General features: G+C 51.8%; 2 protein-coding genes and 1 pseudogene across 2 annotated transcripts; all 3 read left to right on the plus strand.

The window, feature by feature from the left end:
• Nucleotides 1-5558: 5558 nt before the first annotated feature.
• Nucleotides 5559-17989, plus strand: LOC101392897 (histone-lysine N-methyltransferase PRDM9). Its single transcript, XM_087421461.1, has 10 exons — nucleotides 5559-5627; nucleotides 6051-6174; nucleotides 6434-6541; nucleotides 11094-11143; nucleotides 13062-13218; nucleotides 14080-14181; nucleotides 14397-14668; nucleotides 15074-15141; nucleotides 16339-16615; nucleotides 17942-17989. Exons 1-10 carry the CDS (start codon nucleotides 5559-5561, stop codon nucleotides 17987-17989), a joined length of 1275 nt encoding a protein of 424 aa, XP_087277587.1.
• Nucleotides 17990-18860: 871 nt separating this feature from the next.
• Nucleotides 18861-20273, plus strand: LOC147917381 (uncharacterized). Its single transcript, XM_087429086.1, has one exon. The coding sequence runs from the start codon at nucleotides 19185-19187 to the stop codon at nucleotides 20076-20078; it is 894 nt and encodes a 297-aa protein (XP_087285212.1). The 5' UTR covers nucleotides 18861-19184; the 3' UTR covers nucleotides 20079-20273.
• Nucleotides 20274-44307: 24034 nt separating this feature from the next.
• LOC101393155 (uncharacterized) lies at nucleotides 44308-46105 on the plus strand (annotated as a pseudogene).
• Nucleotides 46106-70305: the final 24200 nt, after the last annotated feature.

Here is a 70305-nt window from a genome sequence, read left to right on the forward strand (position 1 = left end):
TAATACTTTTCTTTTCTTCTTTTAAGACGTATTTAAATCATTTATTGCAAATATCTGTAACTTTTTTTTTTAAGGAAAGAAAGAACAGACACAACATTCCACACGACACAAAGGAAAAGGGTATTCCTGGCACCGGCCAGTCCCTGTGCCTCCTTTCAGTATGCATAACCAGCCATATATGTCTTCCGGCTGGGTTTTTTATTAACACACGTTGTTCTGAAATTTACTTTTCTCACATGACAGTACTAGTTAGAAATTATTCTTGTTAAAATCCATTAGAACCACCTCAATAGGTTTTAATTTTTTTATTGAAATATACTATACCCTCTTTCCTTTTTAAACTTATATAACATTCCACACTATGGGCAAACCATAATTTAATAAATTATCTTCTACTGAACACTTTTTTAAAAATTAAATCTCTTGCTATTGTAAAAATGTTTGTGATGAAAATGAAGGGGGGAAGGGGGAGGAGGGGGAGGAGGGAGAGGAGGGGGAGGAGGGGAGGAGGGGAGGAGGGGGAGGAGGGAGGAGGAGGAGGAGGAGGGGAGAAGGGGAGGAGGAGGAGGGGGAGGAGGAGGAGGGGGAGGAGAAGAAGTTTTCACATATTGAGGTATATGGGGAAGCCGTTCTGGTTTAAATCTGATTCTGCCTAAGACTTGTTTTTCCCAGAGCAGGCTTACGGCCCTTGGAACATGCACAGTACATCTGCTGCAAACATTTTCTCAAAGCCAAGAGTGTACTCTAAAAATAGGGGTGAATGTCTCCCTTTCTCTGACACCAATACCAGTATTTCTCTGAAGATAAGCTTTTCTTCACAGAGAGCCAAGGTCAAGTTGACCTGCTGTATATGTGTTAAACAAAACACCTCCTTGTCACTTTGGGGAAAAGAATCGTATTCCTGTCATGCTTGATGTACGTTCTTTGTTCTGAAACAGTCCGTGACCGTGCCATAAACTACGCTTCCCCAGAGTGCTTTCTTCCCTGGGGAAGATAACACTTCTGGGCTAGTCCTCAGCATTAGCTCATTAAATATCCTTCTTATCTATAGATTAGTTACTATTTGCATTGACATCGGTAAAAATATATTAAACATACTTAATTTCATACAGGGGAAATATAACTATGCGTTAAATTTTGAAAAGTGAAATTTCTGGGTCAGAGGGTATGAGAATGTTATGTCTTGATAGCTACTGTCAAAAGGATCTCTGTAGAAGGTGCACCAATATACCCCTTTTCCCAGACTTTCAGGACAGAGCCCATTTCTCCACACTCTTCCAACAGTATATCTTTCTCCCCCAAATTGAAATTGACTTTCCTTGATGAGCATGTCACTGTACACATGTGGACCTGTATTAGTCAGAGGCTCTCCAGAGAAACAGAACAAATAGGATATACAGAGATCTGTATAACAAGATTTTTATTATGGGAATTGACTTACATGGTCATGGAAGCTGAGAAGACCCACAATCTGCTGTCTGCAGGCTGGAGAACCAGGAAGCTGGTGATATAATTCAGTCCAAGTCTGAAGGCCTGACAACCAGGAGCTCCAATGCCCAAGGGCAAGAAAAGGAGGTCGCTCCAGCTCAAGAGAGAATTCAACCTTCCTTCACCTTTTTGCTCTATTCGGGGCCCCAATGGATTGAATGACGCCCACCCACAGTGGTTGAGGGCAGTCTACTGATTCAAATGATAATCTCTTCAGGAAACACACTCACAGACACAACAGAAATACTGTTTTACCAGCTATGTAGCTGGCCATCCCCAAGCCCAATCACGTTGACATCTAAAATTAACCCTCCCAAGGCCTACTTCTGGATTTTATGTTTGATTATATTGATCTGACGGTATATTCATTTGCCAAACTATACAGTGTTAATATTAATGTTTATAGCAACTTTTAATGTCTGATAGGCTAGCCCACCTATTACTCTTGTTTTCAAAAATTTCCTTGCTATTCAAGCTTGTTTATTTTACATATAATCTTTTAACCAGCTTGAAAAATTCCGTAAGTTAAATTGTTATTTTTATTGGGGTGACATTACAATTACCTTAGCATATGGAGAACTGACATATTTACAACATTGAGTTTTTCTGCCCAAGGACACAGCATGCCTTTCCATTTGCTTCTTTTATTTCTATCATTAGCCTTTTAAATTTTTCTTATTTGTTTCCAAGTCTTTTATTTTGGTTTGGGAGATTTTGTTGTTGTTTTATTCGTGTTTTGGTTTTGCTATTTTATTTTATTTATTTATTTATTGTGAGGAAGATCAGCCCTGTGCTAACATCTGCCAATCCTCCTCTTTTCTTGCTGAGGAAGACTGGCCCTGGGCCAACATCCATACCCATCTTGCTCCACTTTATTATATAGGACACCACCACAGCACGGCTTGCCAAGTGGTGCGTCGGTGCGCTCCCGGGATCTGGATCGGCGAACCCTGGGTCGCCGCAGCAGAGCACGCGCACTCAACTGCTTGCGCTACCAGGCGGGCACCCTGGTTTTGCTATTTTAAATGAGGCATTTATTCCATTGTATCTTATTCCACTTTTTTCAGCTTGAGGCTTGGTAGCTATACATTTTTTAAATTAATGTTTTAGTAGTTATCTAGTGGTTACAATATGCATCATTGATTCATCAAAGCTTAATATTACTTGGTATTTTCCCTCTTCCTGAACAACGGAGTTAGATCTCTTTACATTCCACCCTATTTACATGCTACTGTTTTTATTTATTATAATTCCATACACATTTTAAACCAAATTATTATTTTATGCAGTTCATATTTATTTAGATTTATACTTCATTTTTCCTAAATTTTTCCAGTGTATAGAGCTTCCAACTGGGATAATTTTCTTTCTGCCTAAAAAACACCCTTTAGAGCAAGTCTGCTGTTGATATATTCTCTCAGTTTTTGTTTTTCTGAAAATGTCTTTATTTCAGCTTCACTCTTGAGTGATATTTTGCTGAGTTAGAATCCTAGATTGGAAATTATTTTCTTTCAGCAGATTAAAGATAAAGCTTCAGGGGCCGCCCAGTGGCTTAGTGGTTAGGTGCACATGCTCTGCTACTGGTGGCCCGGGTTCGGATCCGAGGCGCCCACCAAGGCACTGCTTACCTGGCTATGCTGACGCGGTGTCCCACATACAGCAACTAGAGGGATGTGCAACTATGACGTACAACTATCTACTGGGGCTTTGGGGAGAAAAGAGGGAAAAAAAGGAGGATTGGCAATAGATGTTAGCTCAGGGCTGATCTTCCTCACAAAAAAAAAAAGATAAAGCTTCATTGTCTCTGGCTTTTAATTTTTCTGTTGCAAAGTCATCTGTAAGTCTAATTGGTGCCTCCTTCAAAGGTAATCTGTTTGTTCACCATCGATCTTAAGGTTTTCTCTTTGATTCTAGTTGTTAGCAGTTTTACTATGCTCTGTCCTTGACCAAATTTTCTTTTATTTATCTGGCTTAGAATTTGTAGGGCTTCTTACCTTTATTTATCTTATATTTAGATTTGGGAGAATCCAGACACCAGGCTTCCTGGAACAACCACAGGTCAGCCCTTCCTGAGCACCTGAAGAGCAAGCTTTCACCTCTTCAAACTCTCATGTTTCCTTGAGCAGCAATGCCAACAGGTCTGCCGTAGCAGGGCCACGTGGAGGCTCCGGCACAAAATCCACCAGCACCTCTGCCATAACCAGGCCGGGCAGAGCAACACCCAGGGCATCTGCGAGTAAGTGGATTGTCTCACACCTACAAACTCCCTCCTCCCTCCGTGTTCCCTCTCGACTCCCAGATCCCCACCCAACACCGTTCTTGCGGGACCTGAGCGGTCCGCCTCAGAGGTGGACTTTACAAGGAAAGGTACAGATTGGCTGCCTGACTAAATTCTGGTCAAGCAAAGAATCTTATTAGAGCACAGGATGGCCACGTGCACCCTAAAGACCTGCCGCGCGCTCGAGGCTCCGGGCTCAGCCAGGGCTGCCCGGTGGTCATGCTGGCTCCCCACCCGGGCCAGTCTTTCGCCAACGCCAGGGTCTCGATCAATGAAAAACACCAGACTGCAGCTGCGAGCTCCAGGCTTCTTGAGAGACGTGCGCAGGACCCAGAACAGCCAATCCCCGCCGGGTGGGGCGGGACCTCATGCAGGGGCGGGGAAAGCCGCGCCCCGCCCGGGTGAGCTCCACCGGTGACCGACAGGCACACTTCCTCCCTACGCTCCGCCCTTCAACCCCTGCAGACCGTCCATTGTCTGGACCGCTTTGGTCGCGGCGCTGATTGGCGGCCTGTGCTTGACAGGGCGTTACAAGCCAAGCCGAGGGCGGGAAGCGCGCAGGGCCTCGGAGAAGGCGCCCGGCCAGGGTGGGCAGCGCGGGAGGAGAGCCGGGGAGGCTGACAGGAACCCCGGGGCGTTTACCATGCCGTGCAAACCCTCATAAACCCTCAGCCCGAGACCTTGCAATTTCAGCTTGGAAGACCCCAGATCCCCTCACTCTGAGAGGCTCCAAATCCCCTCGGCCTTGAGGGACTCCAAATCCGCTAACTTGGAGGGACCTCAAAGCCTCTGGACCTGAGAAACCCCAATTCCCTCAGCCTGAGGGACAACAAGTCTCCTCAGCGTGAGACCCAAGGCACCTCAGCTTCAGGGACCTCACATCCTTTCACCCAGAGAAACCCCAAATCCCTAATGCTTAGACTTTCTGAATACCCTGAGTAACCCCAAACCCCTCAGCCTGAGAAACCCTAAATATAGCCCCATAGAGAGACCGAATTTCCCCAGCCTCAGAGCTAGCTCTTAATCCCTTCAGCTTCAAAGACCCCAACTAACCTCAGTGTGAGAGAACCTAAAGAACCCTTAAGGAGAGACACCAATCTCCTTAGCCTGAAAGACCCCAAATCTCCTCAGCCTCAAAGATCCCAAATCCTCTCAACCTGAGCATTCTAAATGTCTTCAGCCTGAAAGACCCCAGATCTTGTCCTGAAAGACCATAAATACCATCAGCTTGAGGGACTCCCAGATCTCTTCAGCCTGCGACCCCACATCCCCTCGACCTGAGAACCCCCAATTCACTCAGCCTGAGGGACCCCAAATCTCCTCAGCCTGAGGTCTCTGCCCCTTAGATCGAGGCGGCCTTATGCCCGGGTTTTTCCAGAATCCCTGGTGGACATCCCCAAAGACCCTCTATGAGAAATATTCCTCTCCGGATGGTCAGCTTGGGCCCCGTCCCAGCAGTCGGGCCTCCAGGTGGCCTCAGGACTCCCCTCAGACACCCGCCGCCGCTTCCTCCAGGCGCCTTGTACGCCTCTCCTCAGAGGGAGCCGCAGGGGACTGAAGAAACAACATCCAGCTCCATCTGGCTGGTCCCCTCGATACCCGCAGAGCCCCCCGCATCCTCTGATCCTCGTGGGGTCCCTGCATCTTCCCGCTCTGGACACCCTGCCGGAAGAGGGAAGCCCCGGAGTCCGGGCTGTCGCCCCTCTCAGCACCTTCTCCTTCCACAGGAGCCTGGGCCTTGGCGCCGGGAGACGCAGAATCGGAGGGAGGCCCGGATGGCGGTCCCGGCACCATGAGCTCTGCCGGGTCCCCAGAGGAGAGCCCCGAGGGGGACGCGGGGAGATCAGGGCGGAGGCCCCCGGTGAGGGGGGAGGGTGTGTGGACGGGACGGGAGGGAAGACAAGCCGGAGGCTCCCGGTGGGGGAGGGGAGTCTGTGGACCGGACGCGGAGGGGCGTGGTGACTGGACTGGCCCCCGGAGGCCCCCGCTCTGGCCTGCGCGGCGGGCGGCCCCCCCGGGAGTGTGCAGACCTGTGGCCCGGTCCCGTCCGGACTGGGGGAGGACAGGACGCCAGCGGCGGCCGCTGCTGCGCGTCGGGCAGAGCCGGGAGACCGCTCAGCGCTGGCTCGGCTGCTCGGACACGGTCTCGAGGAGAGAAAGATTTCACCCCGGTCCCCGGGGCCGCCCGGAGGCCTCGGGCTGCGTGTGCACAGGGCAGGGGACGCCCAGCTCGAGGTCTGACGGGTGTCAGCAAGTCAATGAGGGGATCTGTCATTCTCTCGAGGCCGAAGATGCTTTCAAAGACATTTCCACGTATTTCTCCAAGGACGAGTGGACGGGGATGGGAGACTGGGAGAAACGCCGGCACAGGAACGTGAAGAGGAACTACGAGGCGCTGATCGCCATAGGTACGGGAGGCGCGGGGCGGGCCTGCAGCCTGTGTCCGTGCGGCCCTCTCGGGGCTCCGTCGGCCCGCAGCGCCTCCGCGCGGAGACGCGTCTGCGGGGGTTTCTTCTGCGGCAGCGCGGGCCGCGCCAGCACTGCGGAGCTCGCGTCTGCCTCGTTCCGGGCTCTCGCGGCCCGTCCAGCCGAGTCTCACCGGCCTTGTGGGCCGTGTCCCTCCTTCCAGCTCCGCCCTGCTGCGACAAAGCACTTGCTTCTTTCCAGGTCTCAGGGCCCCTCGACCAGCTTTCATGTGTCACCGCAGGCAGGCCGTCAAACGCCGGGAGGATGACGCTGAGGATTCTGACGAAGAATGGACGCCAAGGCAGCAAGGTGAGGGCCAGGAGGATTCAGAGGTGTCCTTCTGGAGCACACCTCGGTGTAGGTCTCAGCTGCATCTCAGCAGTCGACAAAGGAAACTGTGTTTCCTCAAAAACATAAATGTTCAGCAAGCAAGCAAGATGAAAAACAGCATATTGTACAGTAAGAGGCTATTCATATGAAGTTTTATTTATTTTTTATTTTTTAAAAAATAATTTTATTTATTTATTTTTCCCCCAAAGCCCCAGTGGATAGTTGTATGTCATAGCTGCACATCCTTCTAGTTGCTGTACGTGGGACGCGGCCTCAGCATGGCCGCAGAACTGGCGCGTCAGTGCGCCCCCAGGATCCGAACCCAGGGCCGCCAGCAGCAGAGCTTGCGCACTTAACTGCTAAGCCACAGGGCCCGCCCATATAAAGTTTTAAAATGTGTAAAATAATTATATATTATTTATAGATACATTAATAAGCAGTAAATATATAACAATCTGAATATGAATAAGAAATAGCAAATTCAGAAGAGTTATTATCACAAGAAAGGGAGGAAGGGCTGGCAGGTGGCTTTGCTGTGTCTTCGTTAGTTTTTCATTTATTTGTTTTTATCTTTATTTTTTAATTTTGACATAGAACTAAAAATATCTGAAACCGTTGTGGCAGAATGTTGAGATAAGGGTGACTTATCTCAAGGATGTACCTGTACATCTCAAGGATGTACAGGTTTTCCAGTATAATTCTCCATACTTTTCTATATGTTTAAAATTTATCAGCTTTTTAAAAAGATTATTTTTGCTAAACATTGTTAATTAATGAAAGGGCAATTGAAGAAACCTCAATTAAACTGTAAATCCACCAAAGAGCTTTCTAACACTAATCTCAGTTATTGGATTAAATGTCTTAGAAGAGGAAATGATTAACATATTATGTAAAGATACATGATTTATCTATGTATATTTAATCACACCACGTGATCTTCTTACCCGGAATGGACCTGATTCTTGGAGTTGATTCTGTGGGAGGGTTTGAGAGAATTAGGTAGTCTCCCTGATCTTTCCCACGTGTCACTGACCAGAGACAGCATCAGCTGAATAAAATGAAGTACAATCATTCTAAGACAGAAGTGAGAAACTCACTTCCTCTTCTGCTGCTCAGACAGGAGAGTTTAGAAGAGTCAATCTGACTAAAATGAGAAAGCAACTTGGATTAGGTCTCTGATTCCCAGTCTATGGATTTTTGATTCCTTAGGCTCCTAAAAGTAGTGGAAGAGATCTGAAAACCCAAATGAGGTTGTCCACAAAGGTTTTGACATGAAAAGAGGATTCATAGGGAACTTGTACCTCGTGATTTACCATACATCTACACATCTTTATCTGGGCTCAGCTAAATCCCCCAACCCAGTCAATTTTTTTTTATTGTGGTTAAAAAAACACACGTAACAACAGCCAAAAAAAAAAAAGACACATAACATAAATTTACAGTCTTAACAATTTTTAAGTGTACAGTACAATATAGTTAACTATATGCACATTTTTGTACAACATATCTCTAGGACTTTTTCATCTTGCAAGACTGAAATTCTATAGCCATTGAACAACAACTCCCATTTCTTCCTCCCCCAGCCCCTGGCAGCAACCATTCTATTTTCTGTTTGTATGAATTTGATTACTTTAGATACCTCACATATAAGTGGAATCATGCAGTGTTTATCTTTTTGTGATTGGTTTATTTCACTTAGCATAATGTCCATCCATGATGTAGCAAATGACAGGATTTTGTTCGTTTTTAAGGCTGAATAATTTTCCATTGTATGTATATACTACATTTTCTTTATCCATTTATCTGTCAATGGACATTTAGGTTGCTTCCACATCTTGGCTATTGTGAATAATGCTGTGATAACCATTGATGTGCAAATATTTATTCAAGATCTTGTTTTCAATGTTTTTGGATACATACCCAGAAGTTGGATTGCTAGATAATATGGCAGTTATATTTTGAATTTTTTGAGGAACCTCCGTACTGTTTTCCACTGTGGCTGTAACATTTTACATTCCCACCAACAGTATGAAAGAGTTCCAATTTCTCTACATCCTTGCCAACACTTGTTATTGTCTGTTTTTTTGATAGTGGCCATCCTAATGCATACAAGATATTAGCTCATTGCGGTTTTAATTTACATTTCCCTGATGATTAGTGATATTAAGCATCTTTCCATATGCTTGTTGGCCATTTGTGTATCTTCTTTGGAGAAATATCTATTCAAGTCCTTTTCCGATAGTATTAGTTAGCTCTGGCTGCCATTACAAAAAATACCATAGGGGCTGGCCCCAAGGTGTAGCGGTTGAGTGTGCATGCTCCTCTGCAGTGGCCTGGGTTCAGATCCCAGGCACGCACCGATGCACTGCTTGTCAGGCTGTGCTGTGGCGGCGTCCCATATAAAGTGGAGGAAGATGGGCACGGATGTTAGCCCAGGGTTGGTCTTCCTCAAAAAAAGAGGAGGCGTGGAATGGCTATTAGCTCAGGGCTGATCTTCCTCGCCGCCCCCCACCCCCCCAAAAAACCCATAGACTGGGTGGCTTAAACCACAGAATTTGTTTGCTCGCGGTTCTGGAAGCTGGAAGTCCGAGATCAGGGTGCTAATGTGGTCAAGTTCTCTTCCTGGCTTTGTAGGCAGATGCCATCTTGCTGTGAGCTCTCATGACCTCTTCTTTGTATGTGCATGCTCTAGAGAGAGAGAAGGAGAGAGATCTCTCTCTTCTTCTTAACAAAACCAATCTCACCATGAAGGCCTCACTCTCATGACCTCATCTAACCCTAATTGCCTCCCAAAGGCCCCATCTCCAAATACCATCATATCAGGGGTTAGGATTTCAACATATAAATTTGGGGGGGCATAATTCAATCCATAGCACCCAACTTTTAATTGAGTTATTTGGTTTTTTATTATTGAGTTGTAGGAGTTCTTTATATATTCTAAATATTAACCGCTTATCAGATATATGTTTTACAAACATTTTCTCCCATTCTGTAGGTTGCCTTTTCCTCTGTTGATTGTGTCCTTTGATGCACAGAAGTTTTTAAGTTTAATGTAGTCCATTTGTCTATCTTTGCTTTTGTAGTTTATGCTTTTGGTGTCATATTCAAGAAATCATTGCCCATTCCAATGTCATAAAGATGTTCTCTTTGTTTTCTTCTGAGAGTTTTATGGTTTGAGGTTTTACATTTAGGTCTTTAATCCATTTTGAGTTGATTTTCGTATATGGTGTAAGATAGGGTCCATCTTCATTCTTTTGCATGTGGATATTCTATTTTTCCAGCACCATTTGTTGAAGAGATCATTCTTTCTCCATTGCGTAGTCTTGGCACCCTTGATGAGGATCATTTGACCATATACCCAAAAGTTCCTTTCTGGGCTCTCTATTCTGTTCTATTGGTTTATATATCTGTCTTTATGCCAATACCATACTATTTGATTACTGTAGTTTTGTAATATGTTTTGAAATCACCAAATGTGAAGCTTCCAGCTTTGTTCTTTCTCAAGAATATTTTGGCTATTTGAGGTCCTGTGAGATTCCATATTAAGTTTTGAATGGCTTTTTCTGTTTCACAAAAAATGCCACTGGTATTTTTATAGGGATTGCATTGAATATTTAGATTGCTTTGAGTAGTATGGACATCTTAAAAAGACTAAATCTCCAAATCCGTGAACACAGGATGTCTTTCCATTTACTGTGTCTTCCTTAATTTCTTTCAAGAATGTTGTGTAGTTTTCAGTGTACAAGTCTTTCACCTCCTTGATAAATTTTACTCCTAATTATTTCATTGTTTTTGATGCTATTATAAATGAGATTGTTTTCTTAATTTCCTTTTTGGATTGTTCTTATTAGTGCATAGAAATGCAACATATTTTTGACTGTTGATGTTGTACCCTGCAACTTTGCTGAATTTGTTTATTAGTTCCAACAGAGTTTTTTTTCTGGAATCCTTAGAATTTTCTACGTATAAGATCATGTCACCTGTGAACAGTCATAATTTTACTTCTTTCTTTCCAAATTGGATGCTTTTCGTTTCCTTTTCTTGTCTAATGCTCTGGCTAGGACTTCCAGTACTATACTGAATAGAAGTGGTGAGAGTGGGCATCCTTGCTGTGTTCTTGGTCTTAGAGGAAAAGCCTTCAGTTTTTCACTGTTGAGTATGATGTTAGAGGTGGACTTTTCATATATGACCTTTATTATACCAGGCAATTTTCTTCTATTCCTAGTTTGTTGAGGACTTTTTGTCCATAAAGCCAAATTTGTTGTTTAAAAATAAATATAATAGATACATAATAAACATAGAATGAAGCATAGATGAGGTTTTGTCTATTTTTTCAACATTTTAAGAAAATTACTTGATGCCCCCAGTAGAAGAATAGGCCTTGATGATACTGCAGAAACCATCTTCCAATCATCATTAGATAATCCTTGTACTTATTACTCTCTGGTTCAGGATTCTGTATCCCTAATGAAAATCTCTAGAATTTGGAAATGTTTACCAACCAAAACACTGATTTCTCACTACCTTTTAGTCAAACCTTCTTGGGTGGCCTTCAGAGTGGAACAGAGTAAACAACAGAAGGTGAGTATTTCCCAAATCCAGTTGATGAGAAAATCATCCTTATGGATCCAAACACAGGTAAGAGTAGGAGAATGTACTGAGTACCCCGGGAACTGCTGCCTTCCTTTCCTGATCTCTTTAGCTCAATGTCCAATATCATCGTCATTTTAATAGTTAATGAGAACAGCAACCATAGGAGCTACCACTTGTTATTTTCACAATATTTCAGACTTTATTTTAAACATTTTATGTGAATAAACTCACTTAAACCTTACAACAACTCTATAAGGTAGGTACTATAACTATCACCATTTATAGATGAGGAAACAGGTTCAGAAATGTTTGGATATGTGCCTGAGATGACAGTATCAGTGGTACCTAATTCAAAGCTCCACCTCTAAACAACTTACAAGCTCATACACTGCCTTTTTCATACATCTTTACATCATTCACCTGACTGATGATTTCAACCTCAGTTCTTTTCTGCTATGCTAAAGTGAGAGATGTGCTAAGACCCTCTGACTAAAGGAAGCTTACAAATATATGGGCAATTTGTACAGGGGGTGGTCCCAGATGAAGAAGGAGATAGGATTTCCACTCTCAGAGCCTCCCACTCTAATAAAAAGAAGCATCTCCCAACCCTGAGGAGCTTCAGATTTGATGACTGAGAAACAACAAATAAGAAAATGACTTAAGGAGTTCACTATTCAATAGAAACTCACCCATCTGGAACTGATTTCAAATGCTCTTCTTGTAGGAGGAAGTAACAGTTCATCTGAGCTCTAATTAGGCAACTCGCATAGTTTTTGGAATCATTTGTTTACCCTGCCTCTGCATTGAGAGCTCTTCTCAGAAGTCCCAGGCCCAGCTCAGGGCCTCTAAGGGCCCCCTGAATGTTTTCTGGATGAGTGTTTCCACATTTACAAATTAAACTAGAAGTAAGAGGGTCAAGGAATGCTGCAGATAATATCTGTGAATTTGACTTCAAATATGGAGACAGTTGAGGGGGTCAATTGATAGCTGGATGGTAATCTCACGTTTATACTGTATTAAATAGCTCACAAAACATTTTGGTGAACATTCCAGTCATGTGTCACTTAAAGACGGGATACGTTCTGAGAAATGTGTCGTCAGGCGATTTTGTCATTGTGCGAATATCATTGAGTGTCCTAGATGGTATAGCCTACCTAGGATATGTGATACTAATCTTATGGGACCACCACCATCATATATGTGGTCCATCATTGACGGAAACATTGTTATGAGGCGTGTGAATATATTATATTTCATGTTCACTGTAACATTAAGAATTAGCATGTATGCCAATTTATAGATCAGGAAACTGAAGAGAATTAGCTAATGGTACAACCTTATTCAAACAGAATTGACAGGAACCACCTAATCTAATTCCAAATATTCTTTCCAAGATATGGCAATTTGAAATTTTTAGCATCATTTTCCTTATTGTCTAGATATGTTTCTGCCAAGCACTTTTTTGTTCTCTTCCCAATCTCACTGCTCTGTCACCTCATTTTCCAGATAAGTTTTGTATCCTCTATACTCTTCTACATTTCCTCTTGCATCAAATGTCTACTGGTTCAGAGAAAGCCTCCTCTTTTTCTCTAGAAACCTCACTCTCTTCTTTCACAGACCTTGTCAGTTCTCCTGCTGTTCTTCCCAAGGATTGTCCCTCCCTCACTCTCACTTTTATGGAGAAATTTGAGAGAAAGGTGAAGGGAAGGAGCATTAAGACATGGGTTCTAATCTTGGATTCACTACCCACTTAGCCCCTTTCTTTTCCCTCTATTATTCAGACTCCCAGGTATTTCCAAGGGTAGTTGAAGTATTAACTAAAGTCATGCATGTGAAAACACATCATAAGCCCTAAAGAACTAAAAAAGTATATGTTGTCTTTTAATATGTGACTCTCACATTGAAGGGAATGCCCAGGGTGCCATTAAGTAACGAATCTAGTTTGAAGGAATTGTCAGAAACAGCAAAATTGCAGAAGACAAGTGACTCTGAACAGGTCCAGAAACCAGTGTCTCCTCCCAGAGAAGCAAGTACTTCTGGACAGCTCTCCAGACGAAAATTGGGTAAGAGAAAATACTTTAGAGACTTGAGTCCCTCTAAGTCCTCTAGAAAGGTTGATAAATACAGCCTAGATATGCGGAGCGGACTTTAGATAGGCCTGGGTTTAAGCTGGACTAAGCTGAGACCTGAAGTTAGCATCGGAGCCTTGGGCAAATCTCATAAATTCTCTGAGCTCCTGAATGCTAATCTGTAAAGTGAAGATAAAGATACATAATTCATATATTGTTTGAAAGCATTAAATTAAATATAAAAGAATGGACACGTGAAGGTTGTCCAATAAATCCATCTCTGATCATAGAGATTATACTTTCTTAGTGTTGTATGCCCAGGCCTTTGCTCAATGCCTAACACATAATATGCCCTCAACAAATATTTTCTGAATGAACAAATACGTGAATGAACCATTCTCTAAGTAGAAAGGTTGGGAAGTTAAACCTGATAACGGGAAGAGCCAGAAACAAATTGAATCAGGCATCTGTAATCAGTGTGGAGTCTTAGTGTCTCTGAACCAATAGTTAAGGGGGGAAAGAGAAGAGTATTTAGGGGGCTGACCTGGTGGTGTAGTGGTTAAGTTCGTGCACTCTGCTTCGGCAACCGTGGGTTTGTGGGTTCAGATCCCAGGTGTGGACCTATGCACCGCTCATCAAACCATGCTGTGGTGGCAGCCCACATACAAAACAGAGGAAGATTGGCTCAAATGTTAGCTCGGGGACAATCTTCCTCACCAAACAAACAAACAAACAAACAAGTATTTAGAAGGACAGGTGATAATTTGATGGGAGGAGATTTCACGTTTTCTGATAAAACAGGGACTAACACTCCAGACCCCATCAACCTCGCTCACCTACTCTTCTCCAACTTAGAACTCAGGAGAAAGGAGGTTGAAGTGAAGATGTACAGCCTACGAGAAAGAAAGGGCCATGCATACCAAGAGGTCAGCGAACCACAGGATGATGACTACCTCTGTAAGTGACCCTCTGGGCCGACTCACAAAGAAGGCTGTTATGTCTTGGTTCAATAATTTCCTCTCATCATTTGGTCCCCAGATCATTCCCTTCCTTTAATGGTTTGGAATACAAGATCGAGGCTAAATGATGTGAGTGCTGGGCTCTTTCTGAAGTTCTTTATGTCCAGGAACACGCACAATACTTGCCCTAATCCCTGTTGCTCTTACCTCCAGATTGTGAGAAATGTCAGAATTTCTTCATTGACAGCTGTGCTGCCCATGGGCCCCCTACATTTGTAAAGGACAGTGCAGTGGACAAGGGACATCCCAACCGTTCAGCCCTCACTCTGCCTCCTGGGCTAAGAATCAGACCATCGGGTATCCCTGAGGCTGGGCTTGGAGTATGGAATGAGGCATCTGATCTGCCATTGGGTCTGCACTTTGGACCCTACGAGGGCCAGATCACAGAAGATGAAGAGGCAGCCAACAGCGGATACTCCTGGCTGGTGAGAAGCACCTACCTCTTTCCCTGTCCTCTGGCTTCCCGCATCCCTTCTGTAGATTGGTGGGACCTCACCTTCTGCATGCTGGGCCATGGATGGAGATAGCATGGTTAGCTCTGTATACTAAGTGGACTTTGCATGAACATGGAACTCCTATTTAAAGATCAGAGGGTAAGTGGAAGCACAGTGATACAGACACAAAGAAGTGGCTCCTCCCTCACAGGGCCCCTGCCCTGAGTGGACAAATCAACTCAGATGTGTAGATGATGACCAAGGAGCATATCACGTGGTCACATTTGGCGGTTGAATCCATGAAGGCTGAAATAGTATTAAAGACAGTAAAGTAAAATAATTCTTCTATTACCTCCCCACCAAAAAAGGGCTTTAACTTCTTTTTCTGAACTCCAGATAACCAAAGGAAGAAACTGCTATGAGTATGTGGATGGAAAGGATAAATCTTGGGCCAACTGGATGAGGTGAGGCCAGTAGGTTTGCGGGTTCCATAGGGGACATTCTCTCTACAGCCTTAAAAAGGAAGATATTCCTTCCTTCTCATCACGCCTCCCTCTATGGCTTTTACATCCTCTGTTCCTCTTTTTTCTTCATACAGTGCTCTTTCATTTCAAGAAATATTTAGGAAAAAAACCGAGATAAAAATATAGGATTCGTCCTCAAAATATAAATCATTATGCTAGACAAAATTTGGAGACTAGAAAAATCCTTCAGGAGCCTGAATTCACACTTTAATTTATCTAATTAACATTCATGAAGCACTGACTATGCTCCAGTTTAGATGACAGAGTTCATCACTTAAACAGATCACAGAAGCCATGTCCTTACGGAGGACTTACTGCAGACAGACATTAAACAATTGATTTTAGGAGTATTTAACTATAATTTTCCTATTTTCTGAGAAGTACACAGTGCCAGGATAACCTAAAATAAGGAAACTTTAATCTATGAGGGCAACAAGCCTTCCTTCCTGGGTTCTAATTAGACCTGGGTTCTGAAGCCTGCATAGGAATGAGCTGCAGTATGGTCCTGGGCCTCTGCTTCATTACCCAGCCCCTTTCCGTGAGGGGCTCTCATTTTACCAGGTGATACAGAATGTGAATAAACTATTATTGTTCTGTGTTATTGTGCTAAGACAAAGAGACCTCCTACTTTCTACGGGAACTTGGGGGAGGCAAGTAATGGTACCTTAGATAAAGTGTGGGGAGATTAGAGAAGGCCCTCAAAATAAGATAGACTTGGGCTGAGTATTGAATGATGTGCGCTAGTCTAGAAGCAGAGGCCATGATCCAACACTGGGTTCTGTGGTATAAAACAGAACCGAATTTAGAGTTTAGAGAAGCTACGGGTCACTGGGTTTTAGGGCCAACCAAGGAGGAGGTAAGTCTGGAATTGGGCTTTGGAAAATGGTTAATTAGGCAAGGGGGGAGAAGCATTCTAGGCAGGATGAGCATGCAAGCAGGACTAGGGGATAGGAATTCACATGACATTGTGCAAGAGACTTAGGTATGAACAGAAGTTTCCACGAGGAGTGGTGGGGGGAGTGGGCAGCGTCAGAGCAGGGAGGCCATAAACATCAGGTGAGGAGCTGGACATGGATCGACAGGTAGTGGGAACTTATCACCTGTGGTTTTCTTTCCCTTTGCCCACCTCAATCCCAGGTACGTGAACTGTGCCCGGGATGATGAGGAACAGAACCTGGTGGCCTTTCAATATCACAGGCAGATCTTCTACCGAACCTGCCGGGTTGTCAGGCCAGGCTGTGAACTGCTGGTCTGGTACGGGGACGAGTACGGCCAGGAGCTGGGCATCAAGTGGGGCAGCAAGTGGAAGAGAGAGCTCACGGCAGGCAGAGGTGGGCACCACTGCTCTTCTTCAAAACAGAACGAAAAGAAAGGATTCTCCTTGGGAATTATCATGGTCCAACTCTTAAGTCGAGTAACATCCAGTCTAAAGTCAGTAAACTTTCAATTCAGATGCTTCAGGAATTAATGATTCATTTAATATGCCTTTGACTTGTCGATGCAAATTACCAATAACCGTTCTATAGATACAAGAGATAAGGTGAGTTTTACTTGAGCCAAGCTGAGGATTATAACCCTTAGGGAGGCAGTCTCCACAAAGCAAGAAACTTTCCAGAGAAGCATAGTTTTCAGTATAGTTTTATACCTTTTCAGAACAAAGAACATACATCAAACATGCCCAGGATACATAGTCATCAAAGTTTCAAAGAGGTATTCAGTTGTAAGTTAGCAGGTCAACATGACCCTGATGTCAGGGAAAGGAAACTTATCTTGAAGAGTCTTAGGAAGGAAAATATGCATTCTTATCTTCAAAGAGTCCATTCTTTTACTTTGAGATAATTTTTAATGCATTCTTTAATGGTTAAAGCAAATGTACAATATATTTTGATAGGCCATAAGTCAGGCTTCTTTAGTTCAAGCCAAATTAATTTTAAACAAGAATAGCTACCCCTATACCTCAATATGTGAAAATTTCTTGTCAAACTCTCAAGAAAATTTTTGTATTTTTTATTTTTGTTCACACACATATAGTGATGAAAGGCTTAGAGGCAAAAAAACAAGTTTTCAAGCACCAGCCAGCTCTCTCACCAAGGCAGTTTCCTCTGGCTCTTTTAGCTGCTGCTTCTAATTTCCTCCATGTTCCTAACTAATATGTGTATGATGTTGATATGTGTTCATTCATTATTTCAGTTAGTTTCACGTGAGCTCATACTTTGTGCCAGACAGGGTTCCAGAAACTGGAAATACAGATTGAACAAGATGATCAGAATTACTGCTCTTGAGCAGCTGACCGTACATATGCATGCATGTGCATAATATCAGACAGTGATTAGTGCTTTGAAGAAAACTAATCCAGGAAAAGTGCTTAGGGATCAATACCAGGGGAGGGTGGGGTATGGCAGAGGATGGTCAGGGCAGGACTCTCTCAGGAGATAACGTTTCAGACGTGCAACTATTTATGGGCAAAGGATTCCAGGCAGAGGGAGCAGCTAGTGCAACAGCCCCAGGGCAGGAAAGAGGTGGGGTGTTTGAGGACTGGCTGAGAGACCACTCAGGTGGTAATAGAAGGAAGCACAGAGGGTAAGAAAGGAGGTTGGATCAATAAGTAGAAGCCTTAAGGCCCATGATCCATGCTGAGACACTGGGGATTTTCCTAGGTGAGATGGAACAGTTGTGCAGTTTTCAGCTGGAGGTGGCATGTTCTCTGTTCTAAGATGACGCTTTGGTTAATTTTTGGAAGGTGGACTGCAGTGGGAATCCCCTCAGAGATTACTTCATCTCCAAGTGAGAGAGGATGGTGGATTGGCTGCAGATGCATGGGAGGTAGGGGTGCAAGAAGTCTGGTTGGGGATATGTTTTGAAACAGGACTTTCTATTCAAGACTAAGACTGAATGAAATAAATCAAGTATGAATACTTCGTGTGAGGCTTGAGGAGGGATGTACTTTCATTTTATGATTTGTGGGAAAGTGAGAGAGAAGCAATTCATGACCTAGTCATGGCAGCAGGTCCAGCAGGTCCACACCAGAGTCCTTCAGTCAGTGGGACCTGGACCACTCTGTCTTGTCCAATCTGAATCCCACTTCCTGATGGAGATCCAGACACAGAGGGGTCCTTAATCAAATATGTCTTTTTGAATGGAGAGACTCAAAGTCAGCTTTACTGACACACGCTCTCTCTAACCACTACTCTATCCTGCTTTCCACATTTGTAGGTCTCCAGGCAGAGTGGCTCCTAACTTAATAGATCCCTTTCCCTTCATAGGAAGTCACTAAGGACGATTCCACCTAAGTTGTTGAGTGTTGTTATCTCTCAATAGAATAAAATAGCTGCAGACACTGTGTCACACAGTGAATGTCTACAAAGGTGCTTGTATACGGGGAAGGTCACTGCAGTCCCATCTATAGAGTGAAGCTGCCTCTGATGCTCCTTGAAGGTCCCTAGTCTGGGCACTATGTAGAAAAGGCCCTTGAGGTGGCCTTTCTGGATTTCTGAAGAAGGTGTAGTGAATTAAATGGAATGGAAAAATAGACTGTAAAGGGACACTTGGTGGGAAGCAGAGCTTGCAGTGTCAACACAGCAAGAATGATCAGTGGGGCGGGCCTTACCAGGAGACAAGGCATATGGCCCAGGCAGCCTTGTCAACATCTACCCTGACCAAAAACTTCCTCTTCAGCAGAACAAAAGCCAGAAATCCATCCATGTCCTTCCTGCTCTCTGGCCTTCTCAAGTCAGAAATTCCTCAGCCAACATGTGGAACGCAATCACCCATCTCAGATCCTCCCAGGAACATCTGCAAGAAAACAGCTCCAACCAAAAGATCCCTGCACAGGAGACCAGAATCAGCAGCAGCAACATTCTGATCCACCTAGCTGGAAGAACAAAGCTCAAGGTCAAGAGGTCAAAGAAAAGTCCAAACCTTTGCTTAAACAGATAAGGCAGAGGAGGATTTCAAGGGCCTTTTCCTACCCACCCAAAGGACAAATGGGGAACTCTAGGATATGTGAGAGAATAATGGAGGAAGAGGCAGGTATAGGCTGGAAAGTGGATCCAGAGGACACAGGCAAATTATTCCTGGGGAAAGGAATGTCAAGAATTGTAAGAGTCAAGTATGGAGGGGATGGGCAAGGCTTCAAATATAGGTCAAGTCTCATCACACACCAGAGGACACACACGGGGGAGAAGCCCTATGTTTGCAGAGAGTGTGGGCGAGGCTTTACACGGAAGTCAAATCTCCTCACGCACCAGAGGACACACACGGGGGAGAAGCCCTATGTTTGCAGAGAGTGTGGGCGAGGCTTTACACGGAAGTCAGATCTCCTCAGGCACCAGAGGACACACACGGGGGAGAAGCCCTATGTTTGCAGGGAGTGTGGGCAAGGCTTTACACAGAAGTCAGATCTCCTCAGGCACCAAAGGACACACACGGGGGAGAAGCCCTATGTTTGCAGAGAGTGTGGGCGAGGCTTTACACAGAAGTCACATCTCCTCACACACCAGAGGACACACACGGGGGAGAAGCCCTATGTTTGCAGAGAGTGTGGGCGAGGCTTTACACAGAAGTCAAGTCTCCTCAGGCACCAGAGGACACACACAGGGGAGAAGCCCTGTGTTTGCAGGGAGTGTGGGCGAGGCTTTACAGAGAAGTCAAGTCTCCTCAGGCACCAGAGGACACACACAGGGGAGAAGCCCTGTGTTTGCAGGGAGTGTGGGCGAGGCTTTACAGAGAAGTCAAGTCTCCTCAGGCACCAGAGGACACACACAGGGGAGAAGCCCTATGTTTGCAGCGTGTGTGGGCGAGGCTTTTCAGAGAAGTCAAATCTCCTCACACATCAGAGGACACACACAGGGGAGAAGCCCTGTGTTTGCAGAGGGTGAGTGAGTCATTACCAATACATCACATCTCAACAGCCATAAGAGGACAAGTGTAGCCAGCACACACACTCCACACCCCAGCTCTGAGGGGGCTTCAGAGGAAGTCTACTGACCCCTTACATTCCCAAGAGTGTAACGAGTGCAGAAATACTGGTTAAACAAATCCTCCACTTTCATGACAAGAGATGAGGGAGACAAACAGGGAGGGTTCCTTAAGTGCTCTGGGGATGTTGATACCAATCCCCTCCATGGTTTTTTTGGCCTCCTGTTCTAATAAATGTTGTCTCCATACAAATCTGAAGTCCAGACCACATACCTCATTCTCCTCTTAGCACGGAAAGCAGAGGGTTCAGGAGGGCCACAGAGAACTCATTCTCTTGGCCCAGCTCTCCATAGGCACTCAACCCTTGGAAGTCTGGCATCAATCTGGAGTCACTCTGGTTAGGTTACGAGAGAATCGATTCCTCGGCCCAGGGAGAGAAATCTAGGATTTGAGACAGATTCATCAGGGAAGGTTATTCCCTGATCTCCTGGGAAGTGTGGCCTTTTTTCCTAATAGGCCCCCCACCCTCTTCCCTTGGCTTCTCCAGAGTCCTCTCCTGGTTCCTCCAACCTCTGTAGCCTCAGAGGTGAAAGCCAGGGAGGGATGCGTGCACATGTGTGTGTATGCACGCATGTGTGTGTGCACGTGCATGTACCTGGCTCAGTCTGGGGCATCTGGTCTCCCTCACTCTCTCCTTGCTGTCCCCTCAAGATCAGCATCTGGTGCACAGTATATGGACTCCAGATCAGACCATAGTGGGTTTGATTCTCAGCTCTACCTTCACCAGCTGTGTGACCTAGGGCAAGATACTCAACCTCTCTGTGCCTATTTTCTAATCTATAAAATGGGAATGGTAACTCCAGAGTTTGGGTTCAGTGTTCAAAGTTGAGTAAGCACAGGCAGAATTTGGCAGAGAGGGTGGCTGAGAATGCAGTGCTCTCCCTCCTTGTTATTCTCTCCCTGCACAGCTTTCAATGCCCACGTCTTCCAGGTCTTTAGTGCTGGAGAAGGGAAGACAAAGTTGGGTAGGGGCCTGGGAGCCAAATTCAGAGATTAGGCAGACACCACTGCTTTCTTTGCATAGACTCAGCTACCCTGAGAAGGAGGTGTGAGGTCAGGGATGCAAGTGTGTGGGGGCACCTCCCTCAGGGCCACTGCCCTTCCCACTGAGCCTGGGAGGCCTTAAAACGTCCCTTACCACGGGCAGGCAGTACTGACCATAACCTGTGAAACAAGCCCCTTGCTCAGCCCTTGCTGAGGACACTCTGGAGACCACCTGCAGGATCGGATGTATGGTAAGTGGATCTCCGAGCCCCCTCACCGCCCCATCTGCATACAGTGCTTGCATAGTGCACAACACAGAAGCTTCTATAACACACTTAGCTTGTACCCAGGCCAGCATGGTTTAATGCACCGCTATTGCCATCTTGAAATTCTTAATTATTTTATCTTTAAACTTACGTTTCGTAAGTAGGGTCTGATGAGACCATGGAGCATGCTGTAAACAGAGCAGATATGCACAATGTCAGCCATTCCTGGCCACCCATTCACATACAGTGTCCACAATGCCCCAAGAGCACAGAATTCCCATGGACTCAGTGGGGTGGGGGTTCAGCAAGACTCGAAGTGAGGGCAAGGTAAGCATTTACATCTACCACTGGGAAAGCGAGAGTGCTGACAGCTCAAAGAGGTCATGCTCTTCTTAGAGCCAGAACTGACTTTGAATACAGAGAGGAGCAATGGTGTTCTAAGAGATACAGTCGGTGAGGACCCCTATCATATCCTCTCCTATGTGAGTTACCTCCCTGCTTCTGAGGGAGACCTAACCCTATCTCAGTCCTGTTCCTGCTAGGATGCGTTCAGGACAGCCCCCCTTATGGGAGATAACAAGAGGAGTGTGGGCCACCCAGGGGGGACACCCAAACCCCACGACCTGGAACAATGACCTTCTGTCCATCTCCCTCTGCCAGGCTTGTGAAGAGTCTCTGCATGAACTATGTGGATTTCAGTAATAAGTATCCACTATTATTTTCTCTTTTCTTTCACGCTTTTTTAAAGGAAGGTGTGTGGGGGCCGGCCTGGAGGTGCAGTGGTTAAGTTCGCCTGCTCCGCTTCGGCTGCCTGGGGTTCACAGTTTTGGATCCCAGTTGGGGAACTACGCACTGCTCATCAAGCCATGCTGTGGTGGCGTCCCATATAAAGTAGAGGAAGAGGGGCACAGATGTTAGCCCAGGGCCAATCTTCCTCAGCAAAAAAGAAGAGGATTGGCAACAAATGTTAGCTCAGGGCTAATTTTCCTCACAAAATAAAATAAAATAAATAATAAAAGGATTTTGTAAATAAATAAATAAAGGAAGGTGTGTGTCCGTGGTCTTGTTTCCCTACGGGAAGAGGAGAGGGGACAGTTCTCTTTCAATATTCTGTGGCTTCCAGCATGGGCCATGGGAGAGGGGGCAGAGTTATTGAGTAATGCTGGCAGAGAAGCTTGAACTGAAATACAGTGGGAAGGGGAACCCACAACTGCCAGGTGATTGTCATCTCCATCTCCCACAGGCACTGACCCCGAGACTTGCCTGGAGCAATTCAAGATGAGGAGTAGAGAGAGGTCAGTTCCCTCTTGCTCCCCTTCAGCAACAAACTTCAATCCTAGTGTGGCCGCCAACCTCCAAGATGGCCCCCAAGTCCACCTCTTGTTATCCACACTCTTGTACAGTTCCCTCCTTCATAGAATAGGGCTGACCTGTCGTGAGGGTGATGGTGAAGACTCCTAAAACTAGGTCCTAAGAAGGCATTTTGGCTTCAGCCTTGTTCTCACTGTCTCACACAGTCTCAGATCACCTATGCAAGGGAGCTGGCTGTTCATACACCCCTCCTGCCCACCTGTCAGCTGCTGGCAGCCACAATCCTCATTTTGAAGAGGAGGCTCAGAGGAGTGAATACTGCCTGACCTCCACTGGATTCCAGTCTCTCTTCCTGATGGGCAGCTGAGAAGCATCTTCAGCTGTGGCCACTGTCCTGTGCCTGTGACACCTAGTGGGCCTTCAAGGCCACTCCAGCTGCACCAGACTCTACAGAGCAGGTCACTAGTCCTTGGGAAAACAGGACATCAGCAGCTGAGGTGACAGGATGGCACGTGTTGTGTGACAGGCCAGCTGCCTCCATTGCACGCTCCACTCTGTGACTGCAGCGGCCCCCATAGCTATGTCTGGCCCCACCTGGTAAGGACACTGGTAAGGACGTTGCTAGCTTGCTTGAGGACCATAGCTGGCCAGGTGAGGGAGTCACCCCAGGACGGTCAGCCAAGAACCCAGAACAGCAGAGCACCCTCCACAGCTGGGGTCCGGTAAGCCTGGCTGGGGGCCAAGCAGCACGAGTCTGAAACTTGGTAAATTTGTCTTTGACTCCCAGACTCTGCCCTGTCTGGCTCCAGGTACAGCCCTGGTCCTATTAGCCCAGCCAGTATCTGACCCAGCCTCCGAGAGCCACCTTTGGAGAGGATATCACTCACAGACGCTATCTTTCAAGATCAGACTGCTTAAAACTTATGGAAGAAAGGTTTTTAAAAAATAATTCTTTTTTAAAAAGTAAGAGACTGTTCATCTTATCACCCGGAAGAAACTCCTGTAATGTTTTGAAACATGCACTTTAAGATCTTATTTTGCAAGCTCTCATACTTAATGGCAACTACTTTATTGTTTTTTTCTGATAATATGCAGTTGTTAAAAAAAGGTTTAGAAAATAAAAACCACCCCTAATTCCATAATCCAGAGGGATTAATACGGCAAGTTAGAGCTTTCTATTAATCGTACACAGAAAAATGCTTGCTTTCTATTAATCGTACACAGAAAATGGACATGCTTGCATGTTTTTCTTTTACAAATGCTGTGACCCCCATCTTACTTTCTCATCTGCCTCTTTCTCTTTACAAAGTATCGCGAACACCTTCCCTTCAGTTTTCACACTTACGTTGTATTCTCCATCCCAGGTTTGGGCTGTGGTTTAACAAACTCCCTCTTGTTGGAAATGAAAGGTGTTTCCAGAAAGAGTTCTCATACCAGATCTCAGCCTAGTTTTGGTACAGATTTAAATATGCAACACATTCAGGGCTCAATTCAGGGCTCAAAGTTCCCCAATTTCCTGGATTTAGGGAAAAAGCATATGCTCCACACTCACCCCTCCTAGATGTCATGGGCTCCTCCCTCTCAGCCTTCCCCTCTCCAGAGGAAGGTGTTTGGAAAACCTTGAGGCCATGGCGGAGGTGGGGGTGTGTGGATTCCTGGGGAGCAGAGGAGAAACAGGACACTGAATGGTGGCACTCAAGCTGGACCACGGGCATTGTCCAGGCCTGTCCTCTGTGTCCTTGTCTTACTTCTCGTTGCCCACGGCATGCCTTCCAATGAGGGGACTCCAAGATGCCTCAGGAGCTCCAGCAGGTCACTGTGGTGTTTATAAGCTTCTGACCTCAGAGTAGACAACAACTTGTTGTTAGTGCCGTGGAGTCGATTCCGAGTCCTAGCGACCTGTGGACAGCAGGTTCTGCCGGTCTTTCTGTGCCATCCTCTCCCCTTCTGGCGCTGTATCAGACAATGCTACGCTGCTGTTCACAGGGTTTTCATGGCCAGTGTTTTTCTGTAGTGGGTGACCAGGTCCTTCTTCCTAGTCTGTCTCACTCTGGAAGCTCCACTGAGATCTTCCCACCACGGGTGACCCTGCTGGTATTTGAAATACCAGTGGCAGAGCTTTCAGCATCACAGCAACACACAACATGCAACCACCAATGGATAACAACAATAGACGCGTGGTGTGGTTCCCTGACCGGGAATTGAACCCAGGCTGGGTTGGAGAGAGCGCCGGATCTTAACCACTAGATCCCCAGAGCTGCCTGTATCCAGCAATATGTGGAGAAATATGATCATCGTTGTTATGGTTTCTACCATAACTGTGGTAGAAAGATGGGTAATAAAGAGCCCGGTTCTGGAGGTGCTTGCATTCTGCTGGGGGAGAAAGGCACAAGGCTTGCAGCAAAGACAAAGGTGCGGGCAGAGGGAAAGAAAGTGGCAAGAGAGGGTGAACAGAGAGAACAAACAGGTCCTATGACTCTAGAATATTCTAGACCCTACATTCTTTAAATGTTAACAGTGTAGTATCCAGAGCCAGACAGCCTGCGGTCCAGTCTCAGCTCTGGCTCTTGGTGGGCACAGTGACGATGCCCTGGGAGCCTCAGCTTCCCTTGGCTGTTGGGTTGATACATGTCAGTTCTGGGTTAGTTCTCAGTACACATCAGCTGTTGTTATTAGCTGTGATGCCAAGCACCCTTTAAATGTACATCTCTGGGGGCATCTTGTCCAGCAGACTCACTGCTACACTCCTCTGAGCGAGACCGAGGCCCAGATGAAGCCTCCGTTGGTTGAGAGGGTCTCACTGGGGACCCAGCCTCCTCCCTCCCTGCTCTCCTCTCCTAGGATGTTGCCCTCATTCAGAGTCAAAGCAGGCTCCCCGCCGGGTCTATATTCCACACCTGAGCAGGGAAAAAGGAAGGGGCTGGGAGAGGCGCAAGCCCTCCTAGCAAGTGATACAGAAAATGCACCCATAGCTTCTCATGGTCCATCCTGGAGAGTGTGGTCATGTGGCCACTTCAACTGCAAGGGAAGTGGGGAACTGTCACCTCTTTGGGCAACGTGTGTCCAGCTGAAGAGCTTTTTATGGAACAGGGAGAAGGTGGATGAGGAAGATGGCTAGCACTCAGCCATGAGCATTAGAGCAGAGAAACCCGAGGAGATACAGATGATGCCTTTAGTGATTTTACTGGGGTTGGAAGAAGTGTAGCTTCCACAGACTCCCCAGTTACTGGGATGTGAGATAATGTAGGAAAGTAGGTTCTCACTGGGGTGGGCCTTCTCTAGACCCAAGTGTGCGATACATCATCTGGTGAGCCCACACCTGCCTCTGTGCACCGTCACAGCTTTGGCAGCTTTTTTCCCACGCTGTGTCTTTGAACAGGAATGCTGTGGAGGACCCAGAGGAGACGGTGATCGTGGTGACAGACCAGAATAACAGCAAGTCTGAATTTACCCAGGAATCTGTGATGGAAGGAGGCCACCCAGGTAATGAGAACAATGGCAGGTTTTAGTGACACATGGCAGTAACTTCAAGGAAGACATGAGGATCTGGGAAACTACAGTGCAAATACCAGAGGAAGTCTTCTTCAGACCAGCTCCTGGGGTCCAGGGCACGGAAGTGTCCACTCCAAGTTAGCAGGTATGGCTCAGGGACCACATAAGCTTTGTTTGGCTTCAAGCAGAAGAGCCTCTCTCAGGCTCACTCAAGAAAGTTGGGACTGGGGAGGCCACAGGCAGAGAGGATCCCACAGACATTGGCCAACAGGGGCCATTGAGCAACAGGGTGCCCTGGGCCCAAGGAAGTCCAGGGATCACGGGTCTTAGCTGTCCACGTGGTGCCCACTGGTCGCCGCACTCCCGGCTCTGCATCCTTTTTGCGCCTCAGTAACTTGGGTCCTCCCAGCCCCTCCTCCACCTTGTGGCTGTTCTCATTTGTGGCTTCTCTCTACACACCTTTGGCTTCAGCTTCCGTTTCTCCCTGCTCAACTCCCTTCACATTTTCCAGTTCACGCTCCTGAAAACAAGAATCTGATTGACCACTCTTGATTCAGGAGGTTCTCCAGTTCCAATTGGCTCTCGCTGATAGGTCGAGGAGTCGGCACCCTTGCAGACACAGCTGCCTCCTGGCAGCAGCTCTAGACGGTTTCTCTGGAAGCACTTGGTCTCATAGACAACAGTGACGTGTCCGTATACCCATGGCTTCCAACCTGACATTTTGGGGATAGATGTTGAGGTCCTAATTCTTTGGGGCTGAAAATTATGAAATGAAAATTACAGGGCGTTTCCTGTGAGAGGACGTTCTGATGGCATGTCTCTTTTCCCCTCTCAGCCTGCCATTAATGCTTTCTTCCATTTTTCCTCCCTTCTTGTCTATCCTCGTGCTGCCTGTAGCCCCACAACAAACCACCACTCACCAGCCGCACCAGCTGTCTCCTGATCACCCACACGGGGTGCACAGCTGTTCCGGGTTCTCTCAGTGGACCAAGCTCCAGAGGCTTGATTCTGGCAACCAGGACACACTGCCCCCTCCACCTTTGCCTGACCCCCTCACCACTTCTCCCCCTCCAGCTTGTGTGCCCAGCCCCAGATCCTGAAGTGTGCCCAGGGTCCAGACATGACTCTCCTGACAAGAGTAGGGGAGAAAGAATGTCAGAAGGGGCCTGAGAGCAATGGGACAGGTGGAAAGACGAGGTATAGAACAGCCACATCACGCCAACCCCAGGCATTCGATAGTATCTCAGCCCCGTGAAGTATCATGTCAACAGGGGACAGGGTTCCCATGGTGACAGCCATGTCAAAAGATGCCCTAAAGGAGCCAGTCCTGATGGCCTAGCGGTTAAAGTATGGCACACTCTGCTTTGGTGGCCCTGGTTCAGTTCCCAGGTGTGAAACCACACCACTCGTCTGTCAGTAGCCATGCTGTGGCAGCAGCTCACATAGAAGAACTAGAAGGACTTACAACTAGGATATACAACTCTGTACTGGGGCTTTGGGGATGGGAAAAAAAAGATGCCCTAAAGATTTCTGAAAAGAGTAAACAAATCATTTGGAAATTATTATAATAATTTGATGCATTATTAGAACTAGAACTTGCATCACTTGAGAAGCAGTTTGATCATCTGTATAGTAAAGGGCACACATTTAATTTTAAATTTCTATATTAATTTGTATTGCCATACTGGTCATTACTTGTTGAGATTATTGACTCTTCTGCCCTCTGTCCTTGCAGGAACCTCTGTGATGCAAATCATAGCAATGGACACAGATGATAATGAGAACGCCTGCAATGCAGCCATTGCTTACACCATCCTCAGCCAAGACCCCTCAGTGCCTCACCAGAACACGTTCACCATCAACGGGCACACAGAAATCATCAGTGTGCTCACTTCTGGGTGGGACCGACAGGTCAGGGGTCAGGAGGCACCACTAGGTCATGCAGTCAAATGTACAGTTGTCCCTGCTGGTAAGGCACAGACACCAGACAATCAGAACAGACACCAGACAATTAGAACAGTCACCAGACAATCAGAACAGACACCAGACAATCAGGACAGTTTCCCAACCAATCAAAACAGACTCCTGACCACTTACAATGTGTACCAACCAACCAGAGGAGGCGCCTGCTGCAGACAAGGTCCTGCTGGTGCCCACAGGCTGCCATTGAGCTGCGCTGAGCAAGCCCTAAGGTTTCACTGGAGTAAATCAGAAATGCGATCCACAAGACTCCTGTATCTGGCAAAATGAAATGGCTCTGCTTCCCGCAAAATTAGGCCACATCCTTTGGTGAAAAGAGAGGAACACTCCCAGCCTCCCACCTGCTATGAGTGTTGAACACATAACTGAAGGGGTCCCAGGACTTCCTGGTCTGGTACTGGAGCTGGGAATATATTGATCAGATCCCAGTCCAGGTAAATTCTCCTCCTGGGTCAGTTTTGGGAGGGGATGGTCTGAATTTACCAAAGTTTGCTTCTTTGAAGAGAGGCGGGCCAAGATGAAAGCCTTTCCTTGAATGCCTGACAGGACCGGCCAGGAAGCCAGTCATGTAATGGGGGGGGGGGTGGTCCTCCGGGTCTGCCGCCTCAGGGATTCTGAATCTGCTCTCTGGCTCATGAGCCAAACCTTCATCTACATCTCCAGTGCTGACCGTGTCTGCCTGTCTGCAGAGCGTCCCTGCATACACTCTGACAGTTCAAGCTGCTGACCTCCAAGGTAAAGGCTAAAGTTCTACGGCAACAGCCATGAACCCCTCCTGTCTTCAGCCCGACCTCAGTAAGTCCAGCTGAGGCAATGGATGTCTCATGAACTCTGTTCTACAGTGGCCCACACGTCAATGTGTTGAGCAGCAGTGTCATGATTCAGGCCAGTGATTCTCAGCCTGGCAGCACGTTAGAACCCGCTGCCACCTTTGGGGCACACTGACCAACTCTCCTGTCCCAGGGCAAGGGTAGCCATCTCTGGGCCGGGCAGTGACCCGAATGGGCAGACGAGTGCAGAAGGCAGTGTCCAGGAGACAGACAAGGTGTGGTTACCCATGGGGAAGAGACACGAGACAGACAAGGTATGGGCGTCCTGGGGCAGGGACATGAGACAGACAAGGTGGGTGTCCTGGGGGAGGGACACCAGACAGACAAGTTTGGGCGTCCTGGGGCAGGGACACGAGACAGAGAAGGTGTGGGCGTCCTGGGGGAGGGACACCAGACAGACAAGGTTGGGTGTCCTGGGGCAGGGACACGAGACAGAGAAGGTGTGGGTGTCTGGGGGGAGGGACATGAGACAGACAAGGTGGGTGTCCTGGGGCAGAGACATGAGACAGACAAGGTTGGGCATCCTGGGAGAGGGATGGGAGACAGACAAGGTGTGGGCATCTAGGAGGAGGGACAGGAGACAGGCAAGGTGTGGACGTCCTGGGGCAGGGATGGGAGACACACAAGGTGTGGGTGCCCTGGGTCAGGAAGTGCTCCCTCTTTGTCCGGGAGCCCTCCGGGTCCTGCTGCTCAAGAATAAAGAGCCTTCATGTCCAGGCGGTAGGAACTGACCCGGCTTCTTTGGGGTGTGCAGTGCAGGATGCTTAGGTGAGTGAAGGGCAGAGGGAGTTGATTGTAAAGAATCAGAGTGTTTGGGGGAACAGATGGGCTTGGGGTGCCGTGGAGCCATATCTGGGCTTGGAAGAGGGCCTGGAAACCCTGTCTGTCTGTCTCCCTCCCTCTCTCTGTCTCATCTCTGCTTTCTGCCTCTACTTAATTCTCACTCTGCAGTCTGACTGTCTATCACTCCAGGCATATTTTTGTATTCCTTATGTCCATTTGTCTGTGGATATTTGTTTTGCACCTACTTCTGGCCATAGGAAACAGACAAAATCCAGCCCTTGGGGAGCTGTCATCCTACCGGGGGCCAAACATGGCCTGTGGCCCCAAAGCCCTGCCCACCCCCTGGCCTCACCCCTCGTCTCCCCACTCTGCTGACCCTCACTGACCTCGGGCCAGTTCCTCCATGCCAGTCACGTCCATCTCCCTACCTCCTCCGAGAAGACCACACTCTAAATTCGCTGACCCGTCACTCTCTGGCACAGTACACTGTGTTTCCTTCTCAGCACATGTCACCCTCTGAAAATGTTGTATTTGTTCAGCGGTTTAGAGCTGTCCCTCCCCCTCGTCACCATGTATCACCTCAGTGCACCTGGCGATGTTCTGTCAATATTTCTCCAATGAAGGAAAGTCCCAGCTGCCTTCACGTCCTCTCAGTTGAAGCACCAGTTGGAATGGACTCGAAGTCTCTGAGTTCCAACCGCAAATTCCCAACTGGTGGCCTGGAAGGACTCTTGAGATGGGGCGTGGAGTCGGGGGTGGGCACAGGCGCCTGTCTTGGTGTCCAGGGAGCCATCCCACATGGACTCTCCCGTGGCTCAGGGTAAGGCAGGGATCTCCAGCTGTCAGTGCTTACCCAGGCAGCACCCAGACCAGCTAACCTCTCACTGGGGAGCAGGAGAAGGTGAGTCTCTTAACTGCTCAGGGTCTTGGCCGACCAAGAGGAATCATCGGTTCCAAGTTACTGAGGAGTTTGTGTGCAGTTTACCCGTATGATCTCAACTCCACGAGGCAGAAATGCTTTTGGCTACATGCCTAGAAAAGTCAACAAGAGTAGTTTAAGACCAAGACTGATTTACTGACCCAGGGACACAATCCAGACACGGAAGGCCTGGCTGCGGAGCAGCCTCGCAGCAATACCCAGGATGCAGCTCCTTTCTGTCTTTTTGCTCCATCTTCCTTAGCGTGTGTATTTTGTCCCCCTGGTGGCAAGGTGGCTGCTGCCCCTCCAGCATCACACTGATCCAGTCAGAAAGAAGAGCGGGGAGAGGACAAGAGTGACACCAGGTCTCTTTTGACGAGAAGCCCCACTAGGTGGACTTACACTTTGATCTCACGAGCCAGAATATGGAGCATGGCCAGTCCTGGCTGGAAGATGTTTAGGCAGCAGGGGTTCCAGCTAAGGGAGGTCACACTGGGAGAATGGCAGAGCTGGCACTGGACCCGTGAAGCCAGACCCCCTTGCCAGCTCTTAACCAGGCCACTGCCCTGCCAGAGGCGCGGGGAAGGTTCTGGGTGAAGCCTGCAGGCCATGCGGGCACAGGTGCCTTGCCTGGCTGTAAAGCGCTCTAGCCCAGGCCTGTCCATTGGTGCTTACCTGGCTTAAGCCCAGGGACACGGGGTCTAGTTTCCATGAGCTGGCCCTGCTCAGCCAGGAGGAGCTGTGACAGTGAAACCGAGGAGGAGGGAGTTAAAATTCCTCTGGATTAGGGTGACACCGTGCCTGCACCCACAAGGCTAACGTGGGAAACAAGGTAACGGCCGTGTCTGAGCTCGCCTTGCAGAGCAGCAGGGAGACTGCTGACAAGAGAGCAGCTTGCTGACAGCCCCCGCCTAACTGAGCATCTCACAGGAGCACTGAGAAGTTAAAATGACCGACTGAAAGCTTCACATGTCACAGGCTAACCATCCACCGCATGCAACACACAGAACCGCCCCCCCTCGAATTTGCACATGCTCGCCCTCCTTGTCTTATTCTCACAATAAGCTTTGGAAAAACTCTTAGAACTGCACGTAGGCAAGCTGATCTGTAACCGGTGGAAAGAATAACTTGTTAGCAGAAAACTTATGTCCTCTGGCCAAAACAGTTCTTTCTGTCCCAGGTAAGGAAGTAACTGACATTTTCTGAGACTCCTCAGGAATGTCGCATTCAGCAGATTTGAAACTTTTTGTCTACGGAGAGGTGCCCAACAGTCTGCGGTCATCCGTGGCCTGACTTTCCTGAGCCCCCTCCCCAACCCTGCTTGCCTTATATAAGTCATTTCCAAAACAGTCCCCTTTAAGATATTTTTTTATGGATGATAGTCCACCATCTTCCAATCAGCTAGCTCATCGCTTAATAAAGTTCTTTCTCCACCACTGCCTGCTTGGCCTTTTGTCTTCAGACAAGCATATGGGGCCCTTGCTCAGTAACAACAGAGTGGCCACCTGGGCATCTGGGGCCCTGGGCTCTGAGCTGCTTTCTCTCAGGGGAAACAGGCCAGGGGCTTGGCATGAAGTCCAGGAGTGCCCTCAAGGCAGTGGGCCTTGGATTCGAGTCCCAAAGGTCCATTCCTCAGTCCTGTGACTGTGCCCCTCCTCAAAATCAGAGGTGACAGGGGCCAGCCCTGCATGAACTATGTGGATTTCAATAATAAGTATCCACTATTATTTTCTCTTTTCTTTCATGCTTTTTTAAAGGAAGGTGTGTGGGGGCCAGCCAGGAAGCACAGTGATTAAATTCACGTGCTCCGCTTCGGCAGCCCAGGGTTCGCAGGTTCGGATCCTGGGCGTGCACTGACACATCGCTTGTTAAGCCATGCTGTGGTGGTGTCCCATATAAAGTAGAGGAAGATGGGCATGGATGGGCCAATCTTCCTGAAGAAAAAGGGGTAGGATTGCCATGGGATGTTAGCTCAGGGCTAGTCTTCCTCACACACACAAAAAAATCAGAGGTGACAGTGGCACCTGCCCCAGGAGCAGCAGCACAGGTTAAGGAAATCTGTCTGCGCCTGTTGGTGTTATCTTCAGAGTGAAAGGGATCAGATAGCATGGCAAAATGGGGACGTCATCTGACCTCCCAGTGTTTGTTACCTATGAAAAGGGGACAGTGACTTCTGTCCCGTGGAGGTGTGAGGGCCACAGTAAACAATGCATGGAGAGGTGCTAACACAGGGACTCCTGGGCTGGAATTTGAACCCAGACCAGCCTGACCTCAGAGAGCACACCCTCTCCACTCTGGGAGACGTATCCCAAAAATAATCAAGTAAATTCTTTTGAGCTGGGAGGGCTGTTATTGCTGCCTGCTGCAATTCGGAAGCCCACCCCTCTCTGGATGAAGCCATAGTTGTCATTTGGTCCCAAGAAAGAAATGGCTGGACACAAAGAGACAGAGAACTGCAGAGGTTCCTGATTCCGTGACACTGAAATGTAGAGGCGGATCTGCACATCACCCTCTCATCAAACGGTCCTGAACAATAAACCCAGCATTACTCCGAAGGGGAACGGGGCTGGTGTCAGGGACTCACCAGGGGCCGGCAGGCATTCCCGCTGAGCTCCAAGCATAGTATCACGTGCCTGACTGGAGACAGAAAAACTTGCTCTCCGTAGAGACTGTCAGAGGGGGACGTGACAGGGAGGTGTGGGCGATGGGCTGGAGGGCCCACTCCAGACGCAACTTCTGGCTGGGTTCCTGGCCCTGCAGGACTTATGGCCATAGTCAGGACCTGAGGGATGCACAGTCACTGCAGAGCTTCTCACAGTGTCCCAGGAACAGAGCTGGGATAGCTGCATGTGGCCGTGGGGCCTCCTCCTGCCAACACGCACCTAGGATCTGCAGGAGCTTGGGAGACGTGGCATTAGCTGTCCAGCCCCTCAGGACAGGGTGAAAATGGGTACTGAGCTGTTGGAAGCCCCACACCAACAGGCACGTCCAGAGGGCAGAGCAGGGGCTTTGAGGGGCCCCTCATTGTCTCTCGGGCCGACAGGCACCTGCCTTAGGAGAGGACCCTCCACTGTGGACCGTCCTGCTGAAGAACAGGATCCTCCTGAGACAGGGAGGGTTCCTCGAGGCTGGCGCGGGCTGTCTGTTTCCCGAGTCCCCAGACAGGGCATCAGGATCAAGCGCCCGTGTCCTTTGTGTGCAGTACGTGGGCCGGGTGTTTGAGAACAAGGCAGACACTGGGATAGGGAGGCTGAAGGTGGAGGATGTCGACATCATGGCTCCCCAGCATAGAAGGCAGAATTCTCCATGCTGAATGACAGAGCTGGCTGTTTCGCCGTCACCTCGGACCCCAAGAACGATGGCCTTTGAATACAGCCAGAGACGGGCTGTGTTGCTCACCCACTTGGCTCCCACTGGGCCGTGATCAATTGGTGCTGTCCACCCTGGACAGGACGGGAGTGGACAGCATGCTCCTCACACAGGGTAGCGGCTTTCCAGTGAGGGCTTTCTGCTGCGATGGTGGTCCTCCCTGGTCCTTGTGTCAAAATGGCCACACCATCACCCTGGACCCCAGGGGAAGTGCCCCCTAATTGACAGTTGTTTCCCAGAAAAATACTAACCTGGGATGTTCCCCCAAAAGCAGCCCCCAAGACGAGAATTTGTGGGAGGGGCCCCTGGAAGTGCTGGTGAGGGAGTTGGGAGGTGGGACAGCAAGGGGGAGCGTGGGTGCCTCAAGAGCAAAGGGGCTCAGGCCCTCAGGGACCCTCTGAGTGGCACGTGGGAACTGTCTCTTCTAAGGCATTTGTCCGCCTTCCCTCGTGGTTGTGGCTGCTGCTTCACTCCTGGAAGCCAGGAGCCTTGTCTCCAGAGCCGCAGGGGTCTCCAAAGTGGGCAGAGGGGTCTGGGACCATCTGCCTCAGACGAGAGAGGGAAGAATCCCTTCTTCATTCCCTCAGAACTGACCAATGGTGAGCGATTCAAAAGAGAAAGAAAAACAAGACAGGGAGGGAAGGAGTCAGGTTCCTGGGGGAAGAGGACAGTCTCAGGAACAAAGCAGGCTGCATGTGGGTGAGGTCCTGAAGACCCCACCCCAGGACCCCCCAGGTCTGCTCCGCTAGGCTCAGGAGGGGAGATAGGAGAGGGAGCAGGCACTTACTGCTCTTTGCTCTAAATGTGATCTTTTGGCCGCAGAATACTGGAGGCACTTGGAAAATGTGGAGAAGGCCGAGGTGGCATGTAGAGCAGCCTGGGAGGCGGACGGGCTAAAAATCCAGAATTCCACCAAGGGCACGCCCCAGAACATTTACCTATCCACCTGCGTCAAACCAGACAATGTGCCAGGGGGCGAACTGAACCCCTGAGAATCACTGAACCTCCTGCAGGGGGAGGGCCTGAGCCAGAGGGGCCCAGGCCCAGCTGACTCCTCGCCCAGCTTCCCAGGGACCCTTTCAGATAACTCTGCTCAGTGCCCAGCACTGCCTCACAGGTCTGTCCGGAGAATTGAGAGCGACAATCAAATGGAGAGCTAACATGCAGTCTCGCTAAGTGCCCGGCTATTTATGTCCCGACACATTTAGTTCTCACACCAACTCTACCAGGGAAGTGCTGCCTTTATGTCCACTTGATGGTGGGGAAACCGAGGCACAAAGAAGCACGGTCGCTGCTCAGTAAGTGACAGAGACAAGATCTGAACCAGAGTCCACTTCTTAACTGCTACACGAAGTATCAAGTATCTAAAAACCAGCCAGCGTCGAGCACAGAACTCCCCATATGGTATCAGACTGGTATCAGTCTCTCGTGCATTGTGCTAGAAAACATTCCAATACCTGGCTTCCCTGTGCCTCAGTTTCCTCCTCTGTAAAATGGGGATAATAATACCTACACCAGGAGGTTGTTGTCAGGATTAAGTGAGCTAATCTTTGTAATGTAGTGGAAGCTCTATAAAATTTAAAGCATGAAGCTGTAGATGCCTCCTTCTTTTTCACACTGCTTTATGCCTTGTCCCTAGCTGCTATTCCAGGAGACTGATCTTACTCACCAATGGGCCGCATTCTTTTAAATGGGCTGCAAAGCATGCTGGTGTGTGACAGAGCTCATTTAATTGTCCCCAGTGGGGACAGTCTGGTTGTTTCTGGTCTCTTGTACCAACGGGCATTTGCCAAATCAGGTGTGAGCACCTCTTTGGGGTCATGTCCTATAAACATAAGCCCTGCCAAACATCATGTGCGTTTAGATCTGAAATAGAAGTTTCCTAATTACCTGCAAAGTGGTTCACCAGCACACTCCCAACCTTTGCTAGGAGGGGCCTTCTCTGCCTTGGAGGGGCCTGATTCTTAACCTGCAAATAGTCCACGCTCACTATGGAATAATCAGAAAATGCACTTTGGCAAGAAAAAAAAGTTCCTGTATCCAGAGCAACACTACCAGTCAACCAACATCACCGTGTAGACCTTTCCAGATTTTAAATATGGAATGCCCTTATTTTTATTGACATATCGCGTAAAATGTGTTCTATATGTACGTTATATAATTTTAATACAACGATGAATTCGCGCCTGTACACTTCACTGTCACTTATTTTTCTCATTTCTGCATAGCCCCGACCCTATCCCGTCAGTGTGGGAAGCCCCCTTCTCCCTGGGTGTGGGTGACCAAAGGTGGGTAAGAGGAGGAGCAGGCAGGGTTAGCAACAGGTCAGAGCGCTTTGCTTTGTCCCATGGAACCATCTCAACCTTGGGAGTCATTACTGCGCCTATTTCACAGATGAGGAAGATGAAGAAACTGAGGCACATCACGTGGCCCGTCGGGGCAGTCAGAATCGGAAACCTTACCTGTCCCGCTGAGGGGCTTCCATTAAAACCGTGACCTCAGTCCCAGGGAAGAAAAAAGCTACATCAGCTCTAGGATTCCTGGGGGGACTCCGGCTCGCGCGCGCCTCCCACCTCCCTGCTCTGCGCCGGCGGCCGAGCTGATCTCTGCGGGACCCACCGCCCCGCGAGTCTGCCCCCTGAGCCCACCCCACCCCCCCGCCTCCCCGCACAGCCCCTCGACTCCTTGCATGCTCCAATGCATGCTACATGCAGACTCCTTGTGGGCGGCCCCCGCAAGGGTGTGCGCCCCAGTCGCCCACCCAAGCCCCTTCCTGAGCGGAGCCCCCTGGGGCCGCCCCCGCGAGCGGGGCTCCCCGCCCCCTCTCCCTGGGTGGGTCAGACACATGGCCCCCACGCCAGGGCGGTTATAGGGTCAGGGCGGGGGGCCGGCCTGGGGAGGTGCCGGCTCCCGGGACCACCGCCCGTTCTGGGGGTGGCGGGAGTGGGGTGACCTCTGGCCGTCTCGCGCGGTCCCCAGGCCGCCCGGCCGTGAGCTCGAGGGCCGCTCGGCGGCTGCGACGCTCCAGCAACACCTGGGCTCCCGGAGGGAGGGGGCAGGCCCGAACGCTGGGTTCCTGTCCCCTCGTCTGTCTGGTGACCCATGAGCCAGGGGACAGAGAGCTGGCATCCGGGAGAACAAGGAGACCTCCGTGTGTCCAGGCTGGAGGGCCATGGCCAGCAGTGGACCGAGCTCCGGAAAAGGTAGGAAGGAGATCTGGGGCAGGACACGAGTCCAGACCACCTCCCCCCAGTGCGGGGCCCGTCCTGAGTCCCAGCCTGTGACGGGGCAGATTGAAGGATCCCAGACAGCCAAGGAGTGCGAGCCCTGACGGCCGATCGCAGGGCTGACCGCTGCCGGATGGTCCCCCGCGGCCTCAGGGCCCCACCCGCTACTGACTCTGGGAGCCTCTGCTTCATCAGGCTGGCCGGGATAGTCCGGAGCAAGTCCCTCTCTCCCTGACGGCTGGGTTGGTTAAGGCCCGGCTGCCCTGCGAGCAGGTTCCCCAGGCCCTCCGTCTTGAGGAGGCGGGCTCCCTCTGGTGGTGGGAGCTGGGGCCTGGGCCCCAAGGTTCAGGTCCTGAGGGTAAGGAGCCCGCCCCCTCCTTGTTCAGCCCTTCACAAAAGCTGGGGGTCCAGGTCCCACCTGCGTGGTCAGCCCTTGTCTTGGAAGAACGCACGGGGTCTGTGGGGGTCATATAGACCCATTCCCAACCCCCCATAAACTGTGCCCATACGCACTGCTCTTTCTAATCACCGTGTAGACTCCTGAAAGCACAGCGGATGGGAACAGCGTGAGGTTTTTCCGGAGGTGACGGGGCCTCAGGGCGCTCCAGTTGGACGCTCGGGGCAGCTGGAAACAGGCCGCCATGAGGATGGGGGTTTGGGTAGTTATTGACCCAGAAAGCCACGCACAATCTATTAAATGAAAAATGCAGGTTATAACACAGAATGAAAAGCATAATCCATTTTCTTTTCTTTTTTTTTTTTTATGTTTGTAAATAAGCATACTTATGCAGAGAGAAAACCTGGAAAAATAGGCCAAATATAAGGTGATTATTGCTCATGGGGTAGATCGTGGGAGATCTTTTTCCCCCTTTCTGCTTCTCTGTACTGTGATTTCCTAACAAGTCAGTGCAGCTGTATCCCTAGGCTGCTCCAGAACCGGGCTCTAGAATCTAGGCTGCTCCAGAACCAGGCTCTAGAATCTAGGCTGTTCCAGAACCAGGCTCTAGAATCTAGCCTGCTCCAGAACCAGGCTCTGGAATCTGTCCCGTTGCTGGACTGTCCTGGCCCTGCTCACCCAGGTCCGACTCAGGCAGCAGGGGTGTCCGAGGTTGCAGGCAGGCAGGCAGACCCAGGGGAGCAGGGGGCGCAGATCCTCATCCCCCTGTGCAGCCCTGCTCCCCCTCCCCAGCTACACCGACCCTGAGGGCCGCTAGCCCGGCTCCGGCCAGCAGGCCAGATGAAGGCGTGCACCGACAAGCTGCCCTTTGACACCGAGGGCTACTGGAAGAAGAGGGGCAGGAGAGCGTCTATCCAGACGTGGAGGTGAGGGCCAGGGGCGGGCTGGAGGGGGAGGTCCTCAGTGGCCACCTTTCCCCTGCTGGCAAGCTGTAATAAGAAGTCTTTTCTCTCCTACCTCCTTGCCTCTCGACTACTGGCACGTCTTGAGACGGGCAGATGACCCCCTCGGGCAGTAACAAATTTGGCGACCCAGATGTGACATTAAGTCCTGCTCATGGCCAGTCGACCTCGGACGGGCAACCTGTTGGGTTGCCTCTCTTTCTCTGTTTTGTGTCTTCTCGTCCTGCTGAGCTGTATTCTTGTGGGTTCTCAAGGCCATCTCCTCTGTCCAGAAGTCCAGAATCAGGCTGTCAAAGCCGGAAAGGTCATCCAAACTCGACACAGCCAGCCCCTTCTCACAACTGAGGAACTGAGGCCAGGCAGTGGGAGGGGGCGGCTGGGTCACACCTGGAGTTTGTGGGAGCACCAGGGTCCAGGCCAAACCAGGACCTCCTGACCTCCCATCCACCTTCCTGTTGCTGCAGCTGCTGCAGGCAGACCTACGTCGTCTTCAGGCCGCAGGGAGCAGTGAGCAGGTGCCATCAGCCAGGCAGGGTGTACCCAGGGCTGGGGCCCCGCAGGGAGCAAGGCAGACCCAGCTCTGTTCTTAGAGAGCTGCCAGCACTGGAGTGAATAAGCAAAACGGGCTTAGCTGTCAATAAGTGCTATGAAGAAGTAAAGCAGGGGACGTGATAGGGATGCCAGGGAGGCATTCTAGCACGGCTGGCCCTGGGGCTGCTCTGAGGAGGTATTTAGGGGTTGAGATCTGAAGAGCCAGCCACACAGCAAGTGCAAAGGCACTGGGGTGGGAGCCCCCATGTATGTGTGAGGAACACACAGGCCAGCGTGGCTGAGTACAGGTCAATCCTAAGTCTGATGAGAAGCCACTGGAGGCCTTTTAGCAGAGGCAGGATGCAGGGGATCGGATTTCTGTGTTAGACGCTCCCTCTGCTGCTGTGTGGAGGCCGGGAGAGGCCAGAGGGGAAGAGTGGAGAGCATGGCGGCTTGGGGAGAAGCGGATGGATTTGGGACCCATTTGGGGGTGTAGATGTGACAGGAACTGATGGGTTGGATGAGAGGGTAGAGGAAAAAGAAATCAGAGGGGTGCCTGTCCTTTCAGAGTAGAGCTGTGTGTGAGAGTTTGGGGAGCCGCAGGTTTGCAAGACAGCAGGGAAGGGCTTCAGACATCCCGGTGGAGAGGAAGGCAGGCCACTGGGTGCCAGGTCTGCTGGTCTGGAGAGAGACAGAAGTCAGGGGTGTCGTCCGTGCAGGAAGCGTCAGAGTCCCAAGCCTGGACGAGCTCCCTTGGAGAGAGAGGACCTCGACTCTGCATCCACAGGCACCGTGTGCCCCCCAAGCCTCCTCCAGATAGGCCCAGCCTGGGGAAGGGGTGTCTGTGAGTCCTGGCCACTTCCAGGTGCTCCTTTTTCCATATTTTGTCATTTTTCATTGGCCACTTGAGGCTTTCCCCACCCATGGTTTCCTTAGAGGGGTGGCAGGGGGCTGCCTGGCAGTTGGGGTTTGAGAGGCATCCCTGAAGGCTGGCAGGACCCGGCCCTAGAGTCCTGGCTAACTGGACAAAGCCACTACCCCCCCCCCAGCCAAGCCCCAGGCCTCAGTCTCCCCATCCGTATAATGAGGCCACGGGCACAAAACCGCCAGGTCCCTTGCCAGCTCCCAGAGCCTGGAATGAGCCTTCCCAAGCCCTGGTCCACAGGTCCATAGGCAGCCCCCCTCTTGGCAAAAGTGCTCCCTCCACTCCAAGGCTGGTATGGACTAGGAGCTGTGTCTTCTGTGTCATCCTCCATGGCCTGGGCCACACGGCCCTGCCTACCTGTGTCTACTCCCTCCACTGATATCTTCTCTCCTCCAGTCATGGCCAGGCTCCCCCAGGGCTGGAGAACCTTCCCTCTGCCCCACACTGGGGGCACTTCCTCCCTCACTGACCGGGTGCTGGGAGTCCAGCCCATCTAGAGAAAGTGAATGTTCAGGCCTGTCCCTCCTGCCCACGAACCCATGTCGAATCTTCAGATGTTTTTAAGGGAAATCTGAAATCTGGACTGTATTTTTATTTGAAGTTTCCTGATTTTTTAATCTTGGAACTAATTTAGTGTTTTTTTAAAACACTGGGTGAAACAGGCAGAGCCCAGCAGGAGGGTCTCGTGGTGGTGAGCTCGGCCTTAGTGGCTGGATGCTCACCAGTCTCCTCACTCTGCCAACACTGTCCACTCTGAGGATCACTCCACTTTCCAAGTGGGCTGCACTGTGACAGACCAGCCCTTCTTTCTTGAAACTCTCTCCGCCCTAGCTTCCATGACACCAGCCACAGCTGGTTTCCCTCCTTCCTCTCTAACCATTCTTCCTCTGTCTCCAGCGAAGCCTCCTCCCTGTCCCCTCCAAGACGACCCCGGGAGGATCTCCCTCCCCCAGCCTGCTGCTGCAACCAGCTCCACATTCACATTTCCAGCAACCTCCTCTCCCATGAAGCCTGGGCAAACGTTTCAGTCTGGGGGTACCCTTGCCGCCCATGCTGGGGTTCCATCAGTGGAATCACCCTCTCTCCCTCTGACCTGTCAGAGACCCAAGCTCAGGCCCCCCTCCACCTGGTTTCCTTGGGCCAGCTCTTTTCTGGGTGTCCCAGTTCCCATTCCATCTTCATGCACCCTGGTCCACCCCACTAGGACCGCCATATCCACCTCCCCAGCATGGCTTCTGTCAACACAAATAATCCATAATCAATATATAAATCAAAATTGGGTTGAGCTTATTATGAGCAAAATTTGAGGACCATATAGCCCGGGGCCTTCTTTCCCCAAGGAAGGAAGGGCACCAAAGAAGTGGGGTGTACAGAATGGTTATATACCATCCAAGAGCATGTATCACATACAATTGCAATGTCCCTTTTACAATAGTCATGAGATTTCCCTGTCAGATTGCCCTGTCGGCACAGTGATCGATGGGCGTGGCAGGTAGCAGGTCTGCTGTCTCGAGTTGGGTGGTCACGGGATGAGCACAGCAATCAAATACTAGCCTAGGGAGAAATAGTTATCCTTAAGGAAATACCAATGTGGGGGAAGTTGCATCCTTATCTTAAGAGCATTTGTTCTTGTCTTTGGGACATGGTAAAGCAGATATACAATGTATGTTCAAAGGCCACAAGCCCTTTTGGAAAAACAAGCTCAGGCTGAATTAGTTTTATACCAAATGGCTTCCTCATATGCTCCAATATGTCCTATTGCTTGCCATTTATTTATTACTTCTTCTACTGGACAGACACGCTTCAGGGGGAGGGTGGCGGCATCTGCATCTTGCTGCTTCTCTCTCATTGCACAGCTTCCTCCACGCATCCCAGCTTGCACACACCTCCCATTTTTGGAATGTGAGCTCTTTGTTCAAGCTGTGCAGTCTCTGCAAGACCCCTCTGGCTCCCCAGTGCTGCCCCCAGGCCTCAGCTAAGGGGCTTTTTCGGAAACCCACTCCCCCCTCCTAGGAAGTTCTGATGGTCTTTCCTCATTTTGGCTGAGGTCTCAGGCCCTCGAGGTTTTCCTGGCTCTGGGCAGACAGTCCACTTGGGATCCTCCTTCCTGAGAGAGGAGCTTGGCCTTCTTTGCAGGGACCTGGGTTGCAATCTATTTTCCCTCACTGCTCTGGGTACCTAAGTCCTTTAACGGCTCCATGACCATGGACCACCCCCCCAAAAAAACCCACCCAGTCTCACCTTTCCCAACCTTAATTTCCTCCTCTCCTGGGACTTATTCTCTGGTTTGTCAGAGAGCAAACTTGGTCTGTGCAAGAGCTGTGAAAGGGGAGAGCCCCGACAAGAGTGAAGGGAACACCGCACCTGCTCCAGGGGGCCTACAGGAGAAGGCCCCAAAACACACCCCTCCTTTTGGAATCTCATGCCCTCCAGCTCTCCCCACTCCTGGAACTCCACTTCTCTAGCCTCCAGTCCCACCTACGACTCCATGTTAGGGCCTCAGGGGACTGTTTATTGTCTGCACCTCTGCCACAGCCCCAAAGGTCAGGGTCTAAAATCACTTACCACAAAAGCATGCGGTCTCCTTCCAAGTGTCTCTCCGTGGTCCCAGCTGCCCGAAGTGCAGGCTTCTTTGGCTTCTGTCTGGCGTCTCCTCCGCACCCCACTACTGGAACATGCAGAGCTCAGGGCCACCAGACTTGCAGGAGCTTCTGCAGAGGCCTTCATCTGGCGCCCAGAGAGCAGGGAGTGCCCCACGCCCAATCGCCCTCCCCATACAAGGGGGGGGCGTGGCCTGGAGCTAAGAGCGACTCACCTCCCCCATCCTCTCCGGGAGCTCCTCCAGGGGTCACAGCCTTAAGATCACCCACCCTGCCCCACCCTGGAGCCACCATTTGGCTTTGGGGGAACGATGGCGGCTACTTGCACACCACAACATGGGACACTTGGGGCATCGGCAGCAGGGGAGGGGGTGGGTAGAAAATGTCTCCAGAGAGGCACCTTCAGTCCTCCCCGGCTTCCCCCGTGTTGTGCCCAGGCCCCTGAGGCATAACAAGACCCGGGTGCTCAGCTGGAGGGTGCATCCATTCGCCATCCTCTTAGACTGAGGCGGAGACCCCCTCAAAGATGTCCTAACTCACTTCACATTGCCCTGCCCACCACATGAGGGCATACCCTGTGTTAGTTCAGACAAATTAACGCCCGTCCTATTACCAGCACATTGGTCCTTGCTGTCCCCCAGGGTGGAAATCAAGAGAGACAACAGGAGTAGAAAAGTAGAAGTTTATTAGCTTGTGCACAAGGGAGGCACAGGGGAGCCGGTGTGGAAAGGAAAGGGGCAGGTGACCAGCTCTTTAGGAGGCCAGACTGTGGGGCTTTTATTAGGCAAAGGCTGGGGAGGAGGGCCCTGTCGTGGCATGTAGAGGCTGGGTTGTGCTTGCGCCTGTGCTGTCGTGTAGCATGCTACTACCTGGGACGCATGTATCATTAGCTGGCTAGCTCTCCACCCCGGGTGCGATTTTTACTATGCTGATGGGGCTAGCTTCACCTTGGGTGGACTCTTGGGTGCTAGGGCACATGCATAAGCCTGGGAGAGTCCAGCGGCTGCGGAATGTTGATCCTGGTGGTCTCTGTCTGATTCTCCTAGCTTGCGGATTGGTTAAAGGGCCTTATCTTGTTAGGCCAGGGGCCTTGCAGATAGGCCCTGTCTCGTTAGTCCGGTTTCTGTCTCAGGCCTGCGGGCAGGCCCAAGGCCCCCTGGACGCGGTCAGGGTTTGGGTGCCTGTGACACACTCTTGGCTGCCGACCGCAAAGATCCAGGCCATAGGGCTTCCCCAGGGGCCCGCACAATTCCACTCCAAATGGGGTGCCCCGCTCCTCTCGCGCTCCCGCAGCCCAAGGTGCCCCCCTCCGTTCCCCTTTGCGGAGCCCTTTCTGGGCGCAGGCCGCATCTCCGCTGTGCCCTGGGCTCGGGCCCTGTTGGGGCGCACGGCTGCGGGCGCAGTGGCGCCAGGGAGGCGCAGTCCGGGAAGACAGTGGCCGGGGAAGGGGCTCCAAGAAGCACAACTTGGCGCTGGCCCAAGACTAGCCTGTTGTTCTCAACGTGGTCCGCCATGGAGCCATAAGAGCAGGGCGGGGCGCCCTCCTCGCCAGTATGCAGCGCGCACGCCCAGAGCGTTCCAGCAGAGGTAGCAGTGACAGCAGTGCTCACTTGGCGGTATTCATGCTTCAGCCCCTTGTCACTCCAGTCTTCTCCGCCCCAGCCCCAACCTGGCCCAGTCCCCTGCCCGGGCCCCCGCTCCGCCCAGCCCGGCCCCCACCCCAGCCCTGCTGCCGGCCCGGGCCCGGCCGTGGCTGCTCCCGCCTTGAGCCACAGCGCGCCCCTGGCCTCCGGGCTTCTGCGCCCCGCCCGCCACCAACCCGCTGGCCACCGCGTCTGTGGAGCTCGAGGAGGCCCTGCCACTGACGACCACCGAGGGGGTGGCCAGGAAGGCGGCCAAGGCTGGCGGCTTGGCGGCACTGTCCCCATCTGAGACAGAGCAAGAAGAACCAGCCGGGCAAGCTAGTGGTGGAGACGGTCCGCAGGCTCGGCGAGCACAACAGATCGTCGCTGGCCAAGATCTACAGGAGGCCAAGAAGGTGGCGTGGTTCCACCAGCAGAATGGGCGCACGTACCCCAAGGACTCCATCAAGGCGCTGGTGCAGAACATGCTCCTGCAGGTTAAGGGCACCGGCGCCAACGGCTCCTTCAAGCTCAACCGCAAGAAGCTGGAGGGCGGCGGAGAGCGGCGCGGAGCCACGGCAGCCGCCACCACCCTGACGCCCGCTGTGCACAAGACCGAGAAGGCGGCCTCAGGTGTGGCCAGCCCCGGCGCGCAGACAAGAAGCCTGTCAAGGGCCAGAAGGGCGCTGCCCCCAGGAAGGGCAAAGGCAGCCAGGCTAAGAGAGTGGCAAATTCTGGCAGCTGGTATCTGCTCTCAAGTATTGCCACCAGAAAGGTATCTTCCACAGGGACCTGAGCCTGGAGAACATGCTGCTCGATGCTGACCTGAATGTAAAACTTGCAGACTTCGGCCTCAGCAGTCGGTTCATTGGCTGTAAGCTAAGTATGAAATCTTGCAGGGCCAAGAGTACGATCGCCTCCCATAGACGTGTGGAGCCTGGGTGTCATTCTTTATCTTATGGTCATAGGGTCCCTGCCTTTCTCGGAGGAGGACGTCCACACAGTGCTGCATCGGGTACTGAGAGGGCCATCCCTGCTGCCTATGTTCTTATCATTTGAGTTCAGAGAACTCTTGAAAAAACTGATGACCCTCGACCCCAGCAAGAGAGGAACTGTAAAAGATATGATGGATATCATTCACCGTGGGTGCATATGGGCCAGGAGAAACTCAAGGCTTACAGGTTGCCACCCTGTGACACCAGGACCCCCAGGTGAGGAAGGTAACAATTAACATGGGCTTTGAGTGGGACAAGGTCCAGGATTCCTAAAAAAGAAGGAGGTATGACCATCTCACGGCCACATACCTGATCCTGAGCTCCAAGAAACCCCAGGTGGAGAGCACACCATCACTGTAAGGTCTGTCCGTTCCATTGACCCCAACAGCCTCAGTTCTTCCCCAACCTGCGAGGTGCAGCCGGAGGTCTCTGTGCCCAGTAAGACGCAGTTGTGGCGAATCTGTTTTTCGCATCTGGCCCATAAGGCAGAAAATCAGCGACCTAAGGAGAACCAGGAGTCAGGGCTGAAGGCCACAGAGCCTGCCAGTCCTCTGCCCAGCCTGGAGCCGAGGACAACCACCCCCAGCCCAACCCCCCAGTGTGGCCCTTCCACCCACAACACCAGCAACAGTGAGGAGCCCCAGAAGGAAACAACTGCCCCCAGAGTTTATCCTGCAGTGGATACCCCCCCACGCTGGCCAGCCTGGTGGGACGACCCCAGCCTCTCCCTCTAGCCCCAGCTAGGGCCAGTGGGGGGGGGGGGGCGCTGGGAGATTCTTAAATTTTATAAGATACTTCTGTTTTTCTCTGCCCTGCAAGAACCAGCGTGGCAAACACCATAGAGTGAAGCCAATTTAATCTCATGGCAGGGACATGTGGGGAGGTCCAGCCGCACCCCTGCGTTTTAAATGGAGAGCAAGATGCTGAGCTCCAGGGAGCCTGGCAGTGTGGTGTGGGAGTTTGGCCAGAGGCTGGACGCATTCAGCTGTGAGTGGGAGCAGGGCAAGGAGTACACGGCCGTCTGTGTATGGATGTCCAGGGGAGACGATTTGGGCCAGTGGATGATGGAGGTGTGAAAACTGCTGCGGCGTTCTCTGCACGGGATTCAAATCAGAATGGTATCTGGCATCTCCATGGCCTTCAGAGGCACCATATCAAAATACTTGGTAAACTTACAGGACGGCCCGGAGGCGCCTGGGGGACACAAGGAGAGGCTACCCTAGCTCCAGGTCTGCCAGACTGGACTGTTTTTCCTGGGGCACTTCTTCCCTCCCCTGTCCTCTCCCTCTCTTCTTCCATGTTTGTGGGGAAGAGGGATGGTTCTTGTAAAGTACTTGGTTTTCCAAGTCTTCCAATAAACTTGATGCTCCAGAAAGATGTGTCACAGGTACGTTGTTTTGCCTCCTCCCTGTACAGAATTGGGGCTGTGTATGCTCTGCTTTGAGAAGCATGTGATGATGTAGTACTTGGAGTTAATCAGAACAAGTAAATGGAAAAATGACTTAGAATTATGATGGTAACTCTCAACAGCAATGAACGTGGTTCTGAAGGGAAAAGGCTGTGAGCCATATTGCAGGGCAGAAAGGCAGAACTGTGTACTGACATTACCTAACATTTTCAGAAGGACCAAGGGAAACGTCTGATCCTGCAGCCTTTATTAACTACAACCAAGAGATCCATAATAGGATGATGAAGTCCTGTGAGCCAGCCTGTGTGGGGCGTCAGAGAAGTGGCATGGGTGTGGGCCCCTAAAGCGGCTTAAGGGTCACTTACATGTGCAGCTGAGTTTTCTGACTATAATGCAGGAGTTGGGTCTTTTCACTGTGAGGATTTCTCCTTTTTATAACAGTGGCACGGAGCAGTCCCTCTGAGTCCTGAACGAGGTATGAGCTGGTTCAAGGTTCCAGGGGAGCTCCATGGGCCAGCTCAAGGTTCCAGGGGAGCTCCATGGCCAACCAGGCATCCTGGGGCGTCCAGAGGAGGGTTCATCTATCAGGGACCTTCCGCATGGGCTCCTAAGAAGCATGAGGAATGTCCAGGAGGCCCCTGTAATCTTCTTGCGAGGCTGGGTTGCGCTGTGTGCAACCTTTCAACATGCTTACGAGACTGCCCAGGGATGGTCTTAGTATCTGGCCAGTCAGAGGAGATTTTCCTTCACCCTCTGAGAACAGGGCCAGGGGAAGTAAGAAGAGGGCTGGGGACAAGCTGTGAGTCTTGTCACCCCCTTCATGTCCCCCGTTTTGGTTTTCTTTACACTAAACAGCCTGATGTGTGGACCAGTGTCGCTCTCCTTGAAATCTGTCCATGGCTGTCATTCCCTTCAGGGCAAGTCCCAGTTCCTTAGTGGGCTTTTGGGACCCTCTGTGACCTGTTCCTCTGCAGACCTTTTCACTATCACCCCTTCCTTGCACTTTACTCACACTGAATTGTTCAGTTTCCCACAGATACTCTGCCCATGAGGTTTACTCTCGGGGAAGCTCACATGCTGGGCACTTGGCCAAACTCCGTCAGGATCCCCGAGATGAATCAGACATAGATCCAACCCAAGAGCACTGTCCGGCTGGGAGACAAGACAGGGACCTAACGTAGTACAGTCACCTGTTCACAGGTACAAAGGAAGGACATTCGCAGCACAGCATGTGCTCACCTGCTGCTGGCGGTATTGGGACAGCGTCTTCAAGGAGGTGACATCTAGCAGGGCCCTGATGCATGGCTCTGACCACAAGAAATAGAGAGGAGGCGTTCCAGACAGAAGGAAGCTGGAGTGTTAGGCACATACAAGACAGAGGTGGGGAGTGAGGCTGGAGAGTGGGGGGTTGGACCAGCACCCCTTGTTTCTAGGACCACTTCCCACTGGTGTATTTTGCTCTATGTCTCCAAACTTAAATATCCCCCAGCTCATGGCCTGGAAAGCAGTCAGCTCCGATAATAGAACGCTCTGCTAATGAGAGTCTCTCCTACTTTTCTGTGAGCTTTGGGCCTTGGCTGGCTGGGCCAGTGGCTGCCTCTGCTCTCCCTCGTTAGTCCACGCTCAGCTCCACAGGAAGGGCTTTGGGTTTTGTTCTAAGGAGCGGGGCATCCAGAAGCAGGGAGTGACCTGGTTGACTTCTAGTGGAGAAGACGCTTCTGGCTGCATGTGCACAGTGGGCTCTGGGTGGGAGAGACCCTCAGAGTCAGTAATGGAGTCCCACCAGTGATTTGCCAGCAAATTTAATGAAAAACACCCACCAGCCCATGATTTTCAGCTGGTTCCTGAACTATGAATTACTTAATGCAATTTGTCTGGTGGACCATTTTTCATAGAACATGAACTCAGGGTAGGGAGTGGTCGGGTGGTGGGAGGGAGCATTAAAAGCGGTGTGGCAGAGAGGTCCAGGTGGCTCCCAATCTCATTGTCCACGTCTCAGAGCAACGGAACAGCTGACTTTTAGCTGGGCATGTGGCCACCCAAGACTTCAGAGTTCCCAGCCTCTTCTGCAGCCAGGCTGGCTGTGTAACCAAGCTCTGCCTCCAGGGTGGGAAGGGAAGCAATTTGTGCGGCTTCTAGGATATTTCCTAGGAGACAGAAGCCGGCCCTTCTTTCTGCTTCTCCCTCTGTCCTGCTGCTGGGAGCGCGAGCTCTGAGGCTGGAGCTCCGTCCTGACCCACGTGGATGAGGGCAACTCCTCTGGGATGACAGGGCAGCAGAGAGAGAAGCCTCCTGGAGCAGCCCTGCCAGGCCAGCCCTGGACCGTCTACCTCCAGACTGAGCACGGGGGCGAGGCCACCTTCTGTTGGCCACCCTCCTGTGGGGCCCTTTGTTACAGCGGCTGAACCTGACCCTGACCAGGACAGCAGTCTTGTGGGGGACTTTCTGTGGGGTTTCCTTGGGCCCGGCTGCTCCCAGGGCCACAGCTGTCTGAAATCCTCAGCCTTCCTTTCCATGGGGTGACAGCCAAGCTCAGCTCCAACCCACGCCCCTCTCCAGGCGCTTCTCTGGAAATCTCACGCGTGAAGGTCGATGCCCCCAAGTAAACAAGTCTGGAGCTGGTAGCTCCCAGGGCATCCTCTAGTTGTGTTCTCCCACACTGCACACCCCCCACTCTCTCCCAAAGAGGCACTGTGTTCTGAAACAGGCTGGGCTGACTCTTTCCCTGCTAACATCTGCAGATCCTCATTACATAACTCAGAGAACAGTCCACCTCACACGTCGTGTAACTTGATTATTGCTAGAAAGATGAGTTTGGAACAGACGAGTTCCCTGCTAAGCTGACAAGTTTAAAAGCTGAATTTGAAGAACCAACCAAGTGTGAGGACAGAGACTGGGACTCAGTCAAGCCTTGGCCTGAGCCCTCAGTCTGGGGAGACAGATATTTAGGACTTTCCAGGGGTCTGGTCTTGTCCGTGTAATTTCTGATATGCCCTCCACTCTTATGGAGCTTCCAATTTTATGGGTTAAAGGAACTCTAAGGTATATTAAAATATTAAACTTGTTGAAGATATTGTAAAAGGGTACATAGTTGATTTGTTCTTCATTTGTTTACGCTGAGTGTCTGCAGTGTCTTATAGGGCTGGTTTAAAGTAAAACGTATTAATGGAAAATTTGAGGTTCAGTAAGGCCAACAGATCAGGAGATGACGCCATTGAGAAGACAGTTTGTTACTCACAGTTCCCAGGGGAGGGCGCACGCCACACAGGGCCACACGGGGAAGCACCTGGTGGTCAGGAGGCAGAGGGAGCAGGGGACTGTGGGCGGGAGCCTTTACTGTGGGTTCTGCGGGAAGGAGCAGCAGGGCAGGGTAAGCAGGCTCAGGACTGGCTGGTCTGATTAATTTCACAGGCCCTGGGGCAGGGGGCTGTCCAGTTGTCTGCTCCTTGCCCTGGGTGATAAGGGCAGGGGGAACTGGCCCAGAGTATGAGTGTCCAGTAGAGGAAGTGGTTGGGGTGTGGATGGACACTGGATGGTTGGTTTGTATTTGAAAAGTGGGCCCAAGAAGGAGGATCCTTCCTGGGGGTGGGGGGAGGGGGTGACAAGGGAGGCAGGAGGCTGCCTCTAGGGGATTCAGAACCAGGCGTGTCCCACATATGCACCCTGGACAGATGTTAAAGCACCAGGTTTACAGAAGCTAGAAACATGGTCCAGACAAGGGCTCACCTCAAACGTTACCTCCTCAGAGGAGCCTTCCCTGCCTCCTCCACCTACAGTGACAGCCTCCCCACCCCAGTCTCCCTACCACCACCTACTTCATTCCCCTCACAGCATTCAGGGCCTGGCCACCTGCTCAGCACCCCGCCCTGACTCTCCCCACCCAGAGGAAGAGTCCTCACAGGGGCCCCCAGGCCCTGCACTGTCTGGGCCCTCTACCTCCCACCACTGTCCCCCCACCCCCTGCCTCCTGCTCCCGAGCCCCGCTTTTCCTCTATAGCACTTCTGCCTTCTAACCTGCAGTGCTCTGCTCCCTCTTTGTCCCCCTCCGCGATGTCCACGGGGGCAACAGAGTTTGTTGTCTCATCTCCTTCACTGCCGTCAGTGCCTACAGCCTAAGTCAGGGCTGGGCACAGAGCAGGGGCTCCACAAACAGCAAACAGTGCTCAGCACTCCCGGAAGCGTGCTTGTTTGTGGTCTGCAGTGTTCACTCGCCCAGCGCACGTCACTGAGGCCCTCTGCCTGCCGGGCCAGCTCTGGGCACCGGGCACAGCGGCCGGTGAAGCAGGCAGAGGTCTCTATTCTCGACAGCTGACAGCCTAGTGGAGACAGAGAAAAACCAAGTAAAATATACAAAAAGTCAGGTGGTGATACGTACCACAGAGAAAAAGTCAGGAAGGACGCTTGAGTAAATTCCCGAAGGTGTTTAGGGAGCAAGCAATGCAGAGGGCAGAGTGTTCCAGGCTGTAGGACCAGCAAGTGCCAAGGCCCTGAGGCCGCAGTGGGCTGCATGTTTGAGAGCCTTAGTTATTAGTGTGGATTCTTAGTCTTGTCTCGAGTCTGTATTTCGCTTTTGTTTGTAATCCTTAGTTTCACCTTTCTAACTAATTAACCTGGGTCCAGCAAATTCTATTCTATTCTATGATTTAAAGTAGAAACGGGTGAATTTGGGTCAAGTCAGTACACGTTTATTGAATGGCCTCCCTGGGCCCAGCTGTGTTAGGCACCAGGAGCCTGTGAAATCAACAGTGCAGTCTCTGCCTTGACGACCCCGGTTAATGAACGTCCTCGACGTCCTCCAGCCCCTTCCACTGCCCCTCTACCCCGTCTCTTCTGGGTCTCAAGCTCCAACCCTGACCTTCTGTCACACCTTCACCCCCATGTCCAGCTCCTCTGTCTGGGTGTCCCCTGAGCTTCTCAAAGTCAGCATGTCCCAAACTGAGTTCAGCCCTTGCCCCACGACTGCTTCCTTTCCAGGAAGTCCCTCTTGGTGAGGGAGCCACCACCAGTGGGATCTTCAACCCCGGGGCAGGGCTCCTCCCCACCCAGCCCCGCTGATGCGTCCCACCCCATGGATCCACCGCCTCGGGAACCACGTCATCCTCTCCCTCCCATCTTCAGCCTTGGGCTGCACACCGACCTCCCCCTCTTCACAAACCCCTGAGAGGCTGGGACAGTTATACACAGGGACAGGGAGGCAACACATGTGGATGTGGCTGGGCACGGCGAGCAGTATCCCAGAGCAGAGAGCAGACCAGGGCTCCCGAGCGGTCAGAGCACGGCTATTGTGGCGGCAAGATGGCCATGAAGGGGGTGAGGCGGGCACCCCACTGCAGCCCCTCTGCCATTCCCCAGGGCGCCCTGTGTTTCATGCCTCAGCTTGGGCTGAGTGCCCCTCTTTGCTGTCTGTTAGGTGTGTGCCTATTCATTCATTCACTTATTCATTCATTCATCTTGTGTTTGGTTCCTGCTCGGTGCCTGACCCTGGCTAGATGATGGCTAGTCCTTGGAGACCCAGCTCAGACGTCACCTCCTCCATGAAGCCGTTATTGATCCCCACCCCCTCCTGCGGCCCCCTCTGGCCTCGCCTGGGACCCCCCAGCGCTGTGATGACACTCTGATGACCTCTCCAGCCTGTGAGCTCTTAGAGGGCTCTGGACCAGATGCAGAAAGGGGCTCAGAAAAACGTGATGATGGCTAAAACACTGGATAGATGAAGGATTACACTTGGGCCACATGGGGGTCAAGTTCACCCCCTCCCCCTCTCCCTCAGGGCCCAGGGCTCCTTCATTACCAGGAACCTGAGGGATATTCGCTCACCCTGTGCTCATTTAGACCATTAACTGTCTGCATGCTTTTTCAATTTTTTTTAAACTTTGAAGACATGTCATGAGGGTATCCCTCAGTAATGAGAAACTTAATTATCACTTCAAGGGCAGGAATCCATCTGCTGTGTCTGAGCCGAGACAGGACAGTATGGAAAGTGCAGGATGCTGAGGAGGAGCCGGCTTGGGGCCTGGGCCTCAGGGCAGCAGGAAGAGGGGAGACAGAGAGAGATGGAGGCAGAGCTGCCAGGGCCATGGTCAAGCCAGGAGGAGGGGGCGTCCAGGGGCTCCTCATGTGAGGGCGTGGCTTCCAGTGCCTCCCTCTCACACATAAGCTGTTTCTGGTGCTGCAGCATACCTCCAGGCCTTTGCACAAGCTGGGTCCTCCAGCAAGAGTGCCCTTCCTCTACTCACTAGACAGCAATGCCCTTACCCTGAGAGACTCTGCCCTTCTGGGGATTGTTCCCGAGCCTGCCTATCTAGTATCCCCGCCCTACCATGACATATGCAGCCGGCTCTGTGTTTAGTTCACCTGATTGTCATTGCCCAAGGCTGGCCTGTCTCCTTGCATGAGAGACTGGCAGACCTAGCTTCCAAGCCTCCTAAGTCCGCGTGACCTTGGACGAGTCTCTTGTCCCTTTGGAGGCTCAGTCTCTCACTATAAAGGGGTCTGGAAGTGGCCCCCTCACAGTGGCGCTGTGCTCTCTGAGCTGTTGGAGATGGAGCGTTGGACGGGTGCCTGTGGCTGGTACCCTTGCTGCTGAACTTGGGGTCGCAGCCCCAGCATGCCCGGGTTTTCGGAATGCCTGGATGCAGGGATGCATGAGGGAGTGGGAAACGGGCAGGAGGTTAAGGTGCAGCTCTGGGGTCAGAAGACATAGCGTTCCTTGGGGACACTTCCCAGAGCCGCTGGTCCCGGGCCTCGCCCACCCCCACCCCTTCTCGGCTGCCTTCGGGGGGTGCGTGATGAACCCCTGCTTTGAGGGCTGCATTCCCAGTCCATCTAGCCCGCCTGCCCAGGCTGGACACTGCTGTGGTCCTCATGTCCCAGGTGAAGAAGTGAAGCTCCACGGGGCTAAATGGAGGATTGCAAACTCAGATGCCTCCAGGGGTCAGGCCCAGAGAGGCGGGGGAGAGGGCCCTGGTCAGTGGGATGTTTAGGGAGTGGCGGGGACTGTGGTGAGCTCGAGACTCAAGGTCCGTCCAGGGAATGGCTCCAGCTCAGCTCCAGAAGAGCGTGGCCTTGAGGGACTGTCACAGGTGGCCAGATCTTCTCATTTCATACAAAAAAAAAAGCTAGACACCTGGAATTTCATCTGTAATCTTCCAATTTTCAAATGTTAGGATTAACTTTTAAAATCTAGATTTGCCCCTGGGCCCCGGTTGAGGCTCTTGGTTTGAGACGCTTGGTCAGGGGTGGGCTCAGGACCAGCCCCCGACGTGGGTCCAGACTCTGGATGCTCTTGTCACTGCAGACCCCCGCATTCCCCCCTGCCTAGTGCCTCCTCGTGGGTGTTCAGGGCACAGCTCCATCCCCCAGGACAGAGGACGCCGGGCTGCTGCTGCTGTAAGGGGGCGGGGCTCTTGGGGGGCTGCCCTTTCCTCCAGTGGCCCCGTGGCGGGTGGCGCTGCCCAGGCCCCTGCACACCTGGAACATCCATCCAGCCCTCTGTGAGCCCGGCTTGCTCTGTGCACGGACATTTTCGGGGCACCCATGGGAAGGAGACAAGTATGCCCTCCTGGAGGACAGTGAGCGGGACCCTGCAGCCGTAAACACGTACTGAGTACCTGCTGTGTGCTTGGTCCCAGGTGGGGAGCTCGGGGAACTGTGAGGAGGAGGAAGCCTGGGCATCTGTCCACAAGAGACCAGATAACACCGGAGGAGGAGGCAGCGATGGAGAGGGCTTCAGCGAGAAGGGAGGATACGGCTGATGGGGGAGCTGGGCCGGGATCTGTGGTGGCCTCGCAGAATTGCCATGATTTGATCTGGTGGGGGCGAGGACAGAGTGTGGGTGTGCTTGGTGGAACAGCATGCACAACGGCTCAGAGGTGAGACATTCATGGTGTGGGGAGTGGAGCAGATGTGGCTGAGGCTCCCCGATTTCACCCTGCTCCTGTACCAGGCCTCCTTCCTCCCTCCTCTGTGATGATGGAGATGGTGAAGAGAGCAACTCTCAGTGAGCACTGCTGGGGAGCCCTATTATTAGCTCTCTATTACAGATGGCACAGAGAGGGGAGTGACTTGCTCAAGGTCACAGAGCAGGAAACCTTGCTATACCCCAGGCCCCCTGACCCACATCCTTAACTCCTGCTCTGTGCTGCCTGCAGGGACACGTGCCTCGAATGGCCTTTGAAAGCTGTTTGATCCAGTGCCCCATTGGATGCTGAGCCATCCTCAGGAAACACCCCTCCACACCTACTTGCACATCCCCAGGGACAGGGAGCTCGTTACTGCTCCTGGAAGCTGACTCAGCCTCCCTGTGAATCAGCCCAGGACAGCCCAGGAGAGACTTGGGGCAGCCGCAGGGCCCTGAGGCTCCCTGTCCCCGACGGAGCACCTCCAGGCCCCTTGGCTGTCCTTGGCAGAGGGCCTGCTGGAGCTGGCAGCCGTGCAGCCAGGCATGCAGTGGAGACGAGGGCATGGCGGGCACAATGCATGCTACATGCAGACGTTTGGGTATTCACTCAGCAAACATCGATTCAGGCTTTGCAATGTGGCCGGCCCAGGCTTGGGTCTGGGCATCCAGCAGCGAGTACAACACAGCCCCTTGAGCTGCCGGTCTCGTGGGAAAGCTGGCCCATGGTGCCCCCACCCCACCCTCATGAATAATCACACTGCTGTGAGGCTGTGGCTGTGGGTCCCGGGAAAGGGGAAAGGGAGGCCCCAGACAACCCATGTGGGCACTGACCAACAGCTGGACACTGGAGCCGGATGGCCTGAGCTCCATGGTCTGAAGTAGTTACCTCATCTCTCCATGCCTCAGTTTCCTCATCTGCAAAAAGGGGTGATAACAGTGGTACCTGTGTCATAGAGTTTTCATGTGGATCAAGGGAGTGTATTTTTCAAGTGCTTAGGACAGTGTCTGGCAGTGGACCCGGCTGCCGCTCACCTCAGCGACAGCCCTGTCTTGTAGGTTTTGCTGTCCCCATTTTAAAGATGATAAAACCAAGGCCACGACTGGTTATGAGGTCAGCCCTTGGTCACCCCCTCCTCATGCTGCTCCAGGAATGTCGACAGGTCCCCTTTCTGCCCAGCTAGCCTGTGTTTGCCTCGTCTCTCTGTCCCCGGTAACCACCCAGGAAAGGAGGTGCTGAGAGCTGTTGAATGAGTTAGTGCCCGAATGCATACTCAGACTCTACTCCCCGCCTTGGGCCGTCCAGGCCGCAGATGATATTGGGACACTGAGCACCCTCAGACTGTCCATCGCTTCGATCTCATCCAGCATAGCAGAGGGTGCTGGAGGAAGCCCTGGGGGGAAACCCCGGGCCGGGCGAGAGGCACAGAGGCCTCAGAAGTGGGACACGCCTAGCCGAGTCTCCAAGCAGCCAAAATGTGGGAATGCTTGGAGGATGCCCCGGGCGGGCAGAGGACGGAGTCCAGCCTGGGCACCAGCCCCGGCCGGGCAGCGGTGAGAATTGGGAAAGCCCTGCCCCCGCTGGGTCTTCTCCTCCGGCAAAGGGGAGAGGAAAAGATAAGACTGGGGCAGCTGACCCCCCAGCATGCCCGGTGTGCTGGCCGCGGCCTCAAGCATTTTGTACATATTAGCACATTTAATCTTCCCGAAAACCTTGTGAAGTGGCTACTGATTCCAGCCCTCGCGGACAGGAGAGCTGAGCACCGGGGACTCGGAGCCAGGACTCAACCGCCTGAGCGTGTGCTCTGGGCCCCGGCTGGGAGCAGCCTTCTGGGCATTGTGGACATTGTGGATGGTGTGTATGAACAGGCTGGCCCTGCAGGCGCTCAGGGAATGCTCTGTCTTCCCTCTACGGCCTCCTGGCTTGTTAAGACAGGGAAGACTCCCAGTGCCGATACCTGGCGCCCCTCTTAGGGACACTGACATGTGGGATCCTGGTGGCTCCTGGGAAAATAGAGAGGGCATGGGCCTGGGCGTCAGGTCTGCATCAGACCCCAGCTCTGTCTCTACCAGCTGTGTGATCTGAAGCCTCCCCTAATCTCTCTGTGCCCAGCTTTCCAGATTTGACCCATAGGGCTCTGTGTTTGGCACACAGTGGACCCTCATTCACAGGGCAAAAGCCAGTCATCCCAGAAGGACCCTCTCCTCTTTCGTGCTCAACAGCACAGCGTGCGCCCATGTCACCTAGACCTGCTCCCTGTAGAGGGGGGCAAGTGTAATCCAGCAGGTCCTCCAGGCCCCTGTCCAAGGCCTTTCCCTCATCAGTGACAGTGAGAAGGGGTGGGTCACAGCATCCCAGGAAGTCTGAACTGAGCTGTGACTTGGCAGAATTCCTCGTTCCATATGATTCGGTTTCCAGGTCATTCCAACAAGGAACAGAAGCCCCATCACTCGCTCACTCGTGTTTCAGCTGCAAGGCCCCCCAGGGGCAGGATTCACAAATTCCCCCCCCCACCACCACTCTGGGGTTGGGAGATGTGGAGTCCAGAGCATGACCATCTGCCCAGTGACTTCAGGGGATTCTCGCCCACCCCCCGCCCCCTCTTCCTCCTAGAACAGGGGTTAGCCACCCACGGGCAACGACAATTTTATCAGAACGCAGCCCCACCCACTATTGGAAACGCAAGTGTATAAGACGGGAGTCCGAGGGCCTGGACCACTGTTACCCAGAGAGCAGGGTTGAGAGCCTGGCCCATTGTCGATGCTGCTTTTGGCTATGACAGCAGAGTCGAGGAGTTGTGACAGAGACCACAGGTCCCTCAAAGCCTCAAATATTTACTCTCTGGCCCTTTACAGAGAAAGCATGCCAGCCCTGCCCAAGAAGACTGTCCTCACAACAGCATCGACAGCGTGCCAGGGGCAGCGCTCAGCCCGAGCCGGCCCCCAAGCTCTCCCTGTACCTTGTCTAGTCCCCATCCCCAGGAGGGAGAGACTCCAATGTGCCCATTTTACATATGAGAAAGCTGAGGCCCATTTTGCCTTAGTAACTAACCAAGTGGAGCTGGCTTTGAACCCCAATCTTCTGATTTCAGCCCTCACATCTCAGCCCCTGCTCTCTGGATGGCAGGGTCTGGGCACCTGGGACCCTCTGCTTTCACACTTAACAGCTGTGCTCCAGGGCCCACCATCCCAGAGGTGGCTGGATTAACACATTTTGTTGACGTATTCTGGACATGTGGGGCTCTTGGCCATGGTTCTCCCTGCTGCCTGACACTCCAGCTGGTTGAGGTTTTGTAGGTGAGTGATCACTGGCCCCCACCCTGCCATGTGGGCAGACCCCTCCCAGCCTCCTCCTGAATCCTTACTCATGAATCTGCAGAGCTGCGGTAAAGAGCCCGGCTCACCCAGTGCAGAGGCCGCAACACGGGTATGGGGAATGGGTGGGCATACTGAGGTTGACACGTGAAAGGGACAGTATTTATGTCCATAATGGGACTCGGTTTGAAGCCAAGAACTTGGTCCCAGAGAGAAATAAAAGCTGAGAGGCTGAGGGCTACAAGGGAACCGAGAAAGGGGCTCAACTATTGGGTTGTAAATGTGTAATTTAGTTAAAGAAATCAGCCCCCTGGATGATCACAGTTTGCCCTTTAAGGCCAGAATTGGCCAATCTAATCCCCAGGCGCCCCTCGATTCCAGGATGTGATTGTCTGGGCTTAGGGGGCCTGAAAAGGGTACTGTCCTCCCAGTGGGCCGGACCGTGAAGCCTCACCCCCAGCACACCTGCCCGCGTGCCACCTCGTGCTCAGCCCGGAGGCTCTGGATCGTGATGAATGACACGTCTATGGGGTCCCGTGGGTGACCCTCCGCAGGGGTGAGCGTTGCATAGGGAAGAGCCCTCCCCGCCCACCCCGGGGGAGTGCTGGGGTGGGCAGGAGTTCTGAGCCCCCTCGGTTTGGCAGACATCCTGACTCTGAAGTCATAGAGCAGCGTGGTGCGTTAGGAAAGACAGGCTCTGGGTTCAGATCCCACCCCCACAGTTCACCAGCAAGCCCCTGACCACTTCCACCCTGCGTTTTCTCCTCTGTAAGCTGGGACAGTCACCCTCACCCTCAGGGGGAGGCCATCCTGTGTCGATTACAACACCTGTGCTGTGTTTTTTCAGGGGTCCTGGGGGTATGCAAAGACGTGGGGCAGATGGGAGAGGTGAGGTGTGGGTGTCACAGCTGTGACAGCCTCGCTGTCTAAGGGACTGGGCTGCATGTGTGCGTGCTCCTGTCCAGAAACAGGTGTCTGCCATTAGCAAACTCGTGAATTAGGGTCGTGTTTACTCTCTCTTGTCAGTTATGGTCGTCTGTTTGAACAGAGGCCTCTGGGGTTTATTAGCAACATATGGCCTGTCACAGAATGGCTCTGCTCAGTTCCTGAAGGACAGGGGACCCCTGCACACCTGCGACTTCCCGTCTGTGCCTGCACTCACTCTCCAGCTCAGCGTCTCTCAGTGGCTCCCTATTGCCCAGGGCCCTCCTCGCTCTAAAACCTAACGTGAGGCCCCTGCCCACCTTTTCCCACCTGTGCTGTGCTCACGCAGGAATGAGCCACCACTGATGCCAAGCACCAGCTCGTCTCCCACACCTCTGCCGCTCGTGTTTTTCTGTTCCCTTGTCTTTGAAACCTCAGCCCCTTGTCCATTTCTCCCTTATGGCAGGATCGGGTGGGCTACTCACACGGCAGCCTTTGCCCACCCCACCCTGCCTTCTTCCAGTGGATGCTTAATTTGGAGGAATCATGGTTGGCCCAAGCCAGTCTGAGGAACTGCTTACCCCTCCACCCCCCACATCTAGTGATTGGTTGGGGCAAGGACTTGTTCCAGCCAGTGAGATATTAGAGGAAGTCTATGGGAGTTTCTGTAAGAGATTTTCCTTCCTAAAAAGAAAGAGATAGGTGGGGAAGAAGGTGCCCCCTTGCTTCCAGCTTGAGCACTCACCATGCAGATGTGATGGCTGGAGTGGAGGCAGCCACACTGTAATCATGAGGGAGTGACACTAACATTCTGTTAATGGTGGAGTACAGAGGGGTTGGCATCTGAGTCACAGATGACATTGTTGGGCCACCAGACCACCTCTGGACTTCCCATCTCTCACATCATCCTTAAACGTTAAACATTCGATGCCTTTGTATTTTAAGCCACTCTGAGTTTTCTGTTACTTCAGCCAAACACACATCTAACTGGTACAACCTCCTAATCTCAGTTAAAAATTCTCTGTCCTTAACTAATTCCCCAGCAGACATGGGTCTCTGCCCCTGACCCCCACCCTTCACCCATGAAAACAGCTGTGAGCTATGGCTCTCTGTATGCCTGGCTGGCTCGTCCGTATTTGGTTTGTGAACACCTCAGGGGCCGGCCTCTGCCCTTTCTCCTGTGCACATCCTGAGCCTGCACACGGCGGGCCCTCAGACACCGCAGGGACCTTGCCCCCCGACCATGACCAGAAGCTCCCAGCCATCAAGAAGCCTTTGGGGTCACTTTGGCCCGAGCACTGCGTCTGGCAGTCGGGGGCCTCGACCCTCCTCAGCTGGTGTTGTGAGGTCCCCGTGAACAGCTCTTGCCGCACGGGGGCCTTCAAGTGCTGAGCTGTCGATTGACCTCGGCTTGGTCTCTCCTGCGGCAGCCCCAGGAGGCCACGATGCGGAGAAAGGAGACACGGACTGCTCTTCAGGGAGACGTGGAAAGCACAACGATGGACACATCCCGTTCCAAAGTGAGCGAGGGTCTCTGCGTATTCTGGAACAGACCTCTGGTGTGCAAGTGGGGAAAAGGGTCTCCCGAGGCCCAAGGGAAGGAGGTGTCCCAGGTACGGTGGGGGGCGAAGGCTCCTGGCATCCCCTGTAGCAGCTCTAGAGACTGGCCCATGTGGCCACACGTGAGTGACTGCCAAGCAAAGCAAGACAGAAGGATGCTGGGTGTGGGGAGCTGTGAGGGGTGGTGGTGCTGGTGGGCGGACGTTCCCCTTCCTCCCTTCAGTGTGAACTGTCTCTGAGTCTCCTGAGGCACGTGGCAGTTCCCAGGTCTCAGGCACTCAGTACACCACGTGCGGCGCTGGGTGCCTTAGCCCTGTCCTGTGGACCAGCCACATCACGCAGCTTCCCAAGTGCAGGCAGCAGGATCCGGGTTTGCTGCCTGGCTCCACACTTCCTCACTACAGCCAGTTTCCTCCCTTCTCTGAGCCTCCATCTTGTCCTCTAAAGTGAGGATTAATTTGGGCAGCATGAGTGGCCCAGCCTGTAGCTGGCCTCCACCAGGTATTGCTTGAGTCCCTTTGGATCTCCAGGTTAGATTGCAGTCTTGCAATGTTATCTGGAAGTTCTTCCTTGAAGCTAGCCTAAATCCTAAATCCTGTTGCTGTTCCAGAGTGCTCCATTCAGCCAGCTGGAAGGAACAGTCAGAATTTTTTTTTGTGAGGAGGATTGTCACTGAGCTAACACCTGTGCCGATCTTCCTCTACTTTGTATGTGGGACGCTGCCACAGCATGGCTTGATGAGTGGTGGATAGGTCCACGCCTGGGGTTTGAATCCAAGAACCCCAGGCCGCTAAAGCGGAGCACGTGAACTTAACTGCTACACCACTGAGCCGGCCCCCAGAATTTGATAGCCAGTGACAGAAAACCCAAAGTGGCTTAAACAAGCAAACAAGCAAAGCAGGAGATTCACGTAACTAAGAGTCTAAAGGCAAACAGCTTCAGGCAAGGCTGTACCTGGGTGCTGGACGCCATCAGCAGGAATCATCTCTCCCAGCCTCTAGGCTTGGCTTACTCCCCTCTGTGCGGGTGTCCTTCTCAGGTGGGCTTTCCGTTGGTGAAAGCAAGATGACCACCACCAGTCACAGGCTGGTCTCATCCCCCCTCAGCAGCCCAACAGAAATAGAACTGCTCTTCCCCCAAGATTCCAACCCTAAATGCTCCCTATTCCCTCGCTGGGGGATGGTGTGGTGCCTGGGAGCACCGGGCCAAGGGTCCAGGTGCCGCGCTCCCCTATGCCTGAAGTCCTGGGATGAGCCTGCTCCTATGGGCTTCCCACACCCCACTGTTCTCTCCTTACAAAGGATTCATGGCCACACTGCTTCCCTCCCCGCCTCCTCCCCAAGCCTCACTTCACTGGTACCAAAGAGGAGCGGGACTTCCTGCGGAAGAGAGGATTTGGGGTCCACTCCCAGCTTCACAGGCTGCTTTCTGTGTCTCATTATCATCATTTATTCAGTCCACAAGTGTCCACTGAGCACCTACTGTGTGCTCCTCTGAGTTTTCAGGCCTGTTGGTTGTTCCAGGTAGGGGACACCACCCAGGAACCTTCCAAAGGCAATGAGTTTGTCTGGAGGCTGGCTCCCAGTCCCTCTCTGCCCCTTGCTCTGTGGCCTGAGGGAACTCCTTCCCCTCTCTGGGCTTCTGCTTTCTCCTCTGCAAAGCAAGGCGCTGGGAAAATGAGGTCCTGGGACCCCCTCAGCTCTGACACTCTGTGGTTCCATCTTAGAGCGTGTCTCTAGCTGTGAGGCAGCCCGTGAGCATCATGGACAGTGACCACGATGCTCCAAAGGCAGGCTGGGCTGAGGCGAGTCCACAGTCACACAGTTTCACATCTAAATCCTTCCCCTTCAGGGCCGTCGAGGGTGCCCAGGGCAGAGAAGGATGTGGGGCTTTCTGAGCCTGTGAGGACCCTGGCTCTGAGTTTCCATGAGCTTGCCCAATGCCGCTGCTGTGACAGAAAATCTCTTTTGGGGTGCCCGTGACTCCCCAGCCCACCCACCATTGATATGCAAGTTGTGGACTCTGAAAGGGAAGTGCAAGGAGGCCACGTGGAGGGGAGGAGAGGGTAATGCAGAGGTTCCACGGAACCCACCCAAGGTCTGCCTCCCTCTCCTTCCTCCTCTCCCTGGAGGAGGAGAGACCCTGAGGTGTTTGGGTGGGGGAGGGGTCCCGCCAAGGCATGCCCAGTGGGGAGGACTTCCTCTTTCTTCTGGTGGAGGCTGGTTTCTCTTCATTCTTTGAACATCTGGGGACATGAATGACTCCCCTGATCATTCTGTCACTCGTTTGTCAGTTCACGCAGTGCTCACTGCCTTATTAATCCATTTGTTCCCTCCTTTATTTAGCTCATGCTTTTTTTTTTTTGGTAAAGAAGATCAGCCCTGAGCTAACATCTAATGCCAATCCTCCTCCTTTTTGCTGAGGAAGACTGGCCCTGGGCTAACAGCCGTGCCCATCTTCCTCCACTTTATGGGACGCCACCACAGCATGGCTTGACATGCAGTGCCTCGGCGCATGCCTGGGATCAGAACCTGCAAATCCCGGGCTGCCGCAGAGGAGGGTGCACACTTAACCGCTGCGCCATCGGGCCGGCCCCAGGCTCATGCTTTTTTTTAAGCAAGAGGGGGAGATGTATTAGGGGAACACAGGGAACCCTAGAACAAACAGAGAACAGGCTAACTGGTCTGCCCAAAAGACCAGAGCCAGCAACTGGTAGGACATGAGAAACCAAGCCTGCTACGTTCCTTCCACCGCCCTGGGGCCACATAGCCACTGTCTCTGCTTCACTTTGCACGTCACCAGCCCTTCCATCTTTTAAATCTGTTGTTTCTCTCCACTGCCACTGCCATGACCCTAGACTAAAGGACTGTCCTTTTTTTCCCAGAAAATTGAAATGGGCTCTGAATTTTTCTCCCCAATCCACTCTTGCCCATTTCCAATCTGTTGTTCTCCTCGCTATGGCCAGAGTGACTTGCTACAAGTGTAGAATTTATTCACTGGTTTTCCTTTGCTCCTGGGATAATCATCAGAATCATAAGTGTGGTGTGGAACTGGGTGACGGCTCGCTCCCCTCAGTGCCCTTGTTGTGGCTCCTCCCTCACTGGGGGATTAGACAGCCCTGCTCCTTGTTGCTCTCAGGCATGGCAAAGGGGCTGAGGAACAGTGAAAGGAACGGGAGCTCACACTTTAAGAACCAGTGTGGGCTTTACCATGTCTTCTGCTTCTGCGGCTGTGGTGATATTCCAGATAGAGACTGCCCTGGCAGCCTGAGTCCAGAGGGAAGGTGCCATGGAGCAGAGCCATGTGGACACGTAGCATGAGAGACAGACAAACCCGACTGTGGCCCCTGAGATCTGGGGCATCATTTGTTACTCAGCGTAACCCAGCCTCTCCTCACTGATGCTCATGGTCCAGGAGCGCTTGCTCACTGACCCGTCTCTCTGCTGGAGCCTCTCCGTTTACAAGCTGCTCCCTCCCACCTCAGAACATGGTCTGTTATTCTGTCTCCTTGGAAAGTTCTTTACACCCTTTTCTGCCCAGTTTATATTTACTCACCAGTGCGATCTCAGCTTAAATGTGAAGTACTCAGGAAAGGATTGCGCCCGAGTCACCTTCTTTGTCCCTAGATCTCCTTCACTAAACTGTAAGTTCTGTGAGGACAGAGCCCAGATATTCAGCTCATGCTTCCTTGAGGCCCTGCTCCATCCTCACTGTGTGCCAGGGCCCGTGCTAAGGGGCTGCAGGTAATGGGGGTGAATCAGCCATAAGCCCTGCTCCACAAACTCTCCCCGTGGTAGGGGAGACAGACATGCAGGCAGCAGCATTCAAACACACTGTGATCGTTGAAGCCCGTATAGGAGTCTAATAAAAGCATGTGAACAGGCCAGAGGGAAGGCCAAGGAGACTGCCTGGAGGAGGAGGCATAAGAGCAGGTTTTGAGGAGCTGTTGGAGTTGTGCAGGTGGGGACTTGCTGGGGGAGTGTGGTGGGGGATCATAGAGCCAGAAGCAGCATGCCCAGAGTTCCCAAGGCTTGAAAGAGGGTGAGCAAGGAGCCGGGACCAGAAGTGAACACCTGGCGTCTGGATTCCTGCAGACACAAGCGTTCTTGTTTCCGCCTCTTTGCAAGTGAAGAGTGGTGTGTGGTGCTTGCTTCTCAGAGTCCATGGACAGTGATGATAATAGCAGGTTCCAGGCCCTTCCATACAATGGGCGTCAGGGGCAAACTCCGACCGGAGGTCCGGCAGGCCACGTGTGCGCGCCTGCTGGGGCTTTGTTCCAGAACAAAGCAGCCGGAGACCGCTTTGTCTCCACTTGCTCACTGGAGATGTAGAGATGCCTCAAGTTCCTGTGCTTGTCTTCTACCTGCCATGGTTCTTTCTGGTAAATCAAGACTTCCTGTGCACATAGCCCCAGCAGTCATTTACAATTTGCATAAGATGAATAAAATGGAAGAGAGAGAAATCACCAAAACACCACGTCCCTGGATACAATGTCTCTCGATGTGATCTCATTACTGAAATAATCTGCAGGTAGCAGGATGAGACGGGACAAGGCCCACCACTCGGGGACTAGGGACTGTGGTCACTCGGTGGTCCCTGGCCTGGGGAAGGGGGCATGTCCACACAGGACTGGGGTCTCAGGGCCCTGATGGAACGCAGCAGAAAAGCTTTCCCGGCCTCCCAGGAGGTGGGCGGGTGAGCAGTGGTGCTGGAAAGTCACTCCCCTTTGTGGCCCTGACTTTCTTGTTGTCACGATGGGAGTGAAGTGTGCCCCTCACTGCCGACTTCGCTGGCTGTGAGGCAGATGCAACAGGCGGGGGGTGTTTGGAAAAGTCCACTGATTCCGAGGAATTATTTTTCCCGATGGCGTTATTATTTTCAGGCCAGTTGTGAGGTGGTCTCTGAGGGGTTCCTGAAGTGGGGGACAGTCACCCACAGAAGCTGGCCCCAGACACAAGTTCTCCATGGGAAAGCTGAATTCTGTGGCGTGGCTGTCTACAGAAGGGGACATTGACCCCCGGTGCAGAGGAAGGAGCTGGGGCAGTGCAACCAAGGAGGATTCTTGCGAGCTGGGGCCCTGAGGGGAGGGAAGAGGGGGTCCTCCAGGAGAAAGGCCTGGAGGCCCAAGTAGGCAAAGGTGGTGGAAGGAACGCCATCCTTCTGTGGGGGAGGCTGGTTGATAAGGCACAGTGGGCACTCCCAGTGCCATCTGGCATAGAGGGTGACAATGAACTCCCGCCTGGCCCTCTCTGCCAGTTGAGCTGTAGTCAAGTCAGTGAAGCCCACCAGCGTAGGCGAGACCTGAGCCTGTCCACCAGACAGGTGGGAGCACAGAGGCCTGGAGGGATGGTGCGTGGGCAGCAGGGGCTCCAGGAGACAGGAGGCCATGGGGGTGGGTGCTGTAGAAGCTGAGGTTCCACCTGCCAGGGCTGGCTTGACCCAGTGGGCTGCTCCCTGAGAGGCACTGCCTTTCAGAGAGCTGGTACCTGCCTGCCTGGCTTCAAAACCCCTGGGCCAAAGCTGGGTGGATTCTGCAGGTCAGCAAGCATCGTCGAGTGTGCCATCTCTGACCCACCGTCCCTGCAGCCTGCAGCGCCAAGCTGAGAAGAACTCCAAAGCTGTACGTGTGCTCAGCATGATGAACGCGTAATGCACTAGTCCACTAGTAATGTCTGCCTTGGGTTAGGAAGGGGAGACCCGTGTTGTGCGTGCCAGCCAGTTGTATTTCCTGGTACATCCCTTATTTTGCACATGGAGAAACTGAGGCCCGGAGGAAGGAACGCCCCCATCCAGTTTCTGGTCCTTCCGCCTCCTGGTCTCACCTCCCCACAGGCCTCCGGGTCCCCCTTGGGACACAAAGCGAAAACAGTGAGCTGTGTGACAGGGACGTCATATGCGACCTGTCTGGATCCACACTGTGTTCCTCCTCTTTTTTCTCCTTTGCCTATATCTTTTCAATATTTAATGTGTCTTATACACTATAAGGGTAATAAAATCATGAGCATCTGTGAGCACACCATTCAACTCCAGAACTGGACCCTTCTCAATAATTTGAATCTGTGTGTTTGCATCTTGTCCTACCCTGAGATCACCACTGTCCCGAATGTTGTGTTTGGTTGTCATTCTCTTGCTCAGATGTTTACTACATATGTCCAAACAATATATTGTTTTGTTTGTTCTTGAGCTTTGTAAAAAGGGCATACTATGTATGGACTGCTAAGACTTGCATTTTCACTCAACATTTTCCTGTTTCTAAGCTTTATCCATGCCGTCCTGTATAGCTGTAGTTTATTTTTACTGGTGTGAAAATAAATTGTGGAATACTCGCACAACTTATTTTTGCATTCTCCTGTCCATGAGCATTTGGGTCATTTCCAGGTTTTTTTCTGTTATTAACAGTGCTGCTATGAGATCTTCCTGTACCTGTCTGGTGTAAGGCTTGGGCTTTGCAGGGTTACAGGGTGTGTGAATGGCCAGCCTAACAAGAAATGCCGAGGGGATATCCTCAGCGGTGTACCGGTTGACTCTCTCATCAGCCCTGCTTGTGTGTTCCGGGTGGCCTGCACCCTCTCGAGCCCTCCGTACCGTCAGATGTCTCCCTCTTGTCCAGTCTAGTGGGCCTCAGAAGACAGCTTGTTGGTCTCAGTGTGCACTTGCTTGGACCCTGGTGAAGTTAAGCATCTCTTCCCGTGTTCTCCATATGCCTATGTTCTTCTCTAAGGCATGCCTGCTGCAGTCTTTGTGCCCACCGCTTCTCTTTTTCCTGTGGATCTGTAGGGGTTCTTTATGTGTGTGGATACCAATCCTTTGCTGGCTGTGAATACTCCAAATGTCTTCTTGCCACTCATGGTTTCTCTTTTCACCTGTCTTTTGGCAAAAAGTAATTCTTCGTTTTACTGCAGTCAAATCTACCAACTTTTATATGCTTAGTGAGGTTTTTGTTTCTTGTTTAAGAAATTGTTCCCAATCCCAAGTTTGGAAAGATAGTCCCCCACAGAAAATTATTCTTAAGTTTTAAAGTTTTCCCTTTCAAGTTGTGGGAGATCAAAATTGACCACTCTGAAATATATTGCTTTACTTTGATTATTTTCTCTGATGGACATTTGACCTCCCCCACTAACTACCTAAAGGAATTTAACTCTGGGTATGGACAGACTGGCAGGGTCCTCGCTAAGCCCATTCTTTTCAAATTTCTGTTTACCAAATATTTACATTTGTAAAGGTATCTCCCTCTGTGTGCTGGGAAGACGGGGAGTGGATGGCCTTGTCTCTGGAAACTCTTATCAGTACAGAAGGAGAAGACTTAAATCTACATGCTCTTGATTACTATAATTCCTGTCTCTCCAGCCACATTCTCTATAGGTGGCCCTGCAAAGCATTGTCTGACAAACATTTACATTTCCCTCTTCATGTAAACTGTCTTCTTCCCCTCTGAAATCCCAAAACACCACCCACCCCCAACATCCTCCTTTGTCTTTAGCTGAAGATAGTATTGAAGATGAGAATCTCTGCTATTGTGTTGAGAAACTCAATGTCCCTGGTTTCTCCCATGCATACATGTTACTAACTTGGTATTATTTTCTCCTGCTAACCTGTCTTGTTAATTATTTGGCCAGCCGTAAGAACCTTAAGGGAAAGAGCAGAGGGGGATTCTCCCTCTTCCCCCACAAAGTGTAGGTTTCTAACATGTCTGGAATTGGTTTGGGGATGTAGTAAGAGGTAGGGGTCCAACTTCATTTTCCCACACAGATATCCAGTTGTCCCAGTGCTGTTTGCTAAGAGGGCCTCATTTCTCTGGTCGTATATCAATTCCTGAGCTTCTCTGGGTCCCATCTGAAAAGTGAGGCTGCCCTGGCCCAGCACAGTACCCAGCACAGGTCCTCAAGTGCTGTGTAGGTGCTGGTGATTGCTCTCAGTGGGAGGGAGACAACCGACAAGTAGACAGACATGCAGAACACTCTGCCCCAGCCCTGAGAGCTATGAAGGGAATAGTCTGTCTAGGTGGTCAGGGAGGGCTTCCCTGAGGAGGCAACACTTGAGTGGAGGTGACTTGGACACCTCTGAGCACCTGCCATCATGAATACAGAAGGTTCTCAGGCTGTGATTCCAGCTAGCGGTGGGCCAGGCAGTCCATCCAGCAGAAGAGTGTGGGCCACGGGCCAGGGGCTGTCTGCTGGTCCAGAGCCAGCGTGTGGCTGTGCTGCTCAGAGAGAGGGAGCAGAAGGTAAACAGCTATAGGTGGTGGGTTAGGAGGTTCCCGCCACACCTGTCCTTACGTCCCTCTCTCTTAGTCATCCTCTAAGGCAGAGCTGAATGCCATCCCTCCTCCGGGTCATTCCTGACATCTTTCCCTGGTGCCCCTGATGCAGAGTTAGCTGCCCCCTCCTGGGCCCCCATCACTTTGAACAGCATTCATTAGTGCAGCATCAGCAGATAGTGAGTGCACACCCACCAGGTGTCTGGCGGTGTTCTCACCACTGGAGTTCCACAGTGAGCACAGACAGGCCAGGAATGCACACAGGTCACCAGCAGGGCCGGGTCCTAGCACGCGGTAGGCGTGGGGGAGGCGGAGGAGGCCTGAGGGAGTTTGGGGGTGCTCTAAAGAGCAGAAACCCCCCCAAGTCATCACCAAAGCCAGAGAAAGCCGAGTGAGACATGAGACAATGTTGTCACATGAATCAGTGTCTGAATCTGCCAAATTCCATCTTGCTGTGATTGAAAACGTGCTAGAGCATCATAAACTCGCTCCGGCTTCCTGCTGCAGGGCTGAACGTCAGTCACCGGGTCGTAGGCAGTGGAGCCCCAAACTGCTCCTGCTGTGCGCCATCCTCTCTGCATGGATGGAAGGAAGGGCAGCCCAGGCAGAGGGAACAGCGTGTGCAAGGCCTGGCAAGTGCAGGGAGCAGTGATGAGGGTGGAGGGCCTGGGGCAGAGGAGGGGCTGGGGAGGGCGGCCCCATGTAAAGGTCAGGAGATGTGCAAACAACGCGATCGCTCAGTATGTTAGTCACCTCGGTCTGCTGAGACAAAGTACAGCAGACTGGGAGGCTTACGCAACAGACAATTATTTCTCGCTGTCCTGGAGGCTGGAAGTCCCAGATGGAGCTGCCAGTCACTTCCATTCCGGGCAGTGACGGGCTTCAGCCCCTTCTAGGAGCTGGTGTCTGACTGGGCAGCACAAGCCGAGATTTATGGCTGTGGCATAATTGCATACAACTTGCATGCAGGTAACACGTTGGTCAAAAACACCTTACTTGAGGTGGCCCTCAAGGCCTGTTCCCTGGGACACAGGGGCTCCATGAAGTGGGGTCTCCGCAGGAGCTCCTGCTGTCTGAAATCCTCTAATAGAGGGCCCAGCTTGCCTTCTTGCTGTGTCCTCTCCTGTGAGAGGAAGGGGAACTGCAGCCTCTGCCACAGTCAGGAAGGGGGGCGTCCAGGAGGCTGCCCGTGGGAGGCCCACCTCTCACCGCCCGGGAAGCCAGGACTGGCCCCCAGATGCTGCTATAGGAAAAGCCAGAACCTTGGAGACGTGCTGGATGCCACAGCCGAGGCAGCAGAGAGCTGAGCTTCCCCTCACTCCAGCCTCACCACTCTCCCTCAAATAAGAGCAGAGAGAGGCCAGGGCTGGGCAGTGGGGTGGACCCATGGGCGGGTTGGGGAGAGGGCTGCACGGTCAGACAGCCCAGGTCAGGGCATCCCCCACCCTCACCGTAGGGAAGGAGTTCTGACTGGCAGGCAGGAGGTTGGCTGGACTATCGGGCACACCACACTGGCGGCAGGGCCCTTGGCATTCCTTCTTGTTTCTTACCTGCTTCCTGGACTGTCATTGCC

Source organism: Ceratotherium simum, chromosome 3 (assembly GCF_057802395.1).
Source record: "Ceratotherium simum simum isolate JZ-2026a chromosome 3, ASM5780239v1, whole genome shotgun sequence".
NCBI classification, from domain to species: Eukaryota; Metazoa; Chordata; class Mammalia; order Perissodactyla; family Rhinocerotidae; genus Ceratotherium; species Ceratotherium simum.

What these genes read in the sequence shown, in the direction of transcription:
- LOC101392897 (XM_087421461.1), top strand. Translation starts at nt 5,559, where the DNA reads ATGAGCTCTGCCGGGTCCCCAGAGGAGAGCCCCGAGGGGGACGCGGGG. An exon ending in ACAGGATGATGACTACCTCT is followed by an intron (nt 14,182 to 14,396) that starts GTAAGTGACCCT and finishes TCTTACCTCCAG; the next exon opens with ATTGTGAGAAATGTCAGAAT. An exon ending in TGGTCCAACTCTTAAGTCGA is followed by an intron (nt 16,616 to 17,941) that starts GTAACATCCAGT and finishes AATTTTTGGAAG; the next exon opens with GTGGACTGCAGTGGGAATCC.
- LOC147917381 (XM_087429086.1), top strand. Translation starts at nt 19,185, where the DNA reads ATGGGGAACTCTAGGATATGTGAGAGAATAATGGAGGAAGAGGCAGGT.